This window comes from Rhinolophus sinicus, chromosome 15 (genome assembly GCF_057876585.1).
Source record: "Rhinolophus sinicus isolate RSI-liver-muscle chromosome 15, RSI-T2T, whole genome shotgun sequence".
Taxonomy (NCBI): domain Eukaryota; kingdom Metazoa; phylum Chordata; class Mammalia; order Chiroptera; family Rhinolophidae; genus Rhinolophus; species Rhinolophus sinicus.
Window position 1 is genome coordinate 84,996,281 of NC_142515.1, and position 60,948 is coordinate 85,057,228.

At 47.9% G+C, this 60,948-nt stretch overlaps 3 protein-coding genes across 6 annotated transcripts; all 3 read right to left on the minus strand.

Annotated features, from left to right (window-relative positions):
* Window positions 1-3,345: 3,345 nt before the first annotated feature.
* Window positions 3,346-4,281, minus strand: LOC109449965 (olfactory receptor 1f45-like). Its single transcript, XM_019736731.3, has one exon. The coding sequence runs from the start codon at window positions 4,279-4,281 to the stop codon at window positions 3,346-3,348; it is 936 nt and encodes a 311-aa protein (XP_019592290.3).
* Window positions 4,282-15,198: 10,917 nt separating this feature from the next.
* On the minus strand, window positions 15,199-32,289 carry LOC109450017 (cytochrome P450 4F3). Of its 4 annotated transcripts, none has more exons than XM_019736841.3 (13): window positions 32,222-32,289; window positions 31,542-31,740; window positions 29,406-29,550; window positions 26,675-26,728; window positions 26,454-26,581; window positions 23,140-23,261; window positions 22,071-22,341; window positions 21,026-21,092; window positions 20,708-20,837; window positions 17,114-17,247; window positions 16,954-17,018; window positions 16,705-16,787; window positions 15,199-16,364 (listed from the first exon to the last, which is right to left on the minus strand). In XM_019736841.3, exons 2-13 carry the CDS (start codon window positions 31,737-31,739, stop codon window positions 16,187-16,189), a joined length of 1,575 nt encoding a protein of 524 aa, XP_019592400.3. In that variant the 5' UTR covers window position 31,740; window positions 32,222-32,289; the 3' UTR covers window positions 15,199-16,186. The 4 variants fall into 4 exon arrangements, with proteins under 4 accessions (XP_019592400.3, XP_074194099.2, XP_074194098.2 ...); XM_074337998.2 differs by lacking the exon at window positions 29,406-29,550 and adding an exon at window positions 27,772-27,916 and having other exon boundaries at window positions 31,542-31,962; window positions 32,222-32,275; XM_074337997.2 differs by having other exon boundaries at window positions 31,542-31,962; window positions 32,222-32,275.
* Window positions 32,290-43,883: 11,594 nt separating this feature from the next.
* On the minus strand, window positions 43,884-60,565 carry LOC109450018 (cytochrome P450 4F3-like). The gene is made up of 13 exons (XM_088792403.1): window positions 60,433-60,565; window positions 59,821-60,019; window positions 55,070-55,214; window positions 53,390-53,443; window positions 53,168-53,295; window positions 51,653-51,774; window positions 50,666-50,936; window positions 50,252-50,324; window positions 49,946-50,096; window positions 47,375-47,508; window positions 47,222-47,286; window positions 46,972-47,054; window positions 43,884-46,793 (listed from the first exon to the last, which is right to left on the minus strand). Exons 1-13 carry the CDS (start codon window positions 60,444-60,446, stop codon window positions 46,616-46,618), a joined length of 1,617 nt encoding a protein of 538 aa, XP_088648529.1. The 5' UTR covers window positions 60,447-60,565; the 3' UTR covers window positions 43,884-46,615.
* Window positions 60,566-60,948: the final 383 nt, after the last annotated feature.

Genomic DNA, 60,948 nt, shown 5'->3' on the forward strand with positions numbered 1-60,948 from the left:
TTCCAGTTAGGTTTTATTTTGGGGGAAACATGGTACTACATTAGTCCACCTGGCCAAGACTGGGGGACATAGCAGATCTACCTAATACATAGAAACACAGAGAGGAAGCCAAAATGAGGAATCACAAAAGAAATGAATCCCAAATTAAAGAACAGGAGAAAACTCCAGAAAAAGAACTAAACAAAATGGAGGCAAGCAACCTACTAGATAGAGTTCAAGACAATGGTTATAAGGATGCTCAAGGAACTGAGTGAGAACTTCAACAAAAAGATAGCAAACATTAAAAAGGGCATAGAGACCATAAAAAAGAAACAGTCAGAAGTGAAATACAACAACTGAAATGAAGAATACACTAGAAGGAATCACCAGCAGACTGGATGAAGAGGATCGAATCAGTGATTTGGAAGACAAAGTAGCAGAAAACACCAATCAGAACAGCAAAAAGAAAAAAGAATGCAAAAAAAAATGAGGATAGATTAAGAGATCTCTGGAACAACATCAAATGTAATAACATTTGCACCATAGGGGTACCAGAAGGAGAGAGAGAAAGCAAAAGATTGAGAACCTATTGAAGAAATAATGACTGAAATCTTTCCTGGCAAAGGAAATAGACACACAAGTCCAGGAAGTGCAGAGAGTCCCAAACAAGATGAATCCAAACAGGCCCACACCAAGACACATTATAATTAGAACGGCAAAGGTTAAAGACAAAGAGAGAATCCTAAAAGGAGCAAGAGAAAGTCAACAAGTAACTTACAAGGGAGCTCCCATAAGATTGTCAGCTGATTTCTCAACAGAAACTTTACAAGCTAGAAGGGATTGGTACAAAATATTCAACGTGATGAAAAGCAAGGACTTACAACCAAGAACTTACTCTACCAAGCAAAGCTATCATTTAGAATTGAAGGACAGATAAAAATCTTCCCAGACAAGAGAAAGCTAAAGGAGTTCATCATCACCAAGCCAGTATTACAAGGAATGTTAAAGGGATTTCTTTAAGATGGAAAAAAGAAGATCAAAATTATGAGTAATAAAATGGCTATAGCTACATATCTATCAACAATTGCTTTCAACGTAAATGGATTAAATGCTCCCCTCAAAAGACATAGGAGGGCTGAATGGGTAAGAAAACAAAACCCATTCATAGGCTGCCTACAAGAGACTCATTTTAGATGAAAAACACACGGAGATGAAAAGTAAAAGGATGGAAAAGGTATTTTATTAAAATGAAAATAAAAAATTAAAAAAAGCTGGAGTAACAATATTTATGTTAGATAAAATAGACTTTAAAACAAAGGCTATAATAAGAGACAAAGAAGGACTCAGTAATCTTACTTCAGAATATTTATCTGAAGAAACTGAGATGCTACTTCAAGAGGAGACATGTGCATCCATATGTAGCATTGTTTACAACGGCCAAGATGTGGAGGCAGCCTGGGTGTCTGTCGATAGAAGAATGTATAAAGAGGAGGATATATATATATATATATATATATATATATATATATATATATATGTTAATATATATTAATATTGCTTGACCATGGAAGGTAACGGGTTCTTGCCATCTGTGGCAGCATGGATGGACCTGGAGGGTATTGTCCTGAGTGGAGTGTCAGACAGAGATAGACGGATGCAATGAGATTTCACTTATGTGTGGAATCTAAAGAACAAAAGAAACAAACAAACCAGAAACAAACTCATAGATACAGAGAACATATTGATGGTTGCCAGATGGGAGGGGTGTTGGGGTCGAGTGAAAAAGGAGAAGGGATTATTAAGAAGTATAAATTGGTTATTACACAGTAATCACGGGGATGTAGAATATAGCATAAGGAATATAGTCAATAATATTGTAATAACTTGGTATGGTGTCATACTGGTACTAATTTTGTTGGGGTGATAGATGAAAGGGGTTGAGGGTATAGTGGAAAAGGTGAAGGGACTGAGAAGTACAAGCTGATAGTTACAAAACAGTCATGTGGATGTAAAGTAAAACACAGGGAGTATAGTCAGTAATATGGTAATAACTTTATTATTTATACAGTGCCAGGTGGGTACTGGACTAGTCAGGGCTATCATTTCTTAAATGATACAAATGTCTAACCACTATGCTGTACACCTGAAATTAATATAAAATAATGTTGAATGTCAACTGTAATTGAAAAGGGGGGGAAGGTGAGGGAGAATAAGAGGTTTAAATCTCCATGTATAAAACAAATAAGTTATGAGGTGTAATGTACAGCATAGGAGATACAGTCACTAATATTGTGATTACATGATACGATATCTATCAGATGGTTGCTGAATTTGTGGTGCTCACTTCTTTAGGGATGTAAATGTTGAATAACTATGGTGTACACCTGAAACTAATATCATATTGTATGTTAGCTATATTTTAATAGAAATCTTTTTTAAAAGAAATAAGTATTGGTGAGATGTGAGGAAAGGGAATCCTCATACACTGTAAGTGGGAATGTAAATTGATATAGCTACAGAAAACGGTATGGAAGTTTTTCTCAAAAAATTAAAAATAGACCTATATGATCTAGTGGTTCCACTTCTGGGTATATATCCAAAGGAAATAAAAACTGGATTTGGGAGAGATATATGCACTCCTATGTTTATTGCAGCATTATTCACAATCGCCAAGATATGGAAACAACCTAAATGCCCATCAATAGACGAATGAAGACGCTATGACGTATGTATACATGGAATATTGCTCAGCCGTGAGAAAGGAGATTATCCTTCCACTTCCAACAACATGAGGGACCTAGAGCACATTGTGTTACGTGAGATAAGTCGGGCAGAGAAAGACAAGTACTGTATCATATCACTTATATGTGGAATCTAAAAAGTCAAACTTGTAAAAAGCAGAATGGTGGTTATCAGGGGATGGAGGTTGAGGGAATAAGATTGATGTAGTTTAGGCTAGAAACTTGCAACAGGTAGTAAATAACCTATGGAGTCTAATGCACAGCATAAAAAAATATGGACAATAGTATTGTATCACAATCATCAAACTTGCTTAGAGGCTACAACTTAATTAACTCAATCACTAAAATGAAAGGCTAATTATGTAAGGTGACAGAGGTGCTAAATATCACTACAATGGCAATCATATTACAATATGTAAATGTATCAGATTAACACATTATACACCTTAAGTTTACACAATGTTATATGTCAAATATATTCAATTAAAAATAAAGTACTTACATGAATAATAAGAAGTTTGTATCCACCTTTAAAAAAGAGAAAGAAAAAAGATGAACAACCCTGACTTCTAGTGTTGGAAAGAATTAGTTTTATTTCAAAAGCAGTTGGGTCTAAAAAGAGTCTTCAAAGAGGTTTGGCAAAGTGGTTCTCGCTGAGAAGTTTCCTGAGGGCGCTCTTCAGATCCCGGTTCCGCAGGCTGTAGATGAAAGGGTTCAGCATGGGAGCCACCATGGTGTACATCACGGTGGCTGCCGTGTCTCTCTGGGTGGTGTGTAGGGATGTGGGTTTGAAGTAGACCCCAATGATAGTCCCGTAGAAGAGAAAGACGACGCAAAGGTGAGAGACACAGGTAGAGAATGCTTTCCCCTTCCCCCGGGTTGAGGGCACCTTCCACACAGCCACAGCAATAAGTGTGTAAGAGGCCATGATGCATACAAAAGGGACCAGAACCACTGAGCTCCCAAAGACCAACACCAGCATCTTGTTGACTTGTGTGTCAGAGCAGGAGAGCTTGATCAAGGCATTGAGTTCGCAGAAGAAATGTGGGATCCTATTGGTGCAAAAGGACAAGTGGGTCATCAGAATAGTGTGGACCATGGAGATGAGGTTGGACAAGACCCAGGGTACCACCACCAGCAAGGCACATCGAAGGACGCTCATGGTTGTCATGTACTGCAGAGGGCAGCAGATGGCCACGTAGCGGTCATAAGCCATGGCTGAGAGAAGGATGCTGTCGGCTGCCCCAAAGGCGATGAAGAAATACATCTGGGCCAGGCATGCGGAGAAGGAGATGGTGGTGTGCCCACTCAGGTGGTTCAGCAGCATCTTGGGGATGGTCGTGGAGGTAAAGCAGATGTCAAGAAGGGACAAGTTGCAGAGGAAGAAGTACATGGGGCTGTGGAGGTGAGGGTCTGAGACGATGGCCAGGAGAGTGAGCATGTTGCCCAGACACCCCGTCAGGTACAGGCCGCAGGACAGCCCACAGAGCACTTCCTGCTGCTGCGGCTGCTCAGAGAGGCCAAGCAGGATGAACTCAGAGACTCGGGTCCAATTGTCCATGTCTGGGCCGTCCTAAAACCAGAAGCAAGGGTGTCAACAGTGGCTGGATTCCCAGGGAGGAAACAGGTCACCTCATTGCTGTCCCTCCCACCCAGCTTTCCAGGTGCATCTCACTTAACCTCTCTGAGCCTGTTTCCTCATCTGTTACATAGGATTAATGATTCTAACCTCTCAGGATCATTATAAGGATTAAGTGAAAAAAAATAAGAATTAAGTGGGAAAAGGGGGGGCTGAAATTCATACTTGACATGTAATATAGATGATTATTATTTTTTAAAATAAATTTTACTGGGGAACAGTGCATTTCTCCAGGGCCCATCAGCTCCAAGTAGTTGTTCTTCAATCTAGTTGTGGAGGGTGCAGCTCAGCTCCAAGTCCAGTCGTCGTTTTCAATCTTAGTTGCAGGGGGCGCAGCCCACCATCCCATGCGGGAATTGAACTGGCAACCTTGTTGTTGAGAGCTTGCGCTCTAACCGAGTCATCCAGCCGCCCCAGATGATTATTTTTACTAGTGGGATTTCTCAGTGGTGCTATCAAAATAGTAGCGTGTTAACTAGCTTGATTGTGGTGATGATTTCACAGTCTATGAAAACATCAAGTTGTACACCTAATTATATACTATTTTTATCAGTCCATTATACCTCAGTAAAGATGGGGAAAAGAAATAAAACTATAATAAACTGCCTACATATTTCCAGGATTTGGTTAAGAAAAATGAGAATAAATAATAGAGTGATTAAAGACATCAACTCTGAAACCAGACAGCCTGGGTTTAAATCCCAGCTCTGCCACTTCCCAGCTGTGTGACACGAGGCGCACTGGGCCTTAGTTCTCCCATCTGTAAAATGTGCTATAGAGTTGCTGTGAAGCTGTGATGGGTTAGGTAAAAGGCTGAACATTAAGGATTTTTCTGACAGTTAAATCTCTTAGAATAGATTGACGGTTGCCAGAGGTGAGGATTGGGCAGGGAGAGCAAAATGGATGAAGGGACTCAAAAGGTCCAAAGTCCAGTTATAAAATATATAAGTCATGGGGGTGTAATGTACTGTATTGCATATTTAAAAGTGGCTAAGAGAGCAAATCTTAAAAGTTTTCATCACAAGAAAAAAATTTGTAACTATGTATAGTGACATCTTAACTAGACTTGTCGTGGTGATTATTTTGCAATATATACGAATATTGAATCATTATGCTGTACACCTGAAACTAGTATAATACTGTATGTCAATTACACCTCAATTCAAAAAATCTCTTAGTGGTTGACAGCAAGGGGATCTGGATCCAGAATGATCCTGTGTGAACACCATCCCTGACACTTCTTAGCTGTGCGAGCCAGGGACACGCACGCCCAAAGCCTCAGTTCCCTGGGAGGATTCTATGGGACAATGAGTGTGGAGCACTACAAAAGCATGCTTTTTTTAAAAGGCACCAATCTGAAATGTTACCATGACGTATCTTGTACACCAGTCTCCTCTTTGGGCCATGAGAGCATGTACAGATTCATTATATCTTGGGGTAGATTATTTCCAAAGCGAGTTAATTTCACTCATTTTATGCTTCTTCACATCAATGTTAGAGACAAACCATCTTAATTTGCCCAGGAACCCCAGCCCTACTTGCTAAGTGGGCCTTGCATTCCCCTGAGCCTGGCCTCTACTGGGCAGCCCACTGACTGCAGTACGTTATATGTGCAAATCTCAGCGGCTGACAGCAATAGGCTTATTTCTCACTCAGGCTACATGTCCATCACAGGTTGCTATGGCTGTGCTCTGTGAGGAATTCACTCCAGGACTCAGGCCAGTGGCTAAAGCGTTGTCTGGGACATTGCCAGTTATCACAGAAGCGGGAAAAGTGAATTGTGTGCTGGCTTCTAAGAAACCAGGAAACACCCTCCTCTCACCTCCACTCACATTTCAGGGGCCAAGCCTGGTGTCAAGGGGGTGACGAGATAGAAATCTCCCCCAGGAAGCAGCTGCAAATATGTGTGAAAAATAAGACTCTCCAAAGCTGTGTGGTCACCATCTTCTTCTGAAAGTTGGAGAGAGGAGGGCATGCATTTCTCTGTGAGGCAACTTGTCCTTTTTTTGTATCTGCAGAGTCCTATGCTCAGAGCCCCGGCAGGCTGTTTACCCTGCAATCCACACACTGGATGCCACATTATGCTCAGGGCACATCTCAGGCGTGAAAATACAATACCGGTGGCAGGTGTCTCGATGCAGAGGGCCCATCATCTTCCACAGTCCTTTACACGTTTCAGGCAATGACTGAATTTCTGGCTCCAGCACCCACTTCTCTCCAAACTCCTACTTAATTCTTGCTTCCTGGACAGCACTCCCAGATACCTCCTACCTTAGGCACTCGAACCTCCCGAGGCCCAAAATGGGACCTCCCCGGCCAGAGCTGCCGAGGTTGCCCCGGGATTGCGCACTGCACAATTCCACGGGGTGCACAACCCTAGCCAGCACAACCAACTCCTCTTTCACCTCTCACATCCCATCGATTCCTAACTTGTGGATTTTAAATGTCATCGTCATCTCTTAGGCAGAAGTAGAAAATATATTCCCAGAGTGAGCACCCCAATCCAGGCCACTTATTGTCTCCCACCTGGACGACCCACCATGCGCTCGGCTTCCTGTGGCCTCTCTCGCCCCCTGCAGTCCATTTTCCATACTGCAGCCACGGTGACTGAAAATGCAGATGGGATCTTACCCAACTTCACCCTGCCATGGCTCACTACTGCTCCTCTCCCTCCGGACGTCTTCAGCTTCCATCTTCCTGGTTTTGGCTCCTGCCTAGACCCTTTGCACCTGCTTTGCCTCCTGTTGGAAGCCTCTAGCCCCCAACTTCATCTCACCTCCATTACCTTCACTTCTGCAGCAATGCCCTTCCTGATCCCCTTCTATTGGGTGGAGCCCAGGGGTTCTCAACCTGGGCACTACTGGCATTTGGGGCTGGATCAGTTTTTTGAGGTGGGGACAGCCCCGTTATTGTAGGATATTGAGCAGCATCCCTGGCCTCGACCCACTGGATCCCACTAGAACCCCTCCCACCCCAGGTGCAACAAGCAAAAACACCTTGAGGTCCCTTATGGAGGGGTCAGAATCTCCCTCCCTTGAGGACCACTAATCTAGGTTAACCCCTCACCCCCAAACTCTCTCTTCCCACAGCACCTGCTCAAATCAACTAACTGAGCAGGACAGTGGCATTTATTCAATGTAACCCACATTTGAGCGAAGCACTTGACACATACATTCCACTGAACACTTACTTCCATGAGGCAGGCAGCTGAGGCTCCAAACTTAACCCCTGCTTGGAACTGGGATCGAGCCAGGCTCTGGTTCTGGTGTCTGCTCTCTTGACCAGCTCCCAGTAACGCTGTCCCCCATGAGGCTCTGCTGCAGAGCACCTTAAGTCCTCGTGGGTGGAACTAAGCAGAGAGCCCCAACCTCTGAGGGGTACTTCCAAGGGGCTCATCCCCTGATACCACTCCCCTGCAGCTTGGCTTGCTGATACACTTACTTGACCAATGGCTACTGTACCTCCATCAGATCCCAGGACCGCTCAGCCCCCGTGTCATGTGTCCAGGGGTGAGGGGCTGCTGCCGCCTCAAGTTTGCTTTCTGGTTGTGGAGAAGGAACATGGTCTCTCAGGGAGCACACAACAGAATCACCACCATTAGATTTATACCAGATTCTCTGACCCCAGAGGCATGGTGCCCAATGAACCTTGTTAGAGCAAATACAATTAGCTCACTTCCCCTAGTGAGGCCTTTGAGCCTAGCAACCCCATGGGAAAGAATTTTGTCCCAAGAGCATTGTCTTTCTTCAGAACTGTCTCTCTCTTGGTTGACAGAGGTGTAGCATGGTACCCATTTTTTCCCACGCAGAAGCTTTTAAATATATTATTGCTAATAACAGTTCTAGTGCATTAAATATTTGTTACGTGGTTGGAGCTGTGCTGAGCATGCAATGTCCTATAGTTCTCACAAAAGCCTGATGAGGAGAGACACGGACCATCTCACTTGTCCATCATCATGCCCCTTAACGTGACAGATCTAGGATTCAACCTAGGTAGTCCAGCTCCAGGGAAAAAACTAATGGATATAACTGGCCCTGAGCATACACATAAAAGATTTTACTACCTCGTATGGCTGAATTGTATGTATACAATACAATGGTTTCTAGTATATTCACATAGTTGTGCAATTACCACCATAATCAATTTTAGAATATTTTTACCAAAAAGAAACCCTGTATATTTTGGCACTCAACTGCACCCCCTCGCACACACACACACACTTTCCACTTCTCCTCCAGGTCGAAGCAATCACTAATTTTCCTTCTGTCTCTATAGATTTGTCTATTATGGACATTTCGTACAGATGGAATTATACAAACTTTTGTGTCTGGTTTCTTTCACTCAGCACGTTTTCAGATTCATCCATGTTGTAGCATGTATGAATAATTCATTTTTTAAATTGCTAAATAATATTCCATTAGCACATAATACCACATTTTGTTTGTCCAGTCATCCACTGGTGGACACTTGGGTTGTTACCACCTTTTGGCTATTATGAATAGTGCTGCTGGGAACATTCATATACGTTTTGTTTGAGGATCTGTTTTCAATTCTTTTGGGTATACATCTGGGAGAATTGCTGGGTCGTATAGCAATCCTATTTTTACCTTTGAGGAACTGCCAAACTGTTTTTCATAATGAATGCACCATTTTACATTCCTACCAGCGGTGGAGGATGGTTCCAATTCCTCCACACACTTCCTGTTTTCTCTTTGGCTCTTTTTAAAAATTATAGTCATTCTAATGGGTGTGAAGTGGCATCTCATTGTGGTTTTGATTTGCATTTCAATAATGATGTCGAGCATTTTTATTTTAAAGAAAAGGTATAGATTCCTTAATATCACAAGTGAAAGTCTAATGACTACATTTTTTTCAGCATGTTTTCGCGTGCTACAATGTGGCTGAATCCCCAAAACATCATGGTAAGCGAAAAAGCCAAACACCAAGCGTAACATGTCATACAATTCCATGTATATGAAATGTCTGGAGCAGGCAAATTCATAGAGACAAACAGTAGATTAGTGGTTGCCAGGGGCTGGGAGAGGGGAGAATGGGGAGTGCCTGTTTAATGAAGATGGGGTCTCCTCTGAGGGTGAGGAAAATGTTCTGGAACTAGGTAGAGGAGACGGTTGTACAACATTGTGAATGCATTAAATACCATTCATTGTTCACTTTCATGATTCATTTTCTGTTATGTGAATTTTACTCAATACTAAAAAAGAAGTTTAATCTCCCTCATGGTTTAAGAAATTCCAGTAAGAACAATGAAATACGACTTTTGGCCTGGCAGACGGCTAGAAATGCGCAGCACGGATGACTCTCGGTATTTGCACGGATATGGGGATTGGGGCGTGAGCATGTTCATGAAATGCTGGTGGGAATGCAAATTAGTACAACCCTTTGGGGAGAGCAATTGGTGGGTGGAGTTTGCCTTGTTGAAGAACCATTTCTTGGGGTCCTGGATGCCTTAATTATAGATTCTTCTAGAGTCCAGTTAAGCATATATGCCTCAAATAGTGTTTGGTGAAGAGACCAAGGCAATGGTTATTTATGAGAAAGGGAAAGGGAACAATTACATCCATAGAAGGCAGGTATTTCTGGGGGTGCAGAAAACATACTATGGTGACAATATAGGGACACTAATTCTTAAAAAAAAAAAAAAAATTAAAGTTTTTAGTCTGGTGGTCATAGTGCTTCAGTCACCATAACTGCCTCTTGTTATCCTTGAAAATAGTGGTGTGGGTCACAATGTTGCTGTAAGTCCAATCCCAAGGTGATTTTGCCCTGTTCAGCCTTCCAAAGGTTTGAGGCCTAAGTCATGCTGGGCGTTTTCTCTGGGATGACAGCTCTGGCTCCATTTTAAAGTGGCTTTATTTTTTTATTTATTCAGAGGTTTTCCCCATTTGATCAAGAGTTTCCCTTGAAAGCATCACTGATTAGTTATTAAAAGCCTCCTTGGTCCTCCATTGGCAGGTGGCTCACTTGGGGTATGTCATGCCATTATCAGTCCCTCATCTCCAGGAAGGCTCATTCCTAGGAAGGAAAGTAGTTTTCTTTTTCCCCAGGATCTTTAGGCAACTGGCTATGAAATACCAACAATAATCCACCGAGAGTAGGGCAGGCTGGAGTGGAGTAAGGAGTTCACGGAGAAGGAGGCATTTCAGGTAAGACATTCTGCTCCAGGGGCACAGGGAGAGGGAGGGGTACACCAGGCAGAAGAGACAGCATGTGCAAAGGATCTGAGGTAGGAAGACGATTGCCCATCCAAGGAACAGAAGAAGGCCAGTGTGACAAGGGTCTTGGGCACCAAGGAGGGGGATGGCTCAAAATGGCCTAAAATGACTGATAGGGGTCAGATTACAGAGGCCATTACTCCATAATCCCAACAGGCATGAGTGACACTCATTTACACTGGGGATCCTGGCTGTGATGCACTCACAAGGGTCGGTGGCATCCTGTGACATCAATCACACTGAAAACTGAATTTCAGATCATGAGGGGATGGCCATTCACATTTCAGAAGGATTTTGCAGTGCACCGACTTGCCAGAAAGCTGCCATGAGTCATTTATTTATTGAGCACCTATTAGGTGCCAGCCGAGGGGAACACGATGGTGAGCAAGTCCAGGGGGTCCTACTCTCTCAGGCCTCCAGTCTAGTGGGGGAGGAGGGCGAGTGTTGATCAAGTAACTTATATAATACCACCCAGTGAGATGGAAGTAAAGGTCTCGGCCGCCCTCAGAGCTCTGGAGACTTCCCTCTGTGCACAGCCAGCAACATGAGGCGCTCAGAGTAGCCACACTCAGTACCAGGTGCTTTGCCTGCTTTGGGTTCTGCAGCCAGGGCGCCACAGTGCATGCTGTAGCGTTTGGCTATTTGGAACTCTGGGCATCCTGTGGCTTGGGGGAAGAGAACGCCTCCTCCAATTCCCATTTGTGTCTCTTGGTACTAATCAAATGCCCAAGTTTGGGCTTGAATCTCAGCAGGAAAACTATCTGGGGACCATTGCTCCGGAGTGAGGTGAAACTGTGGCTCTGTCTCCACCTTGGCCCTGAGCTAAGCATCAGACCTCATTTGCCTGCAGCGCTGCTGCTGCTCCTTCGGGATTCTTTAATTTGCCCAAATGGGGTGGGGGTGAGGGTGGGGAATTGAGAATCAACTTTTAATGAGCTCCCAGGTGTCAGTGAAAAGCCCATGGCTTGTTCACTCACAAAACTTGAAATTGGCTTCTCAGGGTTGTTATGCCAGTGGAGTTTGCCAGAGTGTGCGGGATGCATGTCCCATTGGGCTCTTTAATACCAGTCAAGTCAATAATATTTGTAATCTATTTGTGATCTCAAGGAAGAATGCCCAGAAGTCTTGACTGATGAGCACGGAGGGCATTGGGGTGGGGCTAGAGGTGGTGGGTTGGGATGAATTCTAATTGACTGCCTCGGAGAACCCATGACATCACTTTAATTGAATTCTCTAGGGACTTCTTTTCTTTTTTCCTTTTTCCTTAATTTATTGTTCTCATTTATTAAGCAGAAACCAGCTGGCCATGAGTGTGAATTAATTGTTTCTCTTCAGGTTCTCAAACACCGATTAAATAGCCAAGGGGAGACTCGTGCAGTTGTGTGGATAGCTTCCTGCTTTAGGCCACTGACTCACATCAGATAAATATGGGTTCAAAGCCTGACCCTGCCACTTCCTGGCTGTGTAACCCTGGAGCAGTAAATTGACCTCTCTGAGTCCCTGTCTGCAAATGAGGAAGCTGATAGTAATAGCATCTGCCTCATGGTGTGGTGCAAATAAACTTATTGGCACTTAGTAAATGCTTGATAGATGCTAGGTAATATTGTTTCACCACTCAGCGTCCTGTAGGTGTTTGAGCCAAGCAACTACTTCATTTACGTGACCCCATGTTTTAAGAACTCACCCAGTCATTCATGCAAACAACACTTATTGTGCACTTTCTGTGTTCCGGGCTCTGGGAATTCACGCACAGGGCAAGCAAGAAAAGGTCCTCCACCATCCTGGTGTTTATCTCACGGTGGAGTGAAAATAATTCACAAGAATATGAGGGAATGAGTCACAGGGTTACACATTTGTATTGGTGTCTTAAAGGAAATAAAAAGCATGCTATGGTTTTAAAATAGTATGTCCTAGGCATTGAACTAGAGACCGGGATTGTCATGCAGGGTCTCTGGTCCCGCTCCCCACCTAAGAACGCAGGACATGGTGAGGCCAAAAAGGAACACCCACGGAGCCATAGATGGGGAGTCACACCACTATAGTCTCGCTGGCGGCTGGGTTGGAGACACAGGAAGCAGGAGCCACACGATCCACAATCCACCGCCCACTTCTCTGCCAACCAACCCACCCCTTGCTAACTGCAATCTGCGCTTCTCTCCTCTCCCAACCAACCAACCAACCAACCAACCCTCTAGTGCAGCCACAGTAGTTGTATTAGTGGCTAACGGCTAACCAGTAACAGATGATGGCCACCCAGCCACAGCTGATGGCCATCTGATTACAGCTGATGGCCATCTAATAACCGGCCAGCACTTTCCATGTGAGGCCAAGAGCCCAGAAACTGCTCTCTGGGTCTCTGTCACCACAGGGATGCTCCAGAAGAAGCATTTTCTCATGATTAAAGGCATCCAAAGAGGAAATGACCCACCCAGGGAGGAAGGGAGTCTTCAAACAGAGGTTCACCCCTTCCCCTATTGGATGTGGAAGGGGTGACTGCCCCCTAAGTTCCTTTCCATTTGGTGGGGACTGTTTCAGTTGTCAGGGACAGAAATGCAAATTTTAGGCAACACACACACACACACACACACAAAGAGGAATCTATTGACTCCTGTACTAGGACACGGAGGTATTGGGGGAGGTGATCTCGGAACTCAAGTCATGTCCTCAAGGCTCTCTTGCTTTGAAATTTCCAATTTTCATGTGTGATTTTATTCAATTCTCTCTTTGTGCAGGTAAAACTCATTTCAATTACTCTAGATGGGAGACCCCACAGAGGAAAAAGAGGGCTTCTTTCTCCCACCATCACGTGCTTTTGTTTCTGGTGAAAATCAGTCATCACTGTTCCTGCTCATAGAGGAATAGCCATACCTAAATTTAGTGAGTTGTGTAGTTTTTGTGAAGCAGTTTGTACTCTTTGACCAACGTCTCATTTCCCTCACCCCCCAGCCCCTGGCAATGACAAATCTACTGTTTTTGTGCTTTTGGCTTTTTTTGAGTCTACAAGTGAGATCATACAATATTTGGTTTTCTCTTTCTAACTTATTTCACTTAGCATACCTTCAAGGTCATCTGTGTTGTCACAAAAGGCAGGGTTTCCTCCTTTTTTTATGATTGAAAAATATACCTCTGTGTCTGGGGGTGGTGGTGGTGGATGTGTGTGTATACCCCAAATTTTCTTTATTCATTCATTCATTGATCATTGATGGACATCTATGTTATTTCTATATCTTGGCTATTGTGTATAATGCTGCAGTGGACATAGGGGTACATATATCATTATGAGATAGTGAATTCAATTCCTTTGGATAAATACCCAGAAGTGGAATTGCTGGATCATAGGTGTCGTGCGGGAGACCCTGCAGGGTCTCTGCTCCCGCTCCCCACACAAGAACGCAGGATATGGTGAGGCCAAAAAGGAACACCCACGGAGCCATAGGTAGGGGAGTCATACCACTATATTCTCTCTGGCGGCACTATACTCTCACTGGAGGCTGGATCCACACTGTCCGCAAACCGCCATCCACGCTTGCCAGCCCAGCCGCCATCTTCTTGCTAGCCCCCATTCTTCTTCTCTTCTCTCTCCCTCTCTCTGCTAGCATAGCCACAGCAGTTATATTGTGGCCAATGGCTCACTGGTTACAGCTGACGGCCAACTAGCCACAGCTGATGGCCATGCAATCACAGTTGATGGCCATTTACTACCTGAGCCAGCACCTGTCTATGTGAGGTTGAGAGCCTGGAAACTACTTTCTGGGGCTCTGCCCCCACAATAGGGTAGTTCTATTTTTACTATTTTGAGGAACCGCCATACTGTTTTCCACAATGGCTACACCAATTTACATTCCCACCAACAGTGGGTGAGGGGTCCCTTTTCTCCACAGCCTCACCATTGGGTCATTTGTCCAATTCTATGCTTTGGGCCAACTCATCATCAAAGGACCTTGCAGTTTCTCATTGATGTAACTAATGGATATTTTAACCTTAATAAATAGTCCACACGATTAACAAATAAACAAGATTATTCCAGATGACAGTAAGACCTACAAGGGAAATAAATGGAGTAATGAGATGGAAATTAACTGGGATGGGATGGTACTTCCATAGTGAAGGAAAAGCCTCTATGAGGAGGTGACATTTCAGTGGAGTCCTGAACGATGAGACACAATCACAAAAGATCTGGGAGAAGAGCATCCCCACAGAGGGAACAGCACAGGCAAAGACCCTGAGGAGAGATAAGACTAGGTATAGTAGCAGATCCAAATGGAGGCCAGGGTGAGTGAGTGAAGTGAGGGAGGGAGATGAGTTGGATAGAAGGTCCAAGGGGTCAGCAGGGGCTTGGTGGCGCAGTCCCTTTGGCTGTGAAAGGAGAACTACATTTGTAGCAGGATATTGCCTTGAGATATGACCTGAGGTTCTGCTCCTTCTCACACTTTCAGGCCTCACCACTAAGCAATTATTTCTGACATGCATGGCCGCAAGGGGGGGGAGAGAGCTCGTGCAAGGAGCACAGATACTAGAAGGCTTGCCTTTTAGTTCCAAGATATACTCTTAAAACACATTGCAGAAATAACAGGCATCAAAGACAGCAGGCATGAAAAGCCAGGAATTCTGAGAGAAAAAGCAATAATGGCAACATTTATTGAGCATTCACAAGTCCTTGAGACAACCCTGAGCTGCATACTGCTGTTGTCTCTATTGCATAGTTGAGGTAACCAGGGCACAGGGAAGGGAACTGACTTGCCTAAGTCATTGAAACTTAAACCCAAGCAGCCTGACTCAAAAGCCGATACTCTTGGGGCCGATTTTTGTTTCCAATGGTCTCGCTTTGAATTTCAGGAGTTATGGGATGGCCCTGTCCCCACCCCACCCCAAGATGGGCCAAGGGTGGCCTTTGGGGGGAATGAAGAAGGAACCTGGAGGTGAATGGCAGGGACGAGCCCTGCCTGCCCCACACTCTTATGAGAGCGCGTAGAACACAGTGGGGGCTCAGGCTGCCTGGGCAGTATCAAGGGCTCCGAAAAGGGAAGTGAGGGGCTTTCCTGAAGGCCGGGCAAGAGAGTCACCAGAGGGATGGAGCGACTGGGCAGGGCACACACAGTGATGGGAATGTTGACACGAGTGGGGAGGAGAACTTAAGAATCCTGGAAAGGATGCCAGGGTGTGTGGACTGCTGGCTTCTCCCCTGTGTTCTGGGCTGGCCAGGGACCTCTGTTTGGGGAGGCACCTGCAGCTCAGAGAAATGAATCTGCCTCTATGGGTTCTCCTGCGTGACTCAGAGCCTCAACCGTGCCCCTTAAGTCCTGTCTTTAACCCTTGTCCCTCTCCTGCTCAAACACCTCCCATAGCTCCCTCTGGCCTACAGGATAAAATCCATGCTTGGGCACTGAACCCACGATGGGGTGAGGCCCCGTGGTCATCTGGAGAGGCAGTGGAGGTCTGGGCTCAGAAACACCAGATCCCCCAAGCGCCCCCTGCTGGCTCTCGGGGAAGCTGGGACAGAGGTGATAGCACATGTTTGTTTTTGGTTTTTTTTCTGAGAAGCTGCAACTGGAGGTACGTAGGGTCAGGTGGATCGCAGGTCAGGCAGCCGAGGGTCACTGGGGGCCGGCGCTCAGCGGCTCCACCCGCAGCCAAAGCCCGCCCTCCGCTCGCAGGATGAGCTCCGGCTTCCTGCGCGGCTCCGCCTCATCTGGCAGGACGCGGAAGCGCAGCAGGGTGAGTGCCAGGACCACCTTCATCTCGGTCATGGCGAAGGTCTGCCCGATGCAGTTCCTGCGGGCGTGAGGGAGGAGGGGCTCAGATTGCGGGCGGGACCTGACCCGGAGCACATCCCAGCCCGCAGGGGTAGAGAAGGGGGGTAATTGTGCCTGGGACCCCCATGTAGGCCGACATATCCCCTGGTTCCAGCCCCCAACTCAGACCAGCAGACGGGAGAGAGGGTTCTGAGCACACTGGGGGACCCCTCCTTGAACCTACCCAACCCCCATTCCCCAGACCCTTACCCACAATCTCTGGGGGAGGGGAGGAAAGGAGAGCCGGAACTCTGACCCTCTTCAATTCCCTTCTTCCTCCGTGTGTCCCCCTGCCTGACTCAGATGCCCACAGTTCTCACCTGGGTCCCGCTGAGAAGGGAATAAAAGCCAGAGGTGACCGCTTCTTGACGTTTTCTGGTTCGAAGCGAAAGGGGTCATAGACCTAGGGGCGAGAGGCCAACAAAGGGCTGTTGGGTGGGGTCTCCCAGGTCAGCCCGCCTTGGACAGGCAGAAGTGTGTAGGATGGGGGGGTCGTCAGAACCCTGTGCCCTCCCCGAGGTCCCCCAAGGGGAGTGGACAAGGAGGAGGAGGGGAGGAGGAAGCAGCACCTCAGGGTCTGGCCACACGAGTGGGTTGTGGTGGGTCCCAAAAATACTGATAAGGCAGATAACACCTGTGAAAGAGGAGGGCTCAGTCAGGAACAGGTCCCCCTGCCTGATGGGCCCCTTTTCCTGCCTGGGTGACTCCTGCCCCTGTCATTGCCAGCACCTTTGGGGATGACCCGGCCATCAGGGAGCTTAATGTCCTCCGTACAGCGGCGGGAGATGACCGTCACCGGGGGGTGCAAGCGCAGACTCTCCTTGATGCACATGGTCATGAAAGGCAACTGGGTCAGGTCGTCCCTAAGGAACACCCCCCAACAGTTATTCAGGGAGCAAAACCAGACACCCCGGCCCCCAGCCCTCCTGCTGCCCCATGAGATGCTCTCTATATATAACAATAAATTCCAGGTGGATCAAATATCTCCAAACTCATTAAGTTGTATACGTCAAACATGTACAACTTTTGTATGTCAGTCAAACCTGAATGAAGTGTTTTAAAGAAGAAAGAAAAGCAGCGTTGCAGAAGTACCAGGAAAAAATTCAGCCAGGTATTTTTAGAAGATTTTCTGAGCAAAACAATACACAAAAGCCCACCATAAAGAAAAAAGTAAACATGTGAGACTAAATCAAACTAAAAAGTTTTTTCACACAAAGGAAGCCATCAATAAAACAAAAAGGCAGCCTACTGCGTGGGAGAAGATCTTCACCAATGATACACCTGAAAAGGGGGTAATCTCCAAAATTTATTAAAAACTCATACAACTCAATACAAAAAAAACAACACTATTAAAAAATGGGCAGAGGACATGAAGAGACATTTCTCTAAAGAGGAAGTACAGATGGCCAACAGACATGAAAAAATGCTCAATGTCACTAATCATTAGAGAAATGCAAATAAAAACCACAATGAGATACCACCTCACTCCTGTCAGAATAGCTATCATCAATAAATCAACAAACAACAAGTGCTGGCGAGGATGTGGAGAAAAGGAACCCTTGTGCACTGTTGGTGGAATGCAGATTGGTGCAGCCACTATGGAAAACAGTACGGAAGTACCTCAAAAAGTAGAAAATGGAACTACCTTATGACCCGGCAATTCCACTCCTGGGTAGCTATACAAAGAAGTCCAAAACACTAATTCAAAAAAATACATGCACCCCTATGTTCACAATAGCCAAGATACGGAAACAACTGAAATGCCCATAGATAGACAATTAGATAAAGAAACTGTGGTACATTTATACAATGGAGTATTACTCAGCTATAAAAAAGAATGAAATCTTAACCATTTGCAACATGGATGAACCTTGAGAATATTATGCTAACTGAAATAAGTCAGACTGAGAAGGACAAATACCATATGATTGCACTTATATATGGAATCTAAAGAACAGAATAAATGAGCAAACAGAAATACACTCAGAGATACAGAAAAAAAATTGGTTGCTAGATGGGAAGGAGGAGGGGATGGGGGAGAAGGTGAAGGGAGTAGAATGAGCAAATTAGTAGTCACAATATAGTCATGGGGATATGAAATACAGAAAGGTGAATATAATCAACAATGTTATAAAGATTATGTAAGGTGCCAGATGGGCACTGGACTTATCGGGGGATCACGTCATAGACTGTGTAGATGCCTGACCAGTGCTATACACCTGAAGAGCTGAAGTAGAATAATATTGTATGTCAATATAAGGAGGAAAAAAAAAATATACATATATATATATATATATATATATATATATATATATATATATATGTCACGGGAGGTGGAGTACAGCACAAGGAAGATAGTCAATGGTATTTAAGTTATATAAGATGTCAGACGGGTAGCAGCTTGTGGGGAGGGGGATTATCACTTTGTGAGGGGTGTAAATGTCTAACTATTATGTTGCTTTGTACACCTGAAACTAATAAAATTTTAAAAAGCGCACCATAAAAAGGTTTACAAATTTGCATAAAAAATATAATACTTTTTATGGCAGGAGAGCAAAGTCAAAAGGCAAATGAGTAAGAAAGAAAAGAAACAGATCCAATGGTTTACTCGTATTTATCACGATACTAGAGATACTAACTAATGCAATTAGACAAGGGGGGGGAATAGTAATGCAATTTGAAATGTGGGGGTAAATGTGCCATTTTTGGCAAATAGCGATTTTATCCTTAGAAAAAGCAAGAGAATTCACTGGAAAACTTGTATAAAAGCTTGTATAAATATCCAGTAAGGGGGCTGAATTCTTTTTCTTTAATCCCCTTCTTTTTGTGTGATTTACATTCTTAATAGCTGATATAGTTAACTAGTTCAAAATTGGAAAACTACAAAACACCAACCCTGAAAGGACACAGAGGAAATCACTGATGGAAGTTACTCCTAGGGTGGGAATTAAGAAGGAAGTTAATTTCTATCATAAACCATTTTGTACTCATTTCTTTTTAACTAAATGTACAATTCTGTTTGAAGACTTCCTTGAAAACATGTAACAATGTTTCTCCACCTCACAAGACTGCTGTGCTGAGCAAATGCTTTGAGTGGAGAACATTACCTCCAAAATGCCTGTCCAGCCTAATGCCTCCTCACCATCCCCAGCCCCTGGAATGGCTCAGGCCTCAGAAACCCCTCCCTGGGTCCCCATTCTCCAGGGTGTCCCCGACACTAGCCCTAGAACTCTGGTACCCAGAGCTCATCTGTCCTCCTGCTCAAATACTTCCAGTGGTTCTTCATTGTCCTTGGGTTAAAATTGAAGCCATTAGCGTTGCTTGCAGTCTTCCCCCGCCCCGCGGGGGGGCCCCCCCCCCCCCGTCTCCCCCTCCTCCTCCCCCTCCCCCTCCCCTTCCCCCTCCCCCTCCCTCGCTCCCTCCTTCCCCCTTCTTCCCTCTCCTTTTTCTCTCCTTCCCCCACCTCCTTTCTCTCTTTCTCTCCCTCTCATTCTCTCTCTTCCTCTCTCCCTCCCACTCTCTTTCCCTCTCCCTTCTCCCTCTCCCTCTGCCCTTCTACATTCACTTTACCCAGGTGTCTTCTTGACCTAACTGCACCCCAAATACATGCAAATATCTACTGATCAGCATTCAGAGTCTCAGCTGAGACACTCTCTCCACCCTCAGCTTTGCCTGTCTTACTGTCAACCCCAGCCCTGCCCATGGGGACTGGAGCGCCCTGACCTGCTGGGAGCTGCTAGGAGGCAAAGGCTGGGGCTGGATTGTTCCCAGGTCTCCAGGACACAGAGTGGGGCTGGGAAGAATGGGAGACAGCACAGAACTGGGGTGAGAAGGTCACATGGCGGTGTTTGCTGAACAGGGACTGAATAGATGAAGATGCAGGTGTTCCTGGACAAGAGTTGAGTGACTTCAATCCCTAAGTGTCCTCTGTGAATCCTGGACTGAACAATGTGGAAGGAATTAGGAGGCAGGAGCTGAGTAAACGTGCAAGGAATGAAGATGTTTGAAAACTGATTTCACAAGGAAAAGGAAGGGAATGGAGGGAAAGTCCACTTACTGAATATGTGCTAAGTGGCATCATCTGCCCTCACACATTGTCACTGATTCTCACAGCAGCCCAGATCTTTCTATCCCCAAAGCCTGTAACATTTCCCCTGCTATCCAGGCTGTATGGCAGACCCTGCCTCTGGGTTCTGCTCTCATTGCCACTAAATGGTATGACAGGATGACAGAATCAACAAAAAAAGATCTTCCCTCTTCTCCACATTGGGAGCAGAGCCAATGAGAGGGGTTCAAGGAGAGGCCATGAGAACCTGCACTCACCATTCAATCTCTTTAGGCTCACGGTCCCTCAGGAGCTCTTGCACCTCCTGCCGGCAGCGCTCTTGGTATTCTGGGTGTTTCGCGAGGTTGTACAGGACCCAGGAGAGGCCGCTGGCTGTGGTGTCATGGCCTGAAAGGCAGCCAGACAGGCCGGGGTTTCTGGGCTGCTTCAGCACCAGGGGTTGGACAGCGCCCTTACATTGAGCCCCTCAACCGTGGGGAGGAGGAGGCAGGATGGGTTGGTGCAGGGGTCACCCACCAAGTCCCTGGGATGGAGAGACCCCTGCCTCCTCTGTAGTCTCACGCTGGGAGCCTCACCCTCAAACATGAAGGTGTCAGCTTCAGCTCGAATGTCCTCGTCTGATAATGCCTTCCCATTTTCATCCTGGAGATAAAGCATGACTCTTAATCATACCAGCTCTGAGTGCCCCTGAGACAGTCTCCATCATCCATCCGGACACCCAAGTCCACCCTGCACTCCCAGACCTCCCTTACTCACTATCGCCGGAGGCCTCAACCCACAAGCCTCCCCCTTGGCCTCCCTGCCTCCTGGTGGGAGGAATCAATGACCCGTGAGTATTTTCATGTTTCTATGTGATGAGGGCTTTCTGAGAAAAAAGTTAATGGCAACTTGGGTTCCAGGATGATTGAATGGCAACCTGCCTTGGGAGTTAGAAATTGAGCTTTGCTCCAGAGCAAGTTGTTCACATTCTAGGACAGTAAATCTAGAGATTCTTTATCTTCCTGGAGATAAGGAATGGGTTTTAAACCTATAGACTTTGCCTTCTCACTGAAGAGAATTTGTTTATGCTCCAGAACAATAACAATCTCTCTCGCTCTCTCCCTCTCCCTCTCCCTCTCCCCCTCCCATAGGGAAGAAGGGGCAGATGTGTCAGCTGTCTCATATAAGTTCCAAGATTCAAACTGTGGCGGTACCACCCCTGTGATGCAAGCATGGCTGCATGTACAGGTAAAAGCACCATGTAGCCCTTGGAAGAATTTGGGAATGGGGAACCAGAGCTACAGTTCTATTCTAGCTGCTGTTGCTGCTGTGAGTAATAAATGGGCTGCTCTGATCCATAGTTCTGGTGTGTGTGTGTGTGTGTGTGTGTGTGTGTGTGTGTGTGTGTGTGTTAAACTAACTTATTAACTTGGAGGTAGAGTAAAACCTCAGACCTAGCAGTCCCCTACAGACTGCAAGGCACACAGTCGTCTCTAAAACTTATCCCTGACCCTTCTCTCCCTCCCTCAAGCACCCTCCATGGCTCCCCAGTGCCCTCGGCATCAAGCCCAAGTTCTTCGATCTGACATTTGAAATCAAGATCCTTTTTACTATGTGCATTCAGATCCCAGAGAAGCCCACCTTGGACATCAGGAGCACATCAATGAAGTCTAAAGTCTTGGTCTTAGCCTTGGCCTTGAGGAAGTCATCAATACCCTGATCAGAGAGGGTGCGGCGCCGCTCCTGGATGACGGCATCTGTGAAGTCATGCACCAGGCGGCAGGCCTGGCGGAAGCGCTGTCCATCAGGGCTGAGGTGGTACAGGAAGTCCACATGCAGGAAGAGCTGATTATGCCGTTTTGTCACAAGGGTACTGAGCTCCAAGATGGCGGCAATATATTCACTGGGCTTCCTGAAGGATGAGGGCAAGAAGGGAGGCAACAACTTAGCTCACTGGAAGACCAAAGAGCACCTACCCCCAGAAGCCAGCAGCTGCCTCCCCTTAGGAAACTGAGTATCCAGGAACAAATGACCCCACAGATACATGTTGGGTTTGATGCAGGAGACATGACTCTCCAGACTTTCTTCTCTCCCTGCCTCCTATCTCTGTGCATCCGTGCCCCAGGCACCCCGAGCACAGCTTAAATATCATGCTTCTCACCTCTCTCCAACCCAGTGTCTGCCCCTTCTTCCCAAAACTGTCCTCACAGCGCAGACTTCATCCTCTCCCAGCTGGTGAATGGGCCCAGCCCCCTCCCTAGTCTCCTTGCATCCAATGTCAACACTGTCCAGGATCCACACAATAGTTGGTCTTCTCTAGAGTCAGACGTCCAAGCTCAGCTTTGACCACCACCCTCATCTGCTCAAACACCTTCCGTAGCTCTCTGGAAACCTCAGGATAAAGTTCATACCCCTTTTCCTGGCCTTTGAATGGCCTCAAGATCTAACCCCTGCCAAGCCCTCCAACCTCATTTCCAAGATGTCTCCTCACTGTTGCACACACTCTGCTCCTCCTAGACTCCTGGCGTTTACCAAACATTTCTACCCACCTGAAAAGATGACTCTTTCTCCTTCCTCTTCCTTGTCCTTTAATGTCTATCTCTGACCCACCTCCTCTAGGAAGGCACTTCTGGTTGCCCTGGTCAGTCCTCCCTCCATCTACTCCCTTAGGTCTATGGCTCATGTTCCCGGGCTCTGGGCAGAGACTCACTCCTGGCAATTGCTGTCAAAACTGAAGACGCATTTCTGCAGACTGTCCAGGGTCATGAGGCTGATGTGTTCAAACATGTCCAGACGGGCGCTGCCCTCTGAGGTCAGGTGTTGCCACTTGGCCTGGACAGAAAAGGGGACAAAGCTTGGGCTTCCCTGAGTCCTTCCCCAGCCCCAACTGAACAGACTCCCCAAGACCCAGCCTCTTAGTCCTCTGCCCCAGGCACCCATCCCCAAGGAGAACCAGGCTTAAGTGGGAGTGGAAGCTGTTACTCTAAGGATATGAAGACCCCATGCCTGGCAGTAGGGAGACCTGGGTTCAAGGTCCAGCAGCTCTGTCTCTTATGACCTTGGTCAACTCATTGCCCTCCCATGGGCTCCACCTGTCAAATCTTCAGTAACAGTGAAGATAACCTGCTTTGGTGTCCAACAAACCAGATTGGAATTCCAGATCCATGTATTAGCTCACTTGCTAGCTGGGAGAACATGGGCAGGCCTCTAAAGTCTATGCACCTCAATTTCATCATATGTAACGGGGAAAAATAATCTCTACTTCATAGAGTTATGAAAATTAGACAACATATGTCATGGAATTGGCACATTATTTCTGGCATATAGTAAGTGCTCAATAAATGTTAGCTTTTACCACTTTCATTGTTATGAATTGATTAGGAAAATGTCCCATGTTGGGAGAAGTAGCCCTCTATGTGCCCTGAGCACCCCTGAACAACCTTGATAAGTATGCCAAAAATGTAAGGTCCTGATGTTCTTCACCTGAGTCATCTCTCCGAGTTGTATTTGCAGCAAACAACCTTGAGGGATGGGGTAATGTCTCTCCTTAGACAAATATTAGGCTTGCTTTCAATTGCTATAAAAGTCATACGAGGTCTGACAATTAAGTTAGAGAACTTATCCTAGAAAAAATGCTACTACCTCATTGCTGAATATCACTATGGTCACCTTCAAAGTACTCTCCTTGGAAGCTATGCACTGATGCCAGCACCTAGTCCACCCTTCAAAGCAATTTTGGAACTCTTTTTCTGGAATGGCCATCAGAGCTGTCATCATATTACCCTTGATGTCCTGAATGTCATCAAAATGTCTTCCTTTCAATATTTCCTTTATCTTCGGGTAAAGAAAGAAGTCATTGGGGACCAGATCAGGTGAGTAGGGAGGGTGTTCCAATACAGTTATTTGTTTACTGGCTAAAAACTCCCTCACAGACAGTGCCGTGTGAGCTGGTGCGTTGTCGTGATGCAAGAGCCATGAATTGTTGGCGAAAAGTTCAGGTCGTTTTCCTCCAACTTTTTCACGCAGCCTTTTCAGCACTTCCGAATAGTAAACTTCGTTAACTGTTTGTCCAGTTGGTACAAATTCATAATGAATAATCCCTCTGATATCAAAAAAGGTTAGCAACATCGTTTTGTCTCTTGATTTGGACTGACGGAACTTTTTTGGTCATGGAGAATTGGCTGACTTCTTTTGTGCACTTTGACCCTTTGTTTCAGGGTCATATTGGTACACCCATGTTTCATCATCAGTGATAACATGGCCCAAACATCGTCTTGCCTCTCCAAAAGGTCTTGGCAAACTTTGACTCTCCTTTCCTTTTGTTCATCAGTGAGCTCCTTCGGGACCATTTTTGTACACAGCTTTCTCATGCCAAGATTTTCAGTTAAGATTTTCCTAATGGTGTCTCTATCGATGTTTACTTGGTCTGCTATGCTTCTCACAGTCAGCCAACAATTTTGACACACAATTTGATGAACTTTTGCAATGTTTTCATCAGTTCTGCTCATTACCGGCCGCCCTGACCTCTCTTCATCAATGACGTGTTCTCTCCCCTCAGAAAAACATTTAATCCATTTGTACACTGCCATTTTCTTCATGGCATTATCCACATAAACTTAGACTAACATGTCCCTGATTTCACTTCCCTTTACACAAGTTTAGCAAGAAATTTAATGTTTGTTCGTTGCTGTAATTCAAGCTCAGACATTCTCATGACAGCACACAAAAACATGCAACAATAATGAATGCCACTCAGCAAGACACTGTCACACATCAACACGAACACAGCTGTGAGACACTGATATACCAAGGTTATGAAACCTTACCGAGCTGTTTGTACAGTGCTGCCAATGGAAGCGCACGGTGGCAAGTTCGCGAACTTAATTGTCAGACCTTGTTGAGTCCCTAAACTTAGTGTTCACTTCCCTTATTGCAACCTACTACACGAGTAGACATCCACTGAAAGCCACCTGTGTCACCCTACGGGATTTGGTGACTTGGAGAAAGAATGCAAACCAATAAGAAGCACGTGCCATTTGCTGTGCCATGAGTAATAAACTGTCCTTTGTCTCTGACCCAGGAGTCTCACATCTTCTGGCAGACTCCATGAAATAGTAACACGTTCACTTGTCAGCTTACAAGTATGGAAAAATCCCAGGCACTTCATAAAACTCTTACTTCCAGTCCTTCGCTTCCCTGTATGTATCCACACCTTTTACAATGTGATTTTTCACCATCTTCCATTAGGAGGTGGAGCCTATTGCACCACCTTTGATCCTATGCTGGCCTTTTGACTTGCTTTGGCCAATAGACCATGTGGAGAATGATGAGGTGATGATCCTCTGCCTAGATCTCAAGAGACATTGCAGCTTCCTCTCAATCTCTTGGAAACCTGCTTCTGCCATGTGAAGAGCCTGCGATACCCATGCACGAGAGAGAGAGATAGATAGATAGATAGATAGATAGATAGATAGATAGATAGATAGAGGAGAAGCCCATGAAACAAAGTCCAGTTGTCCCAGCTGAGACCATCCTCGGTCACCATGCAGCCAAACCCCAATCAGGTGAGAGGACTGAGCTCAGGGCAGCAAAGCTGCCTGCCTGACCCACAGCTGATCACATGAGTGACCCTGTCCACATCCAGAAGACCCAGCCAACTGACTCACAGACTTGTTGGCAATAATAAACCTTATTGTTTTGAAGTGGTTTATTACTCATCAATAACTACTGTGCAATATTCATCATTACCATCAACTGTGCCTCAGGATTCCAAGGCTTCTGTGAGGGCAGCATAGAAACTAATGCCTTTGAGCATCCACTATGTGCCAAAGATATGACTCCATTAGGTCATCTTGACCACCTGACAAAATTGAGACTGTTTTTCCAATTTACAGCTGAGGAAACTGAGGCTCAGAAAGGAAGAGCAACGATCATAAAGCCACCCAGAAGAGCCAGAATTCAAGATGTCTCTGAGCCCCCATCACCCTGAGGCTCCAGCTGGGCCCCTGGGTCCAAGAGACTCACGTGCATGACATTCACACTGTCATTGAAAATCTTCAAATAGGGCTTCAGGATGTTAAAGTGGAAGGCAGGTGTGAGCATTCGACGATGGCTGCTCCACTTGTCACCAGCACTCAGCAGAAGCCCATCCCCTAGTAGAGGCAGCCACAGGGAGTGGGTAAGGGCAGCACCTTCCCCTAGCCCCTCAGTGGTGTTCCCAACCCCCTTCACCCACAGTTACTCACCCAGCCAAGGCTTCAGGAAGCTGTAGAAGATACTGTCCTTGGGCGCAATGGTGGCTGAGATGAATGAGGACCATCAGAGGCCGTGAAGAGGGGGAGGGGAGGAACTTTTGGTGGGGGAGGAGGCTCCCACCCAGGGGTCTGCATTCCCCCTCCAAGCCCAGCATAGCAGGAATGGGACAAGGGCAGAAGAAACAGGGAGGAGGAGGGAAGCAAGGAGGGACTAGACCAGGCTGCAGCAGAGAAGAGCAAAAGCAGAGCCCACAGACATACCCCCATGTACTTAGACACACCCCAACATGCAACAACATGCCCAGCACACCTTGACATGGCTCCTACATGGTCCAACATGCTGTACACACCCAAGCACAGCCCAGCGCTCTACAAAACACCGTTATAGGGATTTACAAGACACTGTCTACCCCAGCACTCTGGGACATCTGACATGGCCCCAACATGTGTTAACATGTCCTGACATGATACAACATGCATGATACACCCTGACATGACACAACATACTCTGACATAGATGCAAACAATCTGACATGACCTCAGTGTGTCCCACCGATGGGCCCAGACAGGATTTAAATATGGTTCCATTAATATCACAGACATGGACCTGGTGTGACCCAGACATACCCTATTACCTGCCTTGGACAAGACGCACATAAGGTATCAGAGATTTCTTAGACCCTGGGTCCCAGATGTCAGACAAATCGCAAACATGGCCCAGACATGACGGGCGGGAGAACCAGACAATCTCAGACAAGCAGCAGACGGTCCTCAACATGTCTCGAATATCCTTGGCCACAGCTCAACCCCAGACATGACTGAGGCCATCTCTATTTGATCCCAGGTGTGAACATACACCAGCTGTAACTAGGACACAGGTGGAAACATAAATGTGACCAGCCATGGCCATACAGAAGATGTCACACAGACACACCCTAGGAAGAAGCAAACGTGACTGGAGGGAGGGCAGGTGGGGGTGCAGATGAGACAGAGACAGCCCCTCTTGTCTGCACCTGGGTCAACCCCACCAGCTGGAGGCAGCACAGAGACCTCAGCAACACGCAAGTTGTGGCCAGGGGCATGTGTACCTGGAGCAAAGAGCACAGGTTTGATGCAGGTGGGGTGGAAGATGCGAACGACCGCATACCAGGGCCCCACCCACCAGCAGCACACATCCCCATAGGTGCTCGCCAGGCCCTGTGTATACAGGAGACCTTCCTCTGAGCTGCGAATCTGGAGAAGAACAAAAAGGACCCAATTCACACTCTTCTAGGTCTGCAAAGAGAAGGACCTGCTGCAGGACAGAGGCCCAGACCTGAGCCCCACGAATCTTACCCAGCAGGTCATCCTCCTCGTGGGGTCCCCCCAACACCCTTGCTACACGACACTCAGAGTGTTTCCTCATTCGGATCCTAAGCACCACATTCACCTGACCTCTCTTCTGTCTCCATTTTCCAGAGAAGGAAACTGAGGCTCCAGACAATGAAGTCACTTGCCCCTGGTGTCCCGGATCGTAAGTGGCATGCCTGAGACCAGAGCGCAGGTCTGTCTAAATCCAGAGCCTGAGTTCTTAACCATCAAACTGCTTTGAACTCCAGACCAAAAACTCTGAGAACCCTATGTCTGCCAAGACAGGGGCAATCAGAGTGGCAGTGACGGAACAAGGGGCGAAGACAGGCAAATTAAAGTGAGTCCTGTAAGTTCCTGGAACGTTGGGAATAAGCTTACTTTTCCATGGGGGCTGAGCTTCTGGGATTCATCTTTACCAGAATGAGAGTGAAGAGATCACAGAGGAAAACAGAACTAAGAAACGAAGACAGAGTTCTGAGAACATTGTTTGACACCTGGATCCAGCTGTGCCTGAAGGCAAGCTCTGTGGAACTGACAGTTGAGCAATTCCCTCTTTTTGCTTAGACCACACAAGATTGAGTTTCTACTCCTCAGAAATGAAAGAGACCTCGGCAGCCAATGAAAGCAGGGGACCTGGCCACAGTCACCCAGAATGTTTGTGTCTGAGCCAAGCTCTCTGTCAAATGCTGCCCGTTACCTGCTCAGCCTGATCTGTACGGGGATGAGTAAGGTAGAGAGGAAGGGAAGGGATCCAGGCAGGGGTGGAGTCTCCTTGGGGAAATTCCTGGGGCCTGTAGCAACAGAGCAATGAATGTGAAGTGGACGAGCCACAGGATCGAGCAGAAGGAACCGATCCACCAGAGACAGACATCACAGAAACAGCAAGCACAGGCCTCCACCAGCTGCAAGCCACCATTGCTCTGGGCCTGAAGGGGGTGGGTAAGTCTGAGGCCAGGCCTGGTAGGGTGCCTGGGATGCTAGCAATGCCTACTGTATCATTCTACCCTCTGCTTTAAAAACATTTCTGCTCATTGTTCCAGATCCATTTCCAGCATCTCCTCCTCCAGGAAGCTTTCCTGCCCACCCCAGCAGAGAACTTGCTTCTCCTCTGGGCTGCCACAGCCTCCTCTGGACAATTCCTGACCACACCAGGTTGGGGATCTCTCTATCCAGATCTGTCTCCTCAAGATTGGGGCTTCCTCCAGAAGAGGACCTTGAATTGAAACCTCTTGGGGCCCCAGTGGTGCCCAGGACACCAGGACGGGGACAGATGGCATTAGAGGGAGGAGGCGGGTTTGAATGCATAAAGAAAAGAGAAAGAAGGCTGAGAGAACAGAGGGGAAGAGAGCTGGGGCAAGCTCTGTGTAGGTACCTGAGGCATTGGTGATGGCACGGACCATGTCAGGGTGGCATAGAACGACGAGGGGCATGATGGGACCCTGCCAGGTCATAAATCCCTTGGGGCAGGTGGCCACCAGCTGAGTTACGTCCCTCAAGCCCTGCTCAGAGGGGGTGATCTGCAAGCAACGCAGGGTTGTCACTCCCCAGAAGGAGCCACAGCAGCGCCCCCTGCAGCCTCTGCAGTGGGCAGTGTGTGCAGATTCTGCATGGATGGAGGGACTCTGCTTCTTCCTGCTCCTTCTCTCTTGGGGCAGGAGGGTCCTGGACGCCTCCTCAAGTCCCCAGTTTCACCCCAGCGCACAAGGAGAAGACATACTCTCTGTCCACAGAGAGGCCAACCTTGGCTGGAAGAGATGGAGTTTTCTCACCTTGGGGTGGTTCAGGCATGGAGTGGGGGGTACATGGGGAGGTCCCATGAGGTTTATGGGCAGCAGGGTGGCCTCAGGACTTGTCCCCAGATCTTGTCCCACATACTTTCACGTCCTAGCCAGTCGATACGGCCTTCAGTTCTTTGAATGGTGAAGGGTCTGCAGACCCCAAGGGACAGACGTGAACTCTTCTCATCAATCAGAAAGGCACCTAACACCTGTGAGCCTCTTCTGCTGGCCAGGCTCGTGCATCCTGTCTATTATCTAACTATCTATCTATCATCCATCTTAGTACATCCTGCCTGTCTATCTACAGTCAGAGTGCATCTTTCTCTATCTGTCTATTTATGTCTCCTCAACCTATGGACACCCCCAACAATCATGCTATTTACAAATGAAGAAACGGAGGCCACATCCCCCAAAAGGGGAAGGAGGGCGGGTCACCTCGTGGGGAGGTGTCCTCCCCAGTCCCTCAGGATGCCCCATCCAAGCCTGACAAATACCCCAGGTGCTCCAGTCAGATGAACATAAGTTGTTTTCACTCTTGTGACCTGCTCCCTGCTCCCCAAGGACGCTGAGGTGAGATTGGTCCAAAGAGGGAGAGTAACTCAGCTGAGGTCTGCAGCAAGAGGGACTGGAAGAGAAAAGTGACTAAGGCCAGCCCCATGGCCAAGCCCTCAGAGGAGGAAACAGAACTGCTGTCACTTGGTAACATTCCTGCTGCCTCCAAGGCTGGACACATCCCTTCGGCCTTGACCAACTGCGGCAAGTTCATCACTTAGGTGATCAAACATTTATTAAGTGCCTGCTGTATGCCAGCCACTGGCCTGGGCACTGCAGACAAAATGTCTTCCCAGAGCTACCATCAAGTTGGAGAGCCAGATAAGTAATGAGACAAATTGAATGTGTAATTAAGAACGAGCAGAACCAAGTCAAAGGTCAAGGTCTGGGGTGTGGGCAGGGAGTTGAAGAAGACTTCTGAAAGGGGGAGTGGCCAACTTTATCCAGGTTGGGCAACTTGCCATTGAGACATCTTAGGGGGAAAGAGTAAGAGAAGGGGAAGGTGAACAGGGAAAGAAAGGAGGGGGGGAGCTGTCCCGCTGAGGGTGGGGGTGGGGAGATCTTAGCTAATTACTGTGGTGAAAGTGCAGCCCAAAGTGAGCAGACTCGGGAAATGGGCCAGACGCAGGGAGCCGACCCTGGACAGCGCCCCTCGGTGGTCTGAAAGCTCGCTGTGGAGAATGGGACCACGAGACAATGCAGCTGTGTGCAGCCCACTCTGGGAGCCCCTCAGAGGTGCACTAAGGTGGGGAATACAGGCAGGAAATGGACCCAAAGCAGGATTGGGATAGGACAAGGACGTGGAAGAGGCCTGCGATGTCAAAGCTGAGGAATGAGTGAGGAAAGAGAGGCTCCTCTTGACCCTTCTCTCCTCTGCTGTCCTAGATCCCATTCCTAACCCTTTGGGAGGTCTCATGTCTGAGCCCCATTCCTAACCCTTTGGGAGGTCTCATGTCTGAGCCCCATTCCTAACCCTTTGGGAGGTCTCATGTCTGAGCCCCATTCCTAACCCTTTGGGAGGTCTCATGTCTGAGCCCCATTCCTAACCCTTTGGGAGGTCTCATGTCTGAGCCCCATTCCTAACCCTTTGGGAGGTCTCATGTCTGAGCCCCATTCCTAACCCTTTGGGAGGTCCATCCACCCTGGTACCCCAGACTCGTCCTGCTGTCCATACTCACCATGCCCAGATGACCCCAAAACCAGTTCCTCCTTGGGGGCTGCGGGAAACATCGGAGGCGGCAGCAGGTGTCATAGAAGGTGTATGTCCAGGCCAGGAAGCGGGCCAGGAGCCAGGAGGCCCCCACCAGTAGCAGGAGCTGCCATGGGGAGACTGCCAGCGGCCCCAGGCCCAGCCAGGACAGGCTCAGCTGCGGCATCCTGCAGGGCAGACAGGGTGAGCTCCTGGGCCCAGGACAGGGGCGGTAATAGTGAGCTCAGAGACAGAGACAGCTTACAGATAGCGGGAGACGGTCAGGGTGTGAGGGACAGGGAGGGGCAGGGAGGGCTCAGAGATGGGCAAGGGGGGGCTCAGGAGGGAAGGGAGAACCACCGGGGAAATACAGAGGGAGAGGGAGAGGGAGAGAGACAGAGAGACAGAGACTGAAAGGGAGAGACAGGGAGAGAGTGACAGAGAGACAGAGACAGATACAGAGATAGAGATAGAAATAGAGATATAGAGGGAGAGGGAGAGGGAGAGAGAGAGGGACAGAGAGGGGGAGAGAGGGAGAGAGATAAGTTAGCCCCTGGTAGCCACTTAACTTCTAGACCAACTCCACTCCCTGGAGCCACCTCTACCTCGAACACCCCCCCCCCCCACTCTGGGCCAGGACCCCCAGGCCCCTGATCCCCAGCCTGGTACCTTCTGCCAGGAGCAGCGTGGCCCACACAACCTCCTCTGCCCTCCTCCTGGGAAGTCTTTGGCCCTGGTTTATAAACTAGGGGCGGTTGGGAGGGGCCAGGCTGGGTCAGCCAATCCCAGGACACCTGCTTACCTCCACCCTACCTGGCACTGGCCCAAATAGAGGTTGGGGGAGGGGCTACAGTATTGTCAAGAGAGGCCTAGAGCTAGCTCCAGGCCACACAGTGTGGATGCTGGATCCTCAGGACTCAGCACCTCCCATGTGGGGTAGGGGGCAAGTTGGAGGGTAGGCAAAGGGGACTCAGGATCCTCAGATTTACTGTCTCCTCTACCCTGCCAATGCCAGGGTGTGGTAGGTAAAAGCTTGAACTTGACTGTTGCCAGATGAACCTTGTCCCAAACGCTTTTCAGTCTCATTTCCACTCTGGGCCCAGAATCCTCTCAGAATCACAAAATTCAGAGACAAAAGCCTTTGGCCTCCTGGCAGGAGTTCAAGTCCTGCTTCCAGGCAGCCCAGGGCCTGGCCTGAGACCTGCCTGCTGGGGACAGGAACAAACAAATGAGCCTGACTAGGGATTTCCTCATCAGATTCAGGGAAGGAAGGGCCTAGTGGGAAGAGGGCACCTAAAGGTGAGGGAGGTAAATCTGAGGGGTCCAGACAGAGGACGACAGAGCTTGGAGACCCTGACTAAGTTCTGCCTCGCTCTCGCTCTAGTGGCTGTGCCAGCCCCCTCTGGGCTGTCCTCCATCTGGAAAAGGGGATGTCAGGTGAGGTCTTGAGAGGGGGAGAGTGGAGGATTCCACAGGAAGGTGGGAAGGATCAGGAGGCCCCCCAAAAAATGGAGTAAAGAGAAAGGACTGGCAGCCAGTACTTGTGCTGTTATGTGTCAGTACGCCACATACAGTAACCCTGTTCTGCTCAAAGGACTGTCTGTACAGTGTGCCTACTGTGGGCTGGGTATCTCAAAGAGCATACCTACTCTGTGCCAAGACCTCTACAGAAAGTGTGCCCACCGTGTGCCAGGTGTGCTATATAAAGCGCATCTACTGTGTGCCAGGTACTCTCCACAAAGTGTGCCTACTGTGTGCCAAGTACTCTACATAAATCCTGTCTACTGTATGCCAGATATTGTACATAAAGTATGCCTACTGTGTGCTGGGTGCTCTCTAAAATTCATGCCTACTAAGTGTCAGGAGCACTCTGTAAAACACAACTACTGTGTGGAGGGTACGCTATGTAAAGCATGCCTACTATGTGCCAAGTACTCTACATAAAGCATACCTACTATGTGTCAGGTGCCCTACATAAAGTAAGCTTTATGTACTTACGTAAAGCATGCCTACTGTGTGCTGGGTTCTCTACATAAATTCTGTCTACTGTATGCCAGTGATCTACATAAAGCATGCCTGCTGTGTGCCAGACATTCTACATAAAAAGTACCTACTGAGTACCAGACATACTACACAAAGCATGCCTACTATGTGCTGGGTACTTCATATAAAATACCCCTTCTGTGTGTCAGGTACACCACATAAAGTGAACCTACTAGGTGCTAGGTGGTCTACCTGCAAGGTGATGCATCCCCCTCCCCTGAGCTCTCTGGGCCAGCACCCAGGGGATCAGGTAGAGAGACCCAGCTGACAATATCCACAGGAGGGAAGACACCCATTTAACAGAAGAGCAAACTGAGCCTCAGAGGTGGCAAACCAAGTTGTAGAACTGAAAGGAATCCGGATCTGTCATATTCCCAAGCCCACGCCTTTTCTCTCTGCCACACTGCTCCACCCCCATCCATAAGGGACAACGCCCTATTAATCCAGAGACAATTATAGTGGTGAATGTCAGGCAATGGGGTGATCCCGGGGGAGATATCTTGAGGCCCTGAATCATGACGAGGATCATCCTTCCAGCAAAGCTAGTGCTCCACTCCTGGCCCTTGACTCTGTACAGAATTACCCTCGGGGGTGGCTGTCGGGGAGTGAGGGCATGAAGGACAGTCCTCCTGGCACTGGTAGGATGTTGGGGAGATCACAAACCGCCCTCTCCCCAATTCACACTGGTCAGGGTGTTCAGGTGGCTGGTTCTCGAGTCCTCAGTGGGGTGGCGTGCACCCTGCCCCTAGAATCTCTTCCCCTCTGCAGGAACAGAATTCACCTGCTAGCAAGTCCATCCACATCAGAGTCAGGGGGCAAGGCCAGAGTATAATAAACTAGACAGAGTGGTAGGACACACAGGAGAAAGAGCCCCCATGGCTAGAGGGGCTCAGTTCACTGTAGACCTGCCGTGTATAAGAATGGGCAGGAAGCCTAGAGCAGGAATGGCAGCCACCACCAGCATTGGACAACATGTCACCGAATATGTTCTAAGCCCTTTAGATATATATTTTTTTCATTTTACAGATGAGGAAACTGAGGCTGAATTCTATTTGAGCGACTTTCCCAAAGTCACACAGTTAGTGGAGCCAGGTTGTGTACCAGGTTTTACGTTGGTTGCCCCCTATATCCAAGCCTTAATGCCTTAAGTCAAGATCCGGACCTCTGGAAACAATGCCCCATGTGCTTGGCTAAATACCTTCGGGTAGACTCCCCCAACCTCCCTGATGATCCTGTCTTATCCTACGTTCCCCCATGGCCGAGACAGCCTCTGGACTTTCCTCCTCCCCAGGCTTCAGCATCCCCTGCCTTCTCTCCCTCCCATTCTTCCACCCCATCCCTTTCCCTGTCTCCTGCAACCCCTTCCCCTTACTCCACTGGTCCTGGTCTAAGTCCTGCAGGGACCGCCCATAGTGGGGTTCATTATAAGGGAGATGGCCTTTGGACGGGAGTCCGCCATCCTCCCTGGGTGCTGGCATTCTGAATAAGCCTGCTTTTAAAGTAAATTCATGTTATCTCTGTTGCAAAATTCGCCAAGAACATAGCTTGGAGAATTGACTTTGTGATCTCATAGAGTTAAGAACTATTAAGAAGTAACTAAAATACGGTTTTAAATGAAACTTTTCAGTAACAATTATATAATGTGGATGCTTGGATGCAGTTTCCCAGCATCTGTTGGTAACTTAAGATTTTAGTTTCGCTAAGTTGTGTTAAACGACAAAAATTATTGACTATGTAAGTATTGCAAAACAATGAAATGCTGAAGTATTAATTATTCGATAGGATTGAGAAAAATCTTGAGAGAATTTTACGTATAGTTAAGCTAAACATGATCAAGTAAATAAATTTAAATATCAACAGTAAGCTAGTAGAGTTGAGTTTTCTCTCTCTGCTAAGAAGGACAAATTTCTCAGACTATTGTTCTGCTGTTGATATTATTGAAAAGTTTTCTACCTAAAAAGCAAAGATTATATGTGTCATCAGAATAATTTATATGCTTTATATTGTCCTAATCAGGTCCTTCGTTACTGAAGAAAACGAAATCTCCACAGTAGTAAGAACTAAGTTTTGCTAATAGCTAGGTAAGCTTCTGTATTCTAGGACTACTGGAGGTCATGCACCCTTCTCATGCCAGACATAAGCCAGTGTAAAGCACGATTTAACTGTTTTTACCAAAAACCTAGTTAAGTTTAAGATACATTCATTAAGTTTGACCTAATATTTTCCATGACCTATCAGAATATGATAGTAATTTTGACCCGTTGTTGTATCTTAATGAAAAGGCACAGATCCTAGAGAAGGCCAGGAAATTTGTTTAAATGTCTTCAACAACCAAGACTGGCAAGACAAAGAAAGAAAGGAACAGTGAGACTGGAGGAGGCCAGAGACAGGCCACCCTCTTTGCTGCAGTTAACGTACAGGCCAAAGCCACTTCAGGGGCACCTTGGCAACCCCAGAGAAGGAACACCAAGTAAAGGAGCCTGCTTTGGATGTGGAAGCCCGGACCATGGAGTAAGGAGTGTCCTGATCCTCCAAATCAGCCATGACCCCTGTGCAAGCTAAAAAGGGCTCTGAAGGGAGCAGGGACCATTTCCCGCCCCACAAATGACTATAATCGACCGATGGGCCTAAAGTTCCCAGAGGCTTCCAAGCTGTGCTCATCACGGGGGCAAAGCCACGGGTGACCCTTGACGTGGCAGGTAAGCCTGTTCATTTTCTAATTGTTATGGGAACCATTTATTCTATCTTAACCATTCACTCTGGATCTATTTCCTCTGAAACCTGCTCAGTGAAGATAAATACAGCCCCTTGAAAAGGACTCTGGGAAAGCTTGGTCAGGAGACCTCTACGCCATGGCTCTAATTACTGCTCATTGCTTTAGATTCGGACCTCAATTCTGTTATTTCCTGTATTATTAACTTGGGAGAGGCTCAGCAGGCACTCAGGAAATATAAGGACTGGCACCCCACCCCCCAGACCAAACCCTCTACACATTGTAGCCCCGGAAAGCCAGCGGACCAAGTATTGTTAGAAGCCTAAAGAGTGAGGGGGTCCCTGACAGACCAGTTAACTCCTAAATAGAAGGGACCTTACACAGTTCTCCCGAGCACCCCAACTGCTGTTGGGCTACAGAAACTCAGCAGCTGGGTCCCCTTCCCTCCAATCAAACGTGTTTCATTTAAGTCCCCACAGGACTCCCCCAGAAAGGAAGACTGTCACTCCCATTCCTGGAGCCAATGGAAGATCTTAAGCTCCTCTTCAAACACGTCACTCTCCCAGAACTGATACGTTCTAATAACTAAGCCCAGACTCCTGGAGCTGCTCTTTATGACCTCTCCTAAGAGTTCTTATTTTCCTCTTTACTTGCACCTCACCTGGGACCCCCTTTTCACTCTTAGGGATCCTAGTTACGTTCCTTTCTGTCACCTTTACTAGTTCCCCTCCTTGTTATTTTCAGGTTACTTCTATCTGGGCCATGCCTTTTTAACCTGCTGGTTAAATTTGTCTCTTCCAGAATCGAGTCCACTTAATGGCAGATGGCACTTCACGCACGGCTTCCAGTCCCTCCCTGAGGATGATCCTGAAACGGCCCTCGGCCCCAGAGACCAGAGCTCCAACTCCCAGTCTGGAGCCCCTCACTTGACCCGGTTTCTAGATAGAACCACCCAGATTTTCCAGGTCATTCCACCATCTTTGACCGGCAATCTCATAGGCAGGGACAGCTCTACGCCCCCGCCCAGCTCTGAAGCAGTTACAGAAGACGGACCCTCATCCCCATCTCCACAGATTTTTCATTGCCGATCAGAGATGCGGGATGATAAGACAGGGAGGACTGTAACGGTGGCACTAAATCTTCTGTTTTCATATTTGAATCTCTGGTATAATTCAAATTAACAAGTGTAATTTAGCTTGGGACTTTTTGAAAGCTTTCTTTTCTTTCTTTTCTTTGCCTCCTTTCCACCACGCCTTAATGACTCTGTGTACTACACACTCACTACGTAGACCAGTTTCAATGGTTCTCTTTACTTGGCCCAGTGCTGGCCCTAGGACTTGGGAGAGGCTTTGCATATGTATGGGATCCACTCCTGGCTCCGACTTAAATCTATGTAGCATATACAAAGATTTCAAGAACCAGTTTAACCTCACTTTCCCCCATCCCACCGAACAAAGCCAAACATAATAGGAGATTCCATTACAGGTTGAAGCAATTTACATCCTGGTTAGAAAATACGAAGTATAACATTTCAGGCAAAACAAAGACTCGAGGCAGTAGTTTCCAGCAGACTCTGCCCAGCTGACCCTTCTCTTACTTTAATAAATCTTCCTTCTGTATTTCTACCTGCCTCATGAATGCTTTCACAACCCATGAGTGACCAGCCACAACACGAACTCTACCACTTGCTGGCTGTGTGAACTTGGGCAAGTTGCTTGCCCTTTCGGAGACTTATGTAAAATGGGGAGGTGGATGTATACCTCCCAGGTAATTAGTGCCTTAACAACAAACTGTAGTTGGGCACCTATTCTGTACCAGACACAGTGCTAGGACCTGGGATCCGGGATGCACAAGATAGATGAGGTCTCTGGATTACAGGGCTCATGTCTGATGGGGGAAGCCAACAGGAAATAGACCAAGTCAGATGGGGGTGGTAATGAAGGATATTAAGCAATGGAGTCGTACTAGAAAGTGACTGACGGGGCTGTTTTGGACAGGGCAATCAGGGAGGGCCGCCCAGAGGAGGTGACCTCTGAGCAGGAGCCTGAATGACATGAAGGAGTGGGCGGTGAATAAAGATCAGCCCCCCGCCCCCAGCCCCAAAGCCAGGCTAGGACTGTGTCACGCAGGGTGTCAGTCGGGGTCTCAGCTCCTGCTCCCCACATGAGAACGCAGAACATGGTGAGGCCAAAAAGGAACACCCACGGAGCCATAGATAGGAGAGTCGTACCACTGTAGTCTCGCTGGCGGCTGGGTTGGAGACACAGGAAGCAGGAGCCACACGACCTGCAATCTGCCCGCTTCTCTGCCAACCAACCAACCCCACTTGCTAGCGGCAATCCGCTGTGCTAACCACAATCCACGCTTCCTAGTTCAACCACCATCCGCTGCTAGCGTAGCCACCGCAGTTATATTAGTGACCAATGGCTCACTGGTTACAGCTGATGGCCATCCAATCACAGTTGATGGCCATTTACTACCTGAGCCAGCACCTTTCAATGTGAGGCCGAGAGCCTGGAAACTGCACTCCCAGCTCTGTCCCCACAGACTGTAAAGACCCAGCACAGGGTGGGACAATGACATGGCCTAAAAAGTGTGTCACTCTTGCTTCCTTCCTCAAATGTTCTGAGATAAACAGATAAACAGAGACAGCGCAATTTCCGCTTACTCATCGCCTGACAGAAGTGGGAACCAGCGCTGCTGGAAACTCACAGTTGTGGTGAAATCTGGTCCACACACAAGCCAGAAGCAGCTGCTGCATTTCACTTACCATAATAAAGGTCCCAGTAAACTGGGACCCAGTAAACTGGAGGACTTCACATCCTCCAGTGAAGTCCAGGTCTGTAATTTGAGGTTGCCAGCTTCTTTGAGAGGTACCAGACAATCTCAAAAGCTGGTTTTGGAAAAATAGTGTGCGAGGAAAACTTCAGCAAAGTCCTGGGAACCCACAATAGTTGGCATCCACGTCCCCTGGATTTTTGAGGTGTATCATGGAGGGTCGTCCGGCGGGGTCGCTGCTCCTGCTTCCCACATAAGAACGCAGGACATGGTGAGGCCAAAAAGGAACACCCACGGAGCCATAGATAGGGGAGTCACGCCACTATATTCTCACTGGCGGCATCCACCTCTCTGCAATCCGCTCTTGTTAGCTCAGCCACCATCTTCTTGCTAGCCCCCATTTTTTTTTTTTCTGCTAGCGTAGCCACAGCAGTTATATTAGTGGCCAATGGCTCGCTGGTTACAGCTGACGGCCAACTAGCCACAGTTGATGGCCATTTACTACCTGAGCCAGCACCTGTCTATGTGAGGCCAAGAGCCTGGAAACTGCTTTCTGGGGCTCTGCCCCCACAAGGTGGTACCGGTTCTGACAAGTAGCCTGACCACTACCACACAAAGAAGGGAGGGACACAGGGGGATCAACAGAAACCATCTGTCATGCGGGGGACCCTGCTCGCTGCGCCATTTGTCGTGCAGGGAGGCCCTGCTCGCTGTGCCATTTGTCGTGCCGGGCGGCCTGCGGGGTCTCTGCTCCTGCTCCCCATACAAGAACGCAGGATATGGTGAGGCCAAAAAGGAACACCCACGGAGCCATAGGTAGGGGAGTCATACCACTATATTCTCTCTGGCGGCACTATACTCTCACTGGAGGCTGGATCCACACTTGCCAGCCCAGCCACCATCTTCTTGCTAGCCCCCATTCTTTCTCTCTTTCCTCTCTCTCCTAGTGTAGCCACAGCAGTTATATTAGTGGCCAATGGCTCACTGGTTACAGCTGACGGCCAACTAGCCACAGCTGATGGCCATGCAATCACAATTGATGGCCATTTACTACCTGAGCCAGCACCTGTCTATGTGAGGCCGAGAGCCTGGAAACTACTTTCTGGGGCTCTGCCCTCACACCATCCTTGTGGAAGGGAAAAGGGTGTTTCTCATCCAAAAAACAATGGGGCATCCCAAGGGTATCACTCAAAAGCAGCAGAGGAGCCTGCAGGGGGAAAGACAGAATTTTGCTCCCCATTTGGGTATCTACTTAGCCAGCTTGCAAGGGGGCCTCCCAGGTACAGAGGAGCTGAATGAATGCCCGTCTGGGGCAGCATGTGCTACTGACATTGACCCAGGTAGAGCCCATGGGCTACATCAGTCGTCTTTGGCTACCTACCTGCAGCCTCCTTGAGTCAATAATGAGGTGGTATTTGGTGAGTGGGAGGCACCTGCGGGCCACCAGAGGGGATTGGGGGAAGATATCCGTCCTCTGCCAAAATGATTTTCAGCTGTAGCTACTTCCTCTGGTTTCCAAGAACAGTTGCTGCCTTGTCCCATCAGCCTGAGGAAGGTGGCAGCTCCAGGTACTGCAGTAGCCTTGAAGGCGTACCTTGGCCCTGTCCATGTCTTTGGAAATGACAACCTCTGTCCCACAAGGGGACAGAGCCAGGAGTGCAGTTTCCAGGCTCTCGGCCTCACGTGGAAAGGTGCTGGCTCAGGTAGTAAATGGCCATTAACTGTGATTGGATGGCCATCAGCTGTGGCTAGTTGGCCATCAGCTGTAACCAGTGAGCCATTGGCCACTAATATAACTGCCATGTCTACGCTAGCAGCAAATGGGGGCTAGCAAGGGCGGATTGTGGATTGCGGATTGCAGAGAGGCGGATGCCACCGGCGAGAATATAGTGGTATGACTCTCCTATCTATGGCTCCGTGGGTGTTCCTTTTTGGCCTCACCATATCCTGTTTTCTTATGCGGGGAGCGGGACTAGAGACCCCGCATGACACCCTGCATGACACCCATTCTTAAACTTTCTTTATTTAGCCTATCTAAGGTCACTACCAAGATCCAACTGTTACATTCCCCAAACGGATGGGAATCATGAGCAAACGAGTAATGTGGGCGCTCACTAATGTTTGTCTAGGCACAGAAAAATCTGGAAAAGGACATCTAGCACCAGGAATGGGAAAGGGGAGAGGACAGAAGAACTTTTTTCTTTTCAATGTCTACTCTTATCAATTGTTTCCTTTTCTTTTGGGGAAGCCTGCATAGCATTTCAAATGATAATTACTAATCTATGTAATTCTAAATGATACTTTTAAAAGGAAAAATGGTTAGCATCATGCCTGGCACGTAGTAGGACTTAATACACAAGGCCAGGATTCAGTACATGCGGCCTGGCACCTGGTAGGACTTAATACATGCTGCGGCATCGTGGTGAAGAACAAGGAGTGTAGGTGCCAGGGTTCAAATCAGAACGAGCTGTGTGAATTTAGGCAGACCTCTTTGTGTCTGTTTTTTCACCTAAAACTTGTAATAACAAGGTGGCTGTGAATCAGATGAGTTGAAATGAGCAAAGTGCTTACAACCCTCCCTGACACACAATCAGTGCCAAGCGTGTGTTTGCCATTATTTCTCTTGTTTCATGACAGAATGAAGACACAGGCACTAGCCATGAGCCTTAGGACACTCTGGTGCACACATTAGGCACCTTACTGGCTGTGAACCTCCCTCTAATTCCTTTGGTCCCTAGCAAGGAGGATGCTCCCAGGATGGAGAATACACTGAGCTTGGGGTCAGATGGCCCAGGGTCAAAGCCCAGCTTTGCCACTCTCCAGCTGTGTGACCTTGGGCAAGTAACTTGCCCTCTCTGAGCCTCCTATTCCTCCTTGGTAAAAAGGTAGTAATAATAGGTCTATGAGGGTTAGAAGAGAGAGCCTACTTCTGTGTCTTAGGTTGGGTTACCTGGAAGCAGACTCTGATGCAAAAATTCAAGTGCAAATTATTTGGAGGTGACCCTGAGAAAAGAATTCAACTGCAAGTTGTTTCTTTGGGAAGTGATCCCAGGAGATGCCATTTGGCCAGTGGGGAAGTAAGACAGGGAAGCGAAGGCAGCAGGGAAAGGGTGCTTTAGCAAGGAAGTTCCCACTGTGGGCACCTGGGGCTCAGTCCCCCTGGGGACCTCTGGGGAGAGCAGAGAACATGCACCCACTGCCATTAGTAAGGGCTGCTGGCGAGGACGTTATTTCTCTGGAATGTCCTGCCTGCTGCAAGGCTGAGGTCTGAGGAGCAGAACCTCTGACATCAGCTATAGCAATGAATTAGTGAACCTGGTTCACTGACTTCGAGACACACACACTCACACCTTTACACACATGCACCTATACGTGCAGACAACTGCATACACAGTCACATACATAAATGTACACACTCACACGTGTGCATCAAAAGTGCGAACATGCACACACTCACACACATAAGCATACAATTACATACACACAGACACACACTCACACATGCATGTATACGGTTAACCCAATGTACACACAGTCACACATACACTTACACACAGTCACACGTGCTCCCCTACACACTGAACTAATAGAGACCAGACGAGACCAGACGCCTTAGAGACTGTTATCCTGGAACCGTCCAGTAGAGGGAGCTCCGACACGCTCAGGAGAGGAAAGAGGCTCTTAACACCCACCTGCCAGTGACAGCACGAGCCCAGATGTGTCTTAAGAAACACAAACGCAGGTGCAGCCAAATCCTGAGGCCCCACGGATCGATGCCGCCCCTCCTCCCTCATTCATCCACCATCCAAGCCTGTTTATACTGGGCGAGAACACGTTTGACACCCTAAGTTTAGATCATTCTTTGAAGGGGTTTGCTGTATAGGGGAGGAAAGAAATGTGCGTTAGCGGCTGGGAAAGTTGGGGGGGGGGTCAAAGGAAGAGTATTTTAAGATTTAGGAAATAACGGCATTATTTGTATTCCAATGGGCATGATCCAATGGAGTTCAGGATACATGGTCAATATACAAAAATCAATTCTATTTCTATATTCCAGGGGTCAGCCAACTATGGTCTATAGGCCAAATATGGCCTGTGGTCTGTTTTTGTATGGTCTAAGCTAAGAATTGTTTTGTATTTGAAAGTAATTGTAAAAGGAAAAGGAGGAGGAGGGGGAGGAGGAGAAACCTGATGGGCTGTGCAAGTCCTAAAATATTTGTTACATGTGCTTTTCAGAAAAAGCTTGTCAACCCTGATATATACTAGCACTTAAAACTTGGAAATCTTTTAAAGTACCATTTTAAAAAGTAGTAGACTCCAGAAAAAGTGAAAATTTCAGGCATAAATCTAACAAAATATGTGCAGGATCTCTGTGATGAAAACTTCAAGACATTGATGAGAGAAATCCAAGAAGACCCAAATTAATGGAGAGACATACAATACTCATGGATTGGAAAACTGAACATTGTTAAAATGTTAAGCCTTCTCAAATTGATCTATAGATTTGAATAAATTACAATCACAATCCTAAGAGGACTTTTTCTAGAAATAGATAAACCAATTATAAAATGTATATGAAAATGCAAATGACTTAGAATAGCCAAAAAAAATTTTTTTGAAAAGGAAAAATGTACTTGAAGGATTCACATGACCCCTTTCAAGATATACTATAAAACTACAGTAATCATGACAGTGTGATATTGGCCAAAGATTAAACCCATAAATCAATGGAACAGAAGAGTCCTGAAGTAGGCCTCCCAAATTTGGTCAATTGATTTTTCTTTAAATATGCAAGGCAAGTCAATGCACAAAGGATAGTGTTTTTAATAAATGGTACTAGAACAATTGGATATCTCCATGCCACAAAAAAAGTCAACTCATAACTCACACGTTAGACAAAATTGAACTTAATATGGATCATAGAACTAAATGATGTAAAATCTAAAACTAAAAACCTTTAGAAGAAAAAAATAGGAGAGAATCTTTGGGATTTGGGGTAGATAAAGAGTTCTTATATAACACCATAAGCATAACTCATAAGAAGAAAATATTGATAAATTGTGATTTATGCATTTTTTAAAAATTTACTCTGTGAAAGAAATTTAAGATGATGTAAAGATCAGACACTGAATAGGAAAAAAGACCTGTAAATCACACATCTGACAAAGAACTTGTATGTAAAAAATATAAAGAACTTCCCAAATCCAATGAGAAGGCAAACAATGCAAGGAAAATTAATGGGCAAAGATTGGAACAGGCATTTCACCAAAGAAGACATATGGATGGCAAATGGACACAGGAATAATGTTCAACATTCATTAATCATTAGGAAACAAACTACAATCAAAGTGATAGATATAACACTCATAAGAACGATCAGGGGGAAGTGCCAGTGAGTGTGTGAAGGAACTAGATCTCTCATACATTACTGATTGGAAAATAACACAGACACTTTGATAACAGTTTGGGCATTACTTGTAATGTTAAACATACATATACAATATAACCCAGCTATCCCACTCCAAGAGCAGGGAACATTTGTGCACAAATATTCAGAGCAGTTTTTGTTTTCATAATAGCCCCAAACTAAAAACAATCCACATGTCCTCCAATGGGGGGAAAAAAAGTGGCTCATTCTTGTGATGGAATATTACTTAACAATAAAAAGAAACAAAGTATTAAGACACACAACATGGATGAATTTCAAATGCATTGTGTTCAGTGAAAGAAGACAGACTGTAGGGATGAAATGGTTGCCAGGGGGGAGGTGACCATAGTAATGGTGGTTGCAGGACTCTAAGCACTTGCCAAAACTCAGAATTGTACACCCAATAGAGCAGATTTTACTTTTTATAAATTTTGTAAATTTATATACAATTTTAAGATGAGGCAAAAGGTAACTAAGCACATATATTATTGGCATAAATACACTATGTAACGATATACAGAAAGCAAAGGTGTTTACCTAAAGAAGCTGGGCAAACAAAGGACGTATGGAGGACCAATATTTTCCACTGTGCATTTCTTTTTCATGAGTGAGTGTATCCCTTGTCAAAAATATGACATTTAAAAATGTAGGTACCACCTGTCCGTCTCATCTAGTGAGCCTCCAGTGGTTCCCCAAGTGATCAGATATGCCTAGGAATGAGACACACCTTGAAAATCACATCCTTTGTAGGTTAACGTGTATCTCTGAAGCCAAGCTGGCCAAATTCACCCAACAACACCACTCACCAACTGAGTGACCTTGAGCAAGTGAGTTAATCTCTTGGATCCACAAGACCGGTGTGAGAGTGTTTACCTGGGGGACCTGAAGTGTCACCTAGTCCCTTCTCAGTGGTCTACCTCTGTTAGTAGGACCAAAAATCTCAGTGTCTGTGAAGTTGCCAGGCCATACACGTTCTATGAAAGGTGTTTAACCACACCCATATCTTACATGAATGTATGTGTATCTATTGCTATAAAAATAAAATTTCTACACCAAATGTTATTTCATTAAGAGTAACTCAATGTGTAATTGATAGCAATATCTCCAACCATCAATGTACATGAAGAGAATGCACAAAGTGAGACAAACTTTTAAATTATTTTCTAACATAATGCCATTTAAAAAATAGAGTGGCTTTAATACTTAACACTTAAGGATTTTAAAGACCCCAAAATGACGTTTTTGTATCATGGAAAGATGAGTTAATGGCATGGAAAGATGTTCACAACATATTATTATATGAAAAACCCAGATTAATAAAGATATGCATGATAAAATAGCCTTTTTGTTTGAGGTAAAATGCACGTAACATAAAAGGTACCATTTTAACTATTATAAAGTGTATAACTTAGTACATTCATAGTGTCATACAACCACCACCTCTGTCTAGTTCCAAGACATTTTCATCACCCAAAAAGGAGACCCTGTCCCCATTAGCAGTCACTCCCTATCTCCCCTCCCCCAGCCCCTGACAACCACCAGACTGCTTTCAGTCTCTGTGGATTTGCCTGTTATGAACATTTCATATAAATGGAATCATATAATATATGACCTTGTTGACTGGCTTCTTTCACTTAAAATAATGTTTTCAAAGTTCACCCATGTTGTAACATGTATCCATGCTTCATTCCTTTTTATGACCCAGTAATATTCCCTGTTGTGGATATACCACATTCTGTTTATCCATTCATGTGCTAACGGATATTTGGATTGTTTCAAAGCCTCCATTTGGTCCCTCTCCTGCTCAAACATCTCCCATGGTTCCCCATTGCCCGCAGGATAAAATCCATGCTTGGGCTCTGGGAGAACCTGAAATCAAAGTGGGCGCCCCGGTGGTCAGCAGGAGAGGCAGTCAGGGTACAGAGCTCAGAAACTCCAGACCCCACCTCCACCACGCGCACTCCCCAGGTCCTGCAGGCCCCGAGCAAACCCTGCTGCCTCCTGGGGAAGCTGGGACAGAGGTTACAGCACAGTTTCTTTTTCCTGGGAACCTGCAAAGGGAGGTATTTAGGTCAGGGAAGATCTCAGGCCGGGTGGTGGAGGGTCACTGAAGGCCGGTGCTCAGCGGCTCCACCCGCAGCCAAAGTCCGTCCTCGGTTCTAAGGATGAGCTCCGGCTTCCTGCGCGGCTCCGCCTCGTCCGGCAGGACGCGGAAGCGCAGCAGGGTGAGTGCCAGGACCACCTTCATCTCGGTCATGGCGAAGGTCTGCCCGATGCAGTTCCTGCGGGCGTGAGGGAGGAGGGGCTCAGATTGCGGGTGGGACCTGACCCAGAGCCCATCCCAGCCCGCAGGGGTAGAGAAGGGGGGTAATTGTGCCTGGGACCCCCACGTAGGCTGCCATGTCCCCTGAGCCCCACCACCCAAGGTCCAGTCCCGCCGCAGACACCTGCTGGTCTCACCTGGGCCCCGCTGAGAAAGGAATAAAAGCCAGAGGTGATCTCTTCTGGGAGGTTTCTGGGTCAAAGCGGAAGGGGTTGTACACCTGGGAGCAGAGAGAGGCAGGGCTGCTGGGTGGGTTTTCTCAGGACACCCAGACGCCCCCCAGAAAACATGTGGATACAGTGGAGGAGGAGTGTCTGATTTTCCGGGTCAGGACCCTGCCCCTTCACCAGGTCCCTGGATGGGCTGTGGGGGGGAGGGGGGCAGCACCTCAGGGTTTGGCCAGACAGACGGGTTGTGATGAACCCCAAAGATGCTGATGACACAGGTGTTCCCTGTGGAAAAGTGGGGGGTGGTCAGGACGAGGGCCCTGCTGATGGGACCATCCCCCCCTCTGCCCCCATCGTCAGTCATTGCCAGCACCTTTGGGGATGACACGGCCATCAGGGAGCTTAATGTCCTCGGTACAGCGGCGGGAGATGACCGTCACTGGGGGGTGCAAGCGCAGACTCTCCTTGATGCACATGGTTATGAAGGGCAACTGGGTCAGGTCGTCCCTAAGGAACACCCCCCAACAGTTATTCAGGGAGCAAAACCAGACACCCGCAGTCCTTCTGCCCCAAGAGAGCCTCTCCCCACCTTGCTCTGACCCTCACTCCTATAACAAAATAAATTGCACAGGGACCAAAAAGTAAGCATTAGAAAGTCAAAATCACAAGTAACTAGAAGAAAATGTAGGCTGGTATTTTTACAAGCATTTCTGAGCAAAACACAACACTCACAGGGTATCCATAAAAGCTTTAATACATTTGCATTAAAAAGTTTTTAAACTATATACTTGGCTTAAAAAGCATGTGTGTGTGTGTGTGTGTGTGTGTGTGTGTGTGTGTGTGTGTGTATGATGGACTTATACAGTTATTTGAATAAATAAGATCCACTCCACGCTCTAAGGTGGGAAGATCTAATATAAAAGTACCAATTCTTTCTAAATTAATCAATGCAATCCAATAAAAATCTAGTGGTTCTTTTTTTGGAACTTGTTTATCTTATTTTAAAGAATTAAAGTTCATCAAGAACTAGGTCAATTTAAAAATAAAAGATCAAAGAAAGAGAACTCAATCTACCAGATATTAAGACCTATTACAAAAGTATACCTAGTAATAAAAAAATAAGTGTGGTACTGTTGCAAGAACAGGAAAACAGACCCATGGTATAGAATAGAGCGCTTGGAGACCACACATGAACAAGTGAAAATTTAGCATCTGGTAAAGGAGACTCCACAAACCTCTGGGCAATGGATGGATAGTTTGGTAGAAGGTGCTCAGACAACTGGCGACATGGAAATGAAAAGAACTAGATATTTATCGACTCCCTTTACAGGGTGATGGGTGGGTTAACTAACATTATTGTAGTCCTTTCACAATATATATGTATATCAAATCATCACATTGTACATCTCACACTTAAACAGTGTTATATGTTCATTATCTCTCAATAAAGTTGGGAGAAAAAAAACAGGTTTATTTTCATTGTAAAACATTTAATACTACTTGAACTTTTACCAACTGTGTAATTTTTTGAAGTTGGAAGGAAAACATTTCTCCATGTCACAGAACTGCTGTGCTGAGCAAACCCTTGAAGTTGAGGGCACTACATCTAAAGTGCTTTCCAGTCCAACATGTCCTTTCCATCCTTCAGCCCTTGGCCAGAATCTGCCCCCGAGGCCCTCAGGCCCCAGCTCATCCCCTCCAGTTTGCCCCCGTAGCTGCAAAGAGATATTTCTAAGGCCCATATCTGACATGTGTCTCTCTGCTGCTCAAACATCTCCCATGGCTCCCCCTTGCCCTAAGTTAGTCATGGATCTCCCTTCAAGAAAGAACCTGCTGTACAGCTGCAAGGAGAACAGCTGAAGGATCTCTGGGCCTTGCTGCAGTATTCAAGCCAAGGCCACACTTACCTGAGCACCGGCCATGACTATCTGACCATTTCTGCCAAATGTGAGACCACTAATGGCAGCATTCCTGCCCGCTTTTACCTTTTATCCAATATCAACTTCCCCAAAGAGTTGAAGTGACACTTTTGGAAACTCTAAACATAGATTCCAAAGCATTTCAAGGGGAGCTTCCATTACCAGCTCAGCCTCCTTGGGATTCCTTCTGGTTCTTCACACGGTAAATAGCACAAGGATCCAGGCACCTTGACTTCCTCCCAAACACGCCAGGCTCATTCCTGCATGCTTCTGTCCTGGCCTTTACACAAGCTATCCCCTGGCCAGGAGCACTAGACATTGGGGTGCTACCCACACCCAATGTGGTGATTCCATATTTGCGGTTTCACTACCCAGTCTCACCTCCTTTCCTCTCAGCCCCCGCCTTGCCCAGGTAGGACTCAGATGGGACTGGACACTGAGTTGGGAAAGGGCAGACCGTGCGTATGTGTTTACTAAATGAAGAGATGGATGGTTATTTTTACCCCCAAAGATCTCTTGGGAATCCCTGGAATAGACTATTAGATGGGAATTAGAGAAAAAAAAGCCAAAAGTAAGGGGAGTGAGGGAAAAAAATTGCAACTTCAGGCAGAAATGAAAGGGAGGAGAGAAGTTCATTTAGTGAACACATGATGGATGGCGTCCGTTCTACACACATTGTCACAATTCTCCAAGCAGCCCTGTGGGGAAGAGACCACAAACACACACACAACTAATTTACAGAGGAGAAAGGTAGCATTCAGAAAAGGAAACTGATTTTACTAAAGTCATGTAGCAAGTTAGTGGGGCAATAAGTGTGGACACTCAGATCTTTCTGTCCCCAAAGCCTGTAACATTTCCCCTGCTATCCAGGCTGTATAGCAGACCCTGCCTCTGGGCTCTGCTCCCATTCCCACTAAATGGTATGACAGGATGACAGAATCAACAAAAAGATCTTCCCTCTTCTCCACATTGGGAGCAGAGCCAATGAGAGGGGCTCAGAAGAGGCTGTGAGAACCTGCACTCACCATTCAATCTCTTTAGGCTCACGGTCCCTCAGGAGCTCCTGCACCTCCTGCCGGCAGCGCTCCTGGTATTCTGGGTGTTTCGCGAGGTTGTACAGGACCCAGGAGAGGCCGCTGGCTGTGGCCTGAAAGGCAGCCAGACAGGTTTGGGTTTCTGGGCTGCTTCAGCACCGGAGGGTGGACAGCGCCCTTACATTAAGGGCCTAAGGGAGGGTTGAGAGGATGGGGCAAGATGGGGTAGCGCAGGGCTCAGCTGCCGAGTCGATGGGATAGAGAGGCTGCAACCCCTCTGAAGTCTCACACTGGAACCCTCACCCTCAAACATGAAGGTGTCAGCCTCAGCTCGAATATCCTCATCTGACAGTTTCTTCCCATCTTCATCCTTGAGAAAGGGCAAGATGCCTCGAATCACACCAGCTCTGAGGGTGCCTATGTCTAAGCTGAAACAGTTCCTGACGCTCCATCATCCAAGCAGGATCCTTCCCTCCTCATCTCCAGAGCTCACCGCACACACCTCCTCCCTGGTCTCCTGCCTCCTGTTTACTCCTTCCAGACAGCCTTCCACACAGTCATGTCTACAGCTTATCTCTGACTCATTCTTCCCTCCCTCAAGCACCCTCCATGGCTCCCCAGTGCCCTTTGCATCAAGCCCGAGTTCTTCGATCTGACATTTGAAATCAAGGTCCATTCTACCTCTTGAATTCAGATCCCAGAGAAGCCCACCTTGGCCAGCAGGAGCACGTCAATGAAGTCCAAAGTCTTGGTCTTAGCCTTGGCCTTGAGGAAGTCATGGGAACCCTGACTAAGGAGAGTGCGGCGCCGCTCCTGGATGACGGCATCTGTGAAGTCATGCACCAGCCTACAAGCCCTACGGAAACGCCACCCATCAAGGGTGAGGTGGTACAGGAAATCCATGTACAGGAAGATCTGCTGGACCCGTTTAGTCATGAGGGCACTGAGCTCCAAGATGGCAGCAATGTATTCACTAGCTTTCCTGCAGGGCCAGGCCAGAGAGAGAAAACAGCTCCTTAACACACATGAAACCCCGAGAGGCCCTCCCAGCCAGAACCCAGGACCAAATTCCATCTGGAAAAAGGTGCCCTCCAAACATGCTACCATCTCTATCATCCGCCTCATGTCCTAGACCCCAGGACAGAGCTTAGAAATCATACTAAGCTCTCTCTCCTACGCAGTATCTGGCCCTGCCCATTCTTCCATGGTTTCTCTCAAATCTGCCCCATTTTCTCCACCAACCTCAGCCCTTCTTCTCTCTGTGGTCTCCTTGCACACTGTGTCTACACAACAGTCAATCATCTCTAGAGTCAGACGTCCAAGCTCAGCTTTGACCACCACCCTCATCTGCTCAAACACCTTCCATAGCTCTCTGGAAACCTCAGGATAAAGTTCATACCCCTCTCCCTGGCCTTTGAATGGCCTCAAGATCTAACCCCTGCCAAGCCCTCCAACCTCATTTCCAAGATGTCTCCTCACTGTTGCACACACTCTGCTCCTCCTAGACTCCTGGCGTTTACCAAACATTTCTACCCACCTGAAAAGATGACTCTTTCTCCTTCCTCTTCCTTGTCCTTTAATGTCCATCTCTGACCCACCTCCTCTAGGAAGGCACTTCTGGTTGCCCTGGTCAGTCCTCCCTCCATCTACTCCCTTAGGTCTATGGCTCATGTTCCCGGGCTCTGGGCAGAGACTCACTCCTGGCAATTGCTGTCAAAACTGAAGACGCATTTCTGCAGACTGTCCAGGGTCATGAGGCTGATGTGTTCAAACATGTCCAGACGGGCGCTGCCTTCTGAGGCCAGACGTTGCCACTTGGCCTGGACAGAGAATAGGGCAGAGCTGAGGCTAGGACCTGCCTCCCTAGAACCCCTCCACAAAACCAACCACCTGGATGGACTCCCCAAGACCCAGCCTCTTGGTCCTCTGCCCCAAGCACCCATCCCCAAGAAAGACCATGTTTGAGTGGGAGTGGAAGCTGTTACACTTAGGACACGAAAACCCCATGGCTTGGAGTCAGAAGACCTGGGATCAAGGTCCAGTTCTGTCTATTATGCTCTGTGTGCCACAAGGGTCAACTCATTGCCCTCCTCTGGCTCCACCTGTCAAATCTTCAGTACCAGTGAAGATGGCCTGCTTTGGTGTCAGACAAACCACGTTAGAATCCCTGATCTACCACTCATAGCTAACTTACTAGCAATGTGAACTTGGGCTAGCTCCCTAACCTCTCTGACCTTCTGTTTCATCATCTGTAAAGTGGCAATAATAATCATCTCTACCTGATGGCATTGTTAAAATTCAATTAGACAACATATGCCATAGAATTGGCATATCATTTCTGCTGTACAGTCAATGTTAAGTAACTGTTAGCTATTATCTTCCTCTTCATCATTATCATAGTGCTGGTGGCTGCAAAAATGTCCTCATTTCTTTGTCCTTCCCTATAGACTCATCCTTTGCAATAAGACCTTGCAGCTTTTCTATTTGGAGGTAGAACCTCTTTCTCCACCTCTTGAATCTGAGCTAGATGTAGAGCTTGATTAGGCCAATAGGAGAAGATGGAAATGATGGTGTGCTAATTCTGAAACTAGGCTTCAAGAGGTACAGCATGTTTCTGCTCATTCTGCTAGAATGTAGCCTCCATCATACGAGTAAAGCCAGGCTAGCATACTAGAAACACAAATGCAGGAGTCCAGTTGTCCCACCAAAGCCATCCTAGATGAGCTGGCTGACCCCCAAATATGTGACAGAGCTGAGCCTGGACCAGAGCTGTCTACGGAACCCACCCATGACCACAGACATTGAGTGATTCCATCCAAGACAAGAATGACTCAATTGACCCATCATCTCAGGAGCAATACCAAACACTAATTTTTTCAAGCCCATGAGTTTTAAGGTGGTGTGTTATGCAGAAAAGCTACTATTCAATCTTCATCATTACCGTCTTCAATTTAGAGGGCTTCAGTGAGCAGACTAGAAACTGAAGCCTTCTGAGCACCTACGAGTGCTGGGAATATGATTCCATTACATCATCTTGACCACCCTTTAAAAGGGATAATTATCTAAATTTACAGATAAGGAAACTGAAGCTTGGCAATGAGAAGCAATGGCCCCAAAGCCATTTAGCAGAACAAGGACTCTCCAGATGTTGTGTGTGAGGCCACTCCCCCTTTTCTAAGGCTCCAGCTGGGACCCTGGGTTCAAGGAACTCACATGCATGATGTCTGCACTCTTGTTGAAAATCTTCATATAAGGCTTCAAGATTTCAAAGTGGAAGGCGGGTGTCAGCAGGTGGCGGTGGTGTCTCCACTTGTCACCAGCACTTAGCAGGAGCCCATCCCCTAATAGAGGCAGCCACAGGGGAGTGGGCAAGGTCAGTGCCTTCCCCTGGTCCCCAGAGGTTCTCCCCAACCCCCTTCACCTGTAGTTACTCACCCAGCCAGGGCTTCATGAAGTTGTAGAAAAACATGTCCTTGGGTGCAATGGTGGCTGACATGAATGAGAACCATCAGGAACCATGGAGAGGGGGAGGGGAGGAACATTTGGTGGGGCAAGGAGGCTCCCAGCCAGGGGTCTGCATTCCCCCTCCAAGCCCAGCATAGCAGGAATGGGACAAGGGCAGAAGAAACAGGGAGCAGGAGGAGGGAAGCAAGGAGGGACTAGACCAGGCTGCAGCAGAGAAGAGCAAAGGCAGAGCCCACAGACATACCCCCATGTACTTAGACACACCCCAACATGCAACAACATGCCCAGCACACCTTGACATGGCTCCTACATGGTCCAACATGCTGTACACACGCAAACATAGCTCAGCGCTCTACAAAACACCGTTACAGAGGTCTACAAGACCCTGTCTGCCCCAGCACTCTCTGACATCTCCTGGGACATCTGACATGGCCCCAACATGTGTTAACATGTCCTGATATGGCCCCAACATATATGACATGCCCTGACATGATACAGCACGCTCTGACGTGGGACCAAAGACAATCTGACATGACCTCAGTGTGTCCCACAGACGGGCCCCAGATAGGACTTAAATATGGTCTCATTAATGTCCCAAACATGGTTTGTGTGTGACCCAGACTTCCTCAATATTCCCCTCCACCCTATATGCAGCATGGTGCTTAGCTCCTCTCTCCTTAAAGAGACCAAAGGATGCTGCCCCCACTTCCGATGCTGAGCTTCACTCACCGTGAAGAGCTGCCACTGCTCCCTCTAGACCAGCCCCCAGGACCAACGACACAGTTAAGCAACCCACAATGCTCTGGCCATCTTCCCCCCACCCTCAAAATCACCTTCTCGCTTAGGGTGCCTCCCATCAGAGGCATCTAGGGCAGCTGAGAACATCCAGAACGAAGGGGTAAGCTTCAGCGTGCTCTGTGGCCTTGAGAGCTCACTGTGCCTCTCTGAGCTTCCGTTTCCTCACTCAGGAAATGCCCACCTAGCAAGGATGCTGGTGGATGGACATCTAGCACCTGCCTGTCCAGCGTCCATCCCCTTCTCCTAGAACCACTCTTCTCCACCCTCAATGCGAGCAGTTAGGGGTATGGCTGTGCCAGCCCTTCCTCTGCTCCAGGGCTCAGCATATGACCCTGAGCCTTGGCAATCGAGTTGCAGTGATTAGATGAGGAATTGGTCCCTGTGACCCAGGCCAGGCCATTTGAAGGAATCCTGCAATTTTTCCTGGGTCTGTGGGGAATTAGCTCATTTTTCTGTGGGGGTTGAGCTCTGAGATTCCTCTTTACCAACATGAGAGTGAAGCCAGCAGAGAGGAACACAGAACTACTAGATGAAGGCAGATTTCCCACGGCTTTGTTTGAAGACCCGGATCCAGCCATGCCTGAAGACAAACGTCCCTGAGCTTTCCCGTAGATAGATTCCCTTTCTTTACGTAAACCAACAGTGTTGAGTTTCCACCACTCAAAACTGAAAGAGACTTTGGCAACCAGAGAGAGACAGGGACCTTTCCAGAGTCAGAGCAGGTTAGTGTCACAGCCATGGTCTTTGTCAACGTTTCCCATTCCCCTGCTCAACCTGGTCTGTCCAGGGGTGGGAAGGGTTGGAAGCAGGGGCAGGGGAGAGGCTGGAGTTGAGGGCTCCTAGGAGAGATACCTGAGGCCTGGAGCACGGGGGCAACAAACTTAGGATGGACGAGCCGCAGGACAGGGTAGAAGGGCCCAATCCACCAGAGTTGGACATCACGGAAGTGGCGGCCCAGATGCTCCAACAGACGTAAGCCCTCCTCATTGATCGTCACCTGGGGATGGGTGGGGATGAGGCCAGGCCTGGCAAGGGGCCAGAGATGCTACAACTGCCACCGTACCCCTCAATCCACCACATCCCACTCACCCCCTCACCCCTGCTGCCTGTAGTATTGGTCTGTGTCTGTCTCCACCTCACTAAGTCAGATTCTCTCTGTTGGTCTTTGTCTTTTATTTGTGTCTATCTACCTATGTGCCTCTTCTTGTCCCCTCACTCTCTTCATCTCTCTGTTTCTTTAGATAATAGATAAATAGACAGATTAGATAGATGGATGGGTAGGTAGATAGACAGATAGGTAAGATAGATAATAGATGATAGATAGATGACAGATAGATAGATAGATAGATAGATAGATAGATAGATAGATAGATAGATAGATAGATAAAGGATGGATGGAGAGGAATAGCCTGTTCAAAGCCCTGGAGCAGAAAGCCAGCACTTGGCCATGAGCAGCAAGGAGTTCAGTGCAGCTAGAGTGAAATGGGTGAGGGGCAGAGAAAAGGTAGACAGGAAAGCAGCTGTAGCAGGGCATCAAGACTGGGCAGAGGTAGGGGACTGATTCTGTGGGTGCTGGGGAGCCATGGAGAGTGTGGAGATGAAGAAAAACAGATGGGGAGTTGGATAGATGGACAGAGAAAGAGAGAGATACAGAGAAAGAGTGAGGGAGAGACAGAGAGAAGGATAAAAAAAGACAGATAAACAGGAAGGAGAAGAAATGAATACACACACAGATGCAAATACATGTATCTCATATGTATGTATGTATGTATGTATCTATCTATCTAGCTAGCTAGCTAGCTAGCTAGCTATCTATCAACCATTTATCCATCCATCATCTAACCATCTATCCATCCATCCATCCTTTATCTATCTATCCGTCATCTCTCACAGTGCATCCTGTCTATCTACCTCTCTCTCCTAAACTTATGAAAATGCCCATCAATTGTACCATTTACAAATGAGAAACTGAAGCCACGTCCCCCAAAAGGGGAGGAGGGCAGGTCGCCTCCTGGCTAGGCATCCTCTCCAGGTCCCTCAGGATGCCCCATCAGAGCCTGACAAATGCCCCCGGTGCTCCAGGCAGGTGACATAAGCCATTTCCTCTATGTGACCTGCTCTCTGCTCTCCAAAGACCCTGAGACATTTGATGAGATTGCTCCAGAGAGAGAGAGAGAGAGAAACTCAGCTGAGGTCACAAAGCAAGAGGGACTGGAGAAGGGAAGAGTGACCAAGGCCAGACCCCATGGCCAAGCCCTCAAAGGGGAAGTCAGAACTACGGTAACTTTATAATATTCCTGTTCCCAGGGCTCAGAGACCATTCCAGGACCCAGAATCTCAGGCAACCTTCAGCCTTCAGGATGAGCTTGGAATATCCTGTTCTGTGATGATCTGGTCTGGGAGATGGAAGGAGAGGAGTTGGTCACTCACCCCTTTGACCTTGGATGACTAAGGAAGGTGATGACAAGTTCACCTAGGCCTAGAACATGAACTCTACCATGACATCATCAATTATTTATTAACTGCCTACTGTATGTCAGCTTCTGGCATGGGTACTATATGTCTACCCCCCCAGTGCCACCATCTAGTGGGAGAGATGACTAATAAATAATTGGACAATTAAGTTTAATTGTGAGCAGGGTCAAGTCAGAGGTCAAAATCTGGAGATCAAGGACAGCTTCTAGAAGGCAGTGACATTTGGGTTGAAAATGGGAGTATGAGGAATCAACCCGATAACCACAGGAAGAGAAGCACTTCCAGTTAAAAGGGCAGCTTGAGCAAAGGCCCTGGGGTGGGAAGAGATTGGCTCACTAAGGAGATAAAGCAGGAGCTTGAAATATCTAGGATGTGGATAGGGCTGGAGAGGGTAGCAGACCTGGCCAGGCAAATTTAGTTTTTGTCTTCAGAGTGGTGGGCAGTCATTAAACCATTTTTGGCCAAGAAGACGTGTGATCTCAACTAAATTTCAGAAAAATATCTCCACGACTAAAGAGAGAGTGGATGATAGGGAACAGGAGTCACAATGCGGAGACTAGAGAGGGAGCTGGAAGAGGCTTCCAGAGAAAGATAATGGTGGCTATGGCCAGGGGTGACAGGAAGATGCAGAGAGGGATGGACTGAGCAGAGATTATGGAGGCAGCCCAGCCACACATGATGAAGAACTGAGGGACCAAATGTGCAGGTAAGAGAAGAGGGGGGCCCGGGGACTCTAAAGTATGGAATGTGGGCAACTGGAAAGATGGACTAGATGGGGGTGCAGGATTGTGGATGGAGCCATGAGTCCAGATTCCAGCTTGGTGGAACGAGGTATTTATGAGATGCCCACATGAGATGGAGAGTAAGGGGGCTGACATGTAGCCTCAGACTCAGGAGGAAGGTAACCTTGGAATTCACTGATGGAGGGAACTGATGGTCCACTCAGGAGTTGGAGCCCTGGATAAGGAGGTGAACTTGGGAGAGACAGGAGAGGGAGGAGAGGTGAGGACCTGGGGAATCCCCACATGGAAAGCTAGGGTGGGGCCGGCCCGGTGGCTCGGGCGGTTGGAGCTCCGTGCTCCTAACTCCTAACTCCGAAGGCTGCCGGTTCGATTCCCACATGGGCCAGTGGGCTCCCAGCCACAAGGTTGCCAGTTCAATTCCTCGAGTCCCGCAAGGGATGGTGGGCTCTGCCCCCTGCAACTAAGATTGAACACGGCACCTTGAGCTGAGCTGCCGCTGAGCTCCCGGATGGCTCAGTTGGTTGGAGTATGTCCTCTCAACCACAAGGTTGCCGGTTCGACTCCCGCAAGGGATGGTGGGCTGCGCCCCCTGCAACTAGCAACGGCAACTGGACCTGGAGCTGAGCTGCGCCCTCCACAACTAAGACAGAACAACAACTTGAATCTGAACAGAACCCTCCACAACTAAGATTGAAAGGACAACAACTTGACTTGAAGAAAAAGTCCTGTTCCCCTTCCCCAATAAAAAAAAAAAAAAAAAAATCTAAAAAAAAAAAAAAGAAAGCTAGGGTGAAGGAGGAGCCACAGGGAGGTAGGAAAAGACCAGCACGGGCATTGTCCCGGAACCAAGAGAGAAAGAAGGTTCCGGGAGGACAGGATGGTCAACAATTCCGAGAGTTGCTTGGAGGTGGATGAGACAGGATTTAGGGACCTGGAGGTCCCAGTCACCTCACAGGAGCATGATGAATATGGGTCAGACTAGAGCAGGTGGGGATCAAGCAGGGAAACGGAGGCAATGAGTGAAGACAAGTCTTTGTCCATAAGGAGACAGCAGCGCGAGCAGACAGGAGGTTTTGTACAGAATGGGGTGCATTGCAGGTAGGAGGCTGGGGATTTCCCTGTCACTCCTCTGTCCTATTCTGTGACTCTCTCTATCATCATCATGGAGAATGGATCAAAGGATGTTGGGATTGAACTCCAACAGGCAAAGGTTTTCCAAAGGGCCATGAATGAAAGCTCCATCGGCAAGAGACTTCAGCCCTTGTGCAAAGGGTGGAATCAAAGCTAAATGTATCCAAGGAAGTGGGGTCAGAAGGAAGCTATTGGAGTGGAATGTAGAAGGCGACTGGACATCCTGGCAGAGTTTACGATGCGAGAAGTAGAAGAAGAGAGAGGCTGGAAGGAAGAGGGGGTTCTGGTCAGAGGACCTAACACTCAGGTCAATGGCTTTGGTGGCAGCACCTTTACAGGTGACGACAAAGTCCAAAGTGTGATTGTGGCAAAGGGGTGGACGCAGCACAAACAAAGGGCCTCTGGAGATGAGGCTAGGATCGGGGCCTCTCCCAGGAAGGTTGGTCACAGGGGCAAAGGTCAGCGTGATTCCTTCTGAAACAAGAAGTGATCCACTTTTACATAAGTTGGACAATGAGGCCCATGAATGTGTCTGGGGATGGAAGGCCAGATAAGGAAAGGAAGGTGCCTGAGGAAGGGGGGGAGGAGAGACTGTTCACACCTCTCCTCCGGCCCAGCTGTGTCCGAGTGAGGGGAAGCGATGACAGAGGTCACAGCTAATTCCTTTGGGGAAGAAGACACCCAGAAAGGAGCGGGCATGGGCCTGAGGCCTGGCAGACAGCAGACCCTGAGGAGGCCTCAAACCCACAGGTGGAGACTGAGGGAATACCAGGGGACCTGGCTCTGTGCAGCCGAGCCTGTGAGCCCCTCCGAGGAGCACCAACCGGGCCAAGACAGGCAGGATATGATCCAAAGCAGAAGCTGGGTAAAGAAGGGTAAGAACAAGAAAGGTTTGGGTCATGGGGTGCACAGAGGAGAGAGGAATGGGCCTGGTGGGGGAGTGAGGAAAGAGGGCTACCTCACTTCCCTGCTGTCCTAGATCCCAGCCCATCCTCTGAGCCCCATTCCTAACCCTTTGGGAGGTCTCATGTCTGAGCCCCATTCCTAACCCTTTGGGAGGTCTCATGTCTGAGCCCCATTCCTAACCCTTTGGGAGGTCTCATGTCTGAGCCCCATTCCTAACCCTTTGGGAGGTCTCATGTCTGAGCCCCATTCCTAACCCTTTGGGAGGTCTCATGTCTGAGCCCCATTCCTAACCCTTTGGGAGGTCCATCCACCCTGGTACCCCAGACTCGTCCTGCTGCCCATACTCACCAGGCCCAGATGACCCCAAAACCAGTTCCGCTTTGGGGGCTGCCGGAAACATCGGAGGCGGCAGCAGGTGTCATAGAAGGTGTATGTCCAGGCCAGGAAGCGGGCCAGGAGCCAGGAGGCCCCCACCAGTAGCAGGAGCTGCCATGGGGAGACCGCCAGCGGCCCCAGGCCCAGCCAGGACAGGCTCAGCTGCGGCATCCTGCAGGGCAGACAGGGTGAGCTCCTGGGCCCAGGACAGGGGCGGTAATAGTGAGCTGAGACAGAGACAGCTTACAGATAGCGGGAGACGCTCAGGGTGTGAGGGACAGGGAGGGGCAGGGAGGGCTCAGAGATGGGCAAGGGGGGGCTCAGGAGGGAAGGGAGAACCACGGGGGAAATACAGAGGGAGAGGGAGAAAGAGAGAGACAGAGAGACAGAGACTGAAAAGGAGAGACAGGGAGAGAGTGACAGAGAGACAGAGATAGAGAGACTGAGAGACACAGGGAGAGACAGGGAGAGAGTGACAGAGAGAAGGAGAGAAGGGGAGAGAGAGAAAGAGAAGGAAGAAAGAAAAAGACTAAGGAAGAAACACCCAAACTAAATCAGTGGAAGGCTGCCAGGGGCTCCAGTTACCAGGAAATCACCATCTCCTGAGCCACTCCTACTCCCTGGAGACACCCCTGCCTTGGGCAGTGCCCTTCCCCGTCCTGAACCAGGACCCCTAGCCCCACCAGCTCTAGCCTGGCACCTTCTGCCTGGAGCAGCTTGCCCCACACAACCTCCTTGCCCTGCTCCTGGAAGGTCTCTCCCTGACGGACTGACCTCTGAACCGTGGGAGGCTGGGCTTGGCTGACTTAGCCAATCCCTGAATGGGAGACTGCTTCCTCCCCGCTGGCAGTTGCATAAAACTTGAAGCCAGAGCCAGCTGGGTCCAGAGAGGAAGCTTTCCAAGGTCACACAGTGTGAGCAGTGGATCCTTAGAACTTAGCACCTCCGATGTGGGGTGAGGGCAAGTTGAGAATAGGCAAAGGGGACTCTGGGTCCCCCAGTGTACTGCCTCCCCTAGCGTTCTAAGGCCACACTGTGGCAGGTAAAAGCTTGATGCTTTAGTTGCCAGGTGAGCCTCGTCCCAAACATCTCACAGGCTCC

What these genes read in the sequence shown, in the direction of transcription:
- LOC109449965 (XM_019736731.3), bottom strand. Translation starts at nt 4,281, where the DNA reads ATGGACAATTGGACCCGAGTCTCTGAGTTCATCCTGCTTGGCCTCTCT.
- LOC109450018 (XM_088792403.1), bottom strand. An exon ending in CCCCGTGCTCCAGGCCTCAG is followed by an intron (nt 53,444 to 55,069) that starts GTATCTCTCCTA and finishes CATTCATGTCAG; the next exon opens with CCACCATTGCACCCAAGGAC. An exon ending in TGGCCGTGTCATCCCCAAAG is followed by an intron (nt 47,287 to 47,374) that starts GTGCTGGCAATG and finishes ACTTTTCCACAG; the next exon opens with GGAACACCTGTGTCATCAGC.
- LOC109450017 (XM_019736841.3), bottom strand. Translation starts at nt 31,739, where the DNA reads ATGCCGCAGCTGAGCCTGTCCTGGCTGGGCCTGGGGCCGCTGGCAGTC. An exon ending in TTTGACAGCAATTGCCAGGA is followed by an intron (nt 22,342 to 23,139) that starts GTGAGTCTCTGC and finishes CTCATCCTTCAG; the next exon opens with GAAGCCCAGTGAATATATTG. An exon ending in TGGCCGGGTCATCCCCAAAG is followed by an intron (nt 17,019 to 17,113) that starts GTGCTGGCAATG and finishes CCTCTTTCACAG; the next exon opens with GTGTTATCTGCCTTATCAGT.